This window comes from Equus quagga, unplaced genomic scaffold (assembly GCF_021613505.1).
Source record: "Equus quagga isolate Etosha38 unplaced genomic scaffold, UCLA_HA_Equagga_1.0 203_RagTag, whole genome shotgun sequence".
NCBI lineage: Eukaryota > Metazoa > Chordata > Mammalia > Perissodactyla > Equidae > Equus > Equus quagga.
This window is the reverse complement of record NW_025798627.1, coordinates 9,838,120-9,910,208: the sequence shown is the minus strand read 5'-3', so window position 1 is coordinate 9,910,208 and position 72,089 is coordinate 9,838,120. Positions and strand designations below refer to the sequence as shown.

The window sequence follows — 72,089 nt, the reverse complement described above, 5'->3', positions numbered from 1 at the left end:
TGAGCTAACATCTGTGCCAATCTTCCTCTATTTTATATGAGATGCCACCACAGCATGGCTGACGAGTGGTGTAGGTCTGCACCTGGGTTCTGAACCCACGAACCTGGGCTGCTGGAGGAGAGCATGCCAAACTTAACCACTAGGCCACAGGGCTGGCTCCTGAATTTATCAGTTTTTTAACAAAATTATCTTATTTTCCTGAAGACACATCTCCTGGAGCCCTTCAACTTGTGCAACTGTTTCACACACCAATATACACACACAAATCTTGATTATTCTGCCTAATATCAGCACTATTTATCACTCTGCTCTTTGTATCTGCAAGCACCAATCTTCCCTAGGAACCTCTTTGAGAATTAGTGTCCCATCTCTACCAGTAAGCCCAACTCTATCATTTGTAGGGTCCTGGGCAAGAGAATAACAGAGGTCCACGTAGCATATGACTAAATATTTAAAAGTTATAAGTCAAGTTAACAAACATAATAAATTATGCTTGATCCTTGTGCAGTCAAGTACGCAGTCAAAAAATACAATTTTTAAAAAGATGTGTAAAGCTATGGTTTGGATATTCCTGAAAGCCAAAATAACATCAGGGATGACTAAATTAAATTATTATTGGGCATGTAGACATTCTGTTCTTGATCTGACACTTTTCTTGGAATAAGAATAACATCAAGATATAGATAATACATAAGCTATTGTACATACATATCAGTTCATAAAATTTGCTTTTATTTATTTTCATTTCAGCATGTTATTGCATGATAATCTTAAAAAATACAAAATAAAATGTAACTTTGTTAAAAACATAAATGAAAAAGTCAAAATGATTAAAATATATTTCTGCATTTTTCCAAAACATTATTTTTCTAAATTATTCAAAATTATCTATCAGAATTTAGGCGGGAAAGACCATTATAATTAATACATATTTAAAATTTAAATCAACATTATTTAGCAAAAGCTAAATTGGTCATAAATCTTTGGAAATTAAGTTAAATACTATTATACCACTTAATGTCCATCTAGTTTCCAATTTAAACAATCAATAACAATAAAACACTTCAAATATGGTGTGGCTAACCCCCAAAGAGAAAGAGTAAAAATAATATGTTTAATATTGCAATAAAGTAATATGTTAATTGTTTAAGATTGCAAAATATCCCTCAGCTGCCATAAGCAATACTTGTGCGTATCATGCTAATTTTTGAGTATCTCCAAAAACACAAATTGGAAGCCAAAGAAAAGCAAAATCAAATGGGTCTCAGTAACACTGGGAAACGGTGCTTTGTCAAGCAAGAATCTCTTTTAACCATGCTATCCTAGCAGAAAGATATAACACATAAATTTGCCTTTTCTCTTTTCTAAGCACTTTTGCCATTCAAATCTCTGGGAACACCTAAATGCTGTCTGTCCCCAACTTGGGCAGTGCAAAACCAAAATTTTCACGAGATTAGGGCTGAGTTTACTTTAGTTTTCAGAACATAGGGCAAGAGAAACAGATCTTCTTAGGGGTCTGAATGTTAGCCCAGACTGTGGATACTTAGAGTAGCAAGTTGCTCTGCTTTCTCGCTAAGTGCTGGATCCTGAGTGACAGAGGAACTCATGTGTTTCTTAACATGTAGTGAAGAATGAATTCCACCCAAAGGGAGATCTGGTCTTTGTCCTCAGCTACTGGGAGGTGATCCCAGGCCTATGGAATGCCCTGCCTGATAAGCATGTCTTTGTTTACAAGAAGCTTTGGCCACCAGACACTCGCACAATGTAATTTATGATGAGGGCTTTGGGCCGTGCCATATTAATTCTGACCTCCAAGGAGAGCTGGACCCTAAAGGTATTAGCTGAGCCTTGGGAGGGTGAGTAGAGGAGACTGAAGATCAGCCATGTGGGTAGAATGTGATGGAGCCCTAATAAAAATTCCAGACACCAAAGACTGTGGTGAACTTCCCCGGTTGAAATACTCTTCGCATGTTGTCACACTTCATTGCCAGGGGAGTAGCATGTCCCCGAGGACAAGGCAAGATTTATGTTCAGACCCTCCCAGATTTCCCGTATATCTGTTCTTTTGGCTGGTTCTAATTTGTATACTTTCACTGTAATAAAACTGTAATTGTAAGTATAGTACTTTCCCAAGTTCTGTGAGCCATTCCAGCAAATCATCAACCCAGAGGGGCTTACTGAGAATACCAGAATTTGTAGTCAGTTGGTCTGAAGCAAAAGTGGCTCTGGGGCCCCCAAACTTGTCGCTGGAGTCTGAAATGAGTCAGTGTTGTGGGACTGTTCTCTCAGACTGTGCACTTTGCCTAAACTCCATTGAGCTTAATATATTTGCTTTTAAAAAAGATGTTAAATTTTCATTTTAATTGAAATTTTAAGATAAATTCTTCTAACAAACTTTTAGAAAGGGATCTGATTTGTCCTTAGGCTTTTATATAATAAACGTATACATTTGTTCTTGCTGTGTTTGGGATATGTGAGCCCTCTAAAGCACAATGCCCATGCGATGGTCCCTCCACCCCAGTCAGTGGGTGGTCCTGTCCCTCATGGCACTTCTGTATTTGCTTTGTTTAACCCATAAATACTTAACCACATTCCCTTGTGCAAGTAATCTGATTGTCTGATGATCACCCGCCTCCCCCATTTTCTGAGCTTGCTTATACTCCTTTTTTTTCCTTTTCTTTTTTAATGGTTTTATTTAGGTATAATAAACATACAATAAACTGCACATGATTAAAGTTTAAAGTTGATAAAATTTGGCATATGTATATACCCATGAAACCATCACCACAATCAAGATAATAAGCAATCACCTGCAAAATTTCTTTGGATGCCTTTGTAATCTCTCTCCCTGTTCCTTCACACTCCCTCCATCCCAGAAAACCATTTATTTGCTTTCTGTCACTATAGATTAATTTGCATTTTATAGAATTTTATAAAAGTGGAGCCATACATTATGTGCTCTCTTTAGTCTTGCTTTATTCACTCAGCATAATTATTTTGATATGCACCAAGATTGGTGAGTGATTCAATAGTTCATTGCTTCTTGTAGCTGAGTAATATTCTATTGTATTCCCAACTCTGTAATTTGTTATCCATTGGCCCGTTGCTGGAGACATGAATTGTTCTGGTTTGGGTTATTACAAATAACATTCACAAACAAGTATAGACATATGCTTTTATTTCTGTTGAGTAAATATCTAGGAGTGGCATGACAGGGTCATCTGGTATAAGAATGTTTAACTTAAGGAACCGGAAAGCTTTTTCAAAGCGGTTGTGTCATTTTGCATTTGTACCAGCAGTGTAAGAGAGTTTCAGCTGCTATACATCCTCCTCAACATTTTCACACTTCATCAACATTTTAATTTTAAACTTCCTAATAGGTGTGCAGTATTATCTAATTGTTATTCTAATCTATATTTCTCCAGTGACTAATGGTGTTGAAATCTTTTTATGTACTTACTGCTATCCATATACATTCTTTGATAAAGTGTCTGTTCCAATCTTTTGCTTTACTTATTGGGTTGTTTGTTGTCTTATTACTGAATTTTTTTTTATTGAGGTAACTTTGGTTTATAACATTATATAAATTTGAGGTGTGCATCATTGTATTTTGATTTCTGTGAATACTGCATCATGTTCATCACCAAAAGTCTAATTACCATCTGTCACTGTACACATGTGCCCTTTTATCCCTTTCAACCCCCCACCCCCCTTCCCCTCTGGTAAATACCAACCTATTCTCTGTATCTATGTGTTTGTTTGTTGTCATTGTTGTTTTTTATCTTCCACATATGAGTGAAATCAAAAGATATTTGGCTTTCTCCATCAGCCATTTCACTTAGCATAATTCACTCAAGGTCTATCTGTGTTGTTGCAAATGGTGAGATTTCATCTTTTTTATGGCTGAGTAGTATTCCATTATATACATACATACATACGTATATACATACAAATATAAATATTTATCACCTCTTCTTTATCCATTCATCTGTTGATGGGCACTTAGGTTGTTTCCAAGTCTTGCTTATTGTGAATAATGCTGCAATGAACATAGGAGTGCAAATATCTTTTCAAATTAGTGTTTTTGTGTTCTTTGGATAAATACCCAGAAGTGGTATAGCTGGATCATATGGTAGTTCTATTACTAAATTTTTGAGGAATTACTATACTGTTTTCCATAGTGTTAGCACCAGTTTACATTCTTATCAGCAGTATATGAGGATTCCCTTTTCTCCATATCTTCTCCAACACTTATTTCTTATCTTTTTTTTTTTTTTAAAGATTGGCACCTGAGCTAACATCTGTTGCCAATCTCATTTTTTCTTCTTCTCCCCAAAGATCCCTAGTACATAGTTGTATATTCTATTGTAGATCCTTTTGGCTCTGCTTTGTGGGATGCTGCCTCAGCATGACTTGATGTGGGCACTCAGGCTCTGAACCAGCAAAACTCTGGGCCACGAAGCGGAGTGTGCGAACTTAACCACTTGGCTGTGGGGCTGGCCCACTCCTGTCTTTTTAATAATAGCCACTCTGACAGGCATGAGGTGATATCTCATTGTAGTTTTGAATTGCAGTTCCCAAATCTTTAGTGATGTTGAACGTATTTTCATGTGCCTGTTGAAGTTTTGAGAGTTCTACATATATTCTAGATACAAATTCCTTATTAGACATGCAGTTTGCAAGTATTTTCTCCCCATATGTGGTTTCTCTTTTCATTTCCTTATCTGTGTTGTTCAAAGAGCTAAAGTTCTTAATTTTGGTAATATTCTACATATCAACTATTTCTTTAATATATTATGATTTTGGTGTTATATCTAAGAAATCTTTATCCAACGTAAGATCAAAAAGATTTTCTCTCACATTTTCTTCTAGTGATTTTATGGCTTTAGGTGTTATATTTAGGCCTATGAACCATTTTGAGTTTATTTTGAATATGGAGAAAGGTATGGATCAAGGTTCATTTTTTAAAATAAATGGGCATTCAATTATTCCAGCACAATATAAGAATTCTGTTCTTTCTCCATGGAACTGACTTAGCACTTTTTTTGAACATCAATTGGCCATGTATGTGTATATCTCTTTCTGTAATGTCTATTCTGTTCCATCAATCTGTTTGTTTATCCTCACACAGTTATCATACTGTATTGATTACTATAATTTATAATATGTCCTAAAGTCAGATAACCTTTAGCATCCAACTTCAGTCCTCTTTTTAAAATTGTTTCGTCTATTCTGGGAGATTTGTAGTTCTACATGAACCTTAGAATGAGCTGGCAATTTCAACAAAAAAAATAATTTTGTTAGAATTTTGACTGAGACTGCATTAGTCCAACTTTAGGAGAACTGACATTTTAACATTATTTTGTGCTCCATTTTGTAAACAAGTTATCTCTCTCAATTTATTTAGATTTTCTTTGAAATCTTTCATCAGAGTTCTGCAATATTCAGTGTATAGGCCTTGTACATATTTTTCAGAGTTGTTAAGTATTTTATATTTTAATGCTATTGTAAATAGTATTTATTTAAATTTAAATTTCCAATTTTATTTTGCTAGCATATAAAATAAAATTAATTTCAGTATATTCATATCGTATCCTGGAGTATGCTAACATCACTTAGTACTTTTAGTTTCTTATTTTCCAATCTGCGTGGCTTTCATTTATTTTTCTTGCCTTTCTGCACTGTGTAGAACCTCACAAACAATGCTGAATAGAAGTGGTGAGAGTAAACATTCTTGCCTTCTTGCTCATCTTAGGGGGAAAGTATTCAGTCTTTCATCATTGAGTATAAGTTCAGCTGTAGATTTTTCACAGAAGTCCTGTATCAGGTTGAGGAAATTCCCTTCTATTTCTAGGGGAAGTTTTTAATTAGGAATGGATGTTGGAAATTGCCAAGTGCTTCTCCTGCATCTACTGAGATGATCATGTGTGTTTCTTTCCTAATCTGTTAATATAGTAAACTATGTTGATTGATTTTCAAACTCTAAACAAACCTTTCATTCTTTGGATAAGCCTCATGTACCCAATAATTTATTACACTTTTTTAAGTGTTTTTGGATTTGGTTTGCTCTCATTTTGTTAAGAATTTTTGCATTTATGTTCACAGGAGATATAGGCTTGCTATTTTCTATTCATGTACTATTTTGATCTGGTTTTAGGATTGTAGTAATATTGGCCTCATAGAATGAATTGGGAGATATATTTTCTTGTTTACTTCTCTTGATGAGCTAGAGTAGCATAGATATTATTTCCTTTTTACTGGTAGAATTTATCTATTATCTAGAACTAGAGCTTCTTTCTAGGAAGATTTTTAACTGCAATTACATGTTTTTTAACAGACTTATGGCTATCCAGGTTATCTATTTCTTGAGTAAACATTGTAGTTGTGCTTCATATAAATTGTCAAATTTATTGATGTAACGTTTCCATAATATCCCTTATTATCATTCAAATAACTGTAACATCTGTAGTAATGTCTCCTCTCTCATTCCTTATATCGATAATTGGTTCCTCTTCTCTTTTTTTCTTGATCAGCCAGAGTAGAGTTTTATTAATTGTATTAATCATCTCACAGACCATCTTTGGTTTCATCATTTTTTCTATTCCCTATGGTTGTCCTGTTTCTTATTACACTTATTTTTGCTTAGTCATTTATTATTTCCTGAATTCTGAGTTTCATATAGGCTGCATGTAGTTGAGTTTTCTTATTTCTCTAATTTGATAAGCTCTATTTTTAGTTGGGTATTATGCCATTTATATTTAAAGCTATTATTATTAAAGTTGGTTTTAAATTTCTCTGTGTGTGTGTGTGTCTCTGTCTCTGTTTCACTCTCTCTATATATATAAATATGTATATACATATTTTGAGCCATGTGGGAATAAGTTACATAGTCTTTTGCTCCTAAGTATTAAACATAAAGATGTTCCCTCGTGTAATCACATTACAATTGTCAATTTTATAAATTTACATTGATACAATACTTGTATCTAATTTAGCCTCAACACTTCAATTTTTCCAGTGGTTCTAATAATGTCTTTTATACTATTTTTTCCCCTCTAGCAAGGGATCCAGTCTAGGGCCAGATACTGTGTTATCTGCCATCTCTCTTTAGTGTCCTCTAACCTGGAACGTTTCCGCAATCTTTTTTTTATCTTTTATGATGTCGACATTTTGAAAAATAAAGACCCCTTTTTAAGACAAATTTTCCCCTTTTTTATTTGTCTGATATTTTCTTATGATTAGGTTGAGATTATGTACTCTCAGCTGGAGTACTGCATAATTGTGTTATATCTCTCTAGGTTATCACAGTCAGAGTCATATGATATCTATCTGTCCCTCACCAGTGATGTTAAATTTGATCATCTGGTCAAAATAGTTCCCAAATCTTCACTGTTTAGTTACTAGTTTTCCTCTCTTGAAATTTATAATCAGTCTTTGGGAAGATGCTTTAATACAATGCAAATATTCTACTCCTAATGCAGAGTTCTTTCTAAGTTTATCATGCATTCATGATCTTGCCTAATTCAATATATAACATAATGTTTATCAAATGATTATTTCGAAGCTTTAGCATTCCCTTCACATTGATCAGTTGGTCCTCAGTATTGACTGTAAAGAAGATATTTCCTTTCTCCATTTATTTATTCCTCTATTTATTATCAATATGGACCCATGAATTCCCATTCATTCAGTGGATTATAATTCATTGAGGTATATAGTTATTTTGGTGATCAAACTGTCCCAGATGTGGCTAGTCAGAGCCTCTTCAAACTGGCACTTGTATCCTTATGACATACTCTCATCATTCTTTTTTTCAGTATTCCTTACTTTCTGGCATAACAAGAAGTGCCAGAACCATCTTATACCTACTGTGCTCCATCCCTGGAATCAGACATTTCTTCAGGATACCTTGGTTCATCTTAGGGGAGAGTAGTAACAGAGAAGAAGACATGGGCACTAGGTGGGTTCATTAATACTGGGGTGTCATTTCTTATTGATTCTTTCCTTGGACAGAGATAGGGGAAAAAAAACCACACACACACACGCACATATATATATACATTTATCTAAATTGTAGATACCTACATACATATACTTATGCATATGTGTACATAAACATGCATACACACATTGATAAACATATTGAAGAAATTATGAGTTCACACCAGTACCTCCAATTCTATACCCTACTTTTCTCAAGAGTGAAGGTATGTAAATAAGGTGCTCACAAATTACTTTGATTAGCTTCTTACTTCATTTCTTTTCCCTACAGTGTGGTTATGATAGTCAGTGGAAATATAATGAGGTCCATTTGTTACAGAGTTCTTTCAGTTTTTGAGTTCTTTTCTCAATTCCCATTTATATCAATTTACATTTAAAAGTTTGTAGAATATTACATGCTTTCCAATGTCAAAATTACACAGAAAAGTATAGTTGAGAAAGTATCACTTTCTCTCCCTTACGACTTCCACCTCACTCTCCCCTCAAGTTTTCCTAACACTTTTGTCTTTTCGAACAACTGTGAAACTTTGATTCATAAATCAAGCCATGACAGCACTTGAACTTGGGGAAAATCCAACATTCATAAATTAATTATTAATTTGACTTCTGCTGTTTACACTGTTCTCTTAGCACCAAAAAGCTGTAAACACAAACATAAATATAGGGACTATTGTTTGGCACTATTTGATTAGAAAAGTGTTCTACATATTATCCAAAGTGTACATGTGTACACATGTGGTTGTCTGCTTTTCATCAAAATGAGAACACAATAATGAAAATCTCCAAGGGAACTCACTGACCTCTGAGAATTTGTCTGTAGATCTAAGTACACGTCACATGTATGCTTTTCCAATTGTCTCTCAGGAATCATACCAAAATTCAGAAAAAAAAAAGAAAAAGAAAATGCTGCCATTTTATAAGTTTATGTATAAGTCATTGTTTTTTGCTCTGCAGCAGTGTATATTTTTCATGGGGCACGTAAATAAGAGTTATATTTTGAAAAAATAGGTAAATATGTAGGTTATATTAAATACAATGTGTACATGTTCTTCCTAATGGTATGAGTGTGACTAAATATAAAATCAGCCCCTGAACTCTGACAATTTTTATTCACCTTCTTCATTTAAGTTTTGGTTGGAAATATACTCATTATATGGGATTACTTATTCACTGAAAAATGAATAGAGATTCAATGATAATAATCAAATTACACGTATAAAGTAAAATAGGATTTACCCAACTACCCGTTTTCTTATACCTCTTCCTTCTTTCTTCTATTCCACTCCTAAGCCAGCCAGCACTCTGGCTCCTGTGCCACAAACTTGCTCAATACTTTTTCCATCTCAAAATCTCACTCTAGTCAATTCCTGTTCCAAGTTATGCCATATGTTAATTTCAAATTCTTTCTTCTCACTCTTCAGATCTCACTTTATCATATCAAGATTGTTGGTCACATCATAATTCTAGAAATTACATGGCAGTACATTGACAATTTCGTGGTGAATTAATAGCCAACATACTGTCAGATATTTTAATAATTGCAGATAAATCAGAAAAACAATAAATAACCAGTATCAGTACCAGATATTTGGCTTTCAATAATAAAATTTAATGAAATCTTATTTTCTTAGATTAATATTTCATAATTTAAGGCCTCCCTCCCACATTTTACTCCCTTATTTGGTTAAGAAATCTTTGTCAAAGTTACAGATGTCTTATTAAGCAGAACTAGAAAAAAAGTGTTACACTAAAATGAGAGTTGGGGATACTTTGATTATGACAAATAAAAAATTCAAGGCACAATAAAACAAATAAGGAATAAAATGTTCCTATGTAAAAGGTTTCTGTGTAATTTTTTTAATTTTATTGTTATTATTTTGTTTTGCTTTTTAGTGTGTATATAACTTTGCCACTTTGGTATGAAAGAGAAAGTTCTATTTAATAATATATGGAAGCTTCTCATCAGCATACTTGTCTTAAGCATAAAAATGAAATTTAGTTATCTGATGATACCAGATGGTGCACTATCCTGCAACATTAGCTCATGGTCTGAGGAAAACTGTAACACGTGGCAGACTCAGCAAAGAGATGGATTCCAAATCCTTAGCAGAGTTCTCAACGATGGCAATAATATTTTGGCAAGGAAAAATCGATACACACAGTCTTGGCAGCAATCTCAAACTCAGATTGGTTCCACCCTTTTTCTTCACCTGAATTTCCAACTTTGTTTCAAAATAACTTTTCTTGCAGATTTGAGAGAAGTGGACAAACAAAAGGCCACTAACGGGGCTATAAATTTGTGAGGGTCAGCCCTGCATTATCTACAGCACTGCTTCCAGATCCAGGCGGGTTGATATTTGGAATACTTGCCTCTGTAGCCTTGAAAGACAAGGGCAGATAAGAAATTTGATCAAAGTTAGGGGAAATAAAAGGGACTCTAATCATTTGGTGGCTTGGAGTTGTTCGAGCAGTCTATTGAGCATCCTGGAAAGCTTTGAATAATTAGTTTTAGAACAATTGACAACACTTATGGAATACAGTGACTAATATGGAATCAATGGACTAATATGTGGAACTTGATTGCCCAAGGGTTGATGCTGCCTGAAGACGTAACAATTTAATAGTGATTTTGAGGAATATATAGATAATAAATAAAGCCAGTTTAGAATTACTTGACTAAAGGTTCATCATACTGAGATGACCTCTGAGGGTTCCCCCATCCATTTCTATCCAGGGAGTCACTCAGTCTTGTGGTGAACACTAGGCTGGGCGAACCATGTCCTGGCCTGGCGGGCATTTTGAATATTCTCACTAAAATACAGTAAGTCTGGTGAATGAAAATTCTGTGTATATTCATAACAACTACCTCTTATCTGGCTGCAAAGAACAGTCTTGTGTGTTATTTACCAGATATTTATTTAGTACCCACTGTGGCTTCAAGAGTCTACTGAGGAGTTAAAACAAGAGAATGACTTGAAGATAACTATTGAAATATTTTCTGCTGGATTTTAGATGTATTTTTATTATCTAATTAAAAATTTTAAGATAAAAAAATTTATCTCCATGGATAATCTAAGTTTGTCTTCTTCTAAATACAGAATAAAGTCTAATACCCCTGCCCCACCCTTCCATTCATTCTTTTTCTTTCTCTCTTTTACTTCAAACAAATATCAAGAGTATACCATAAGCTAGGCACCATGCTCAGCTCTAAGGATCTGGGTGTAAGCTAAACAAACAAGATGACTACCTGCCTGGCTCTTAGACCCCAATAGAGGGCACAGAGGAATCATCAACTTGAATAGCATGCGATGACTGCTTTAGAAAGTGCAAGTGCTAAGTAGGTACTTCTCAGGAACCTGGCCCTTCTATGCTTCAGGGAAAGCTCCCTTGGGCAGGACAATCTCACAATGAAGAATACATAAAGTGGGTTGTGAGAAGAGCATGTCAACCAAAGTGTAGGTTGTGAAGGTCTGGAGGGAAAAAAGAAGATAATGAGTTTGAAGAACTTAATTTAGGACGGTCAGAGTGAAGACTGGGGTGTTGGGAGCTGAGATAGTAAAATGAGATAAAGAAAGCTAAAGTGATTCTTTATAAAGGGTAGGCTTTTCTCCCAAGGGTGGGTAAAATGCCATTGGCAAATTATAAGTTGGTGAGTGGCAGAATCAAATTTGGATTTTAGAATAATTTCTTAAGAGATGGTGTAGAGAATAAATGTAAAAAGAAGAAAGACTGAAAGCAGGGCTAAAAACTAAGAAGGTTTTGCCTAAATCCAGGCAAGAGATGGATTATAGTGGCAACATCTAGGATGGGGATGTGTGACACTCAGGAAAGACAGCACAGATGAAGAAAATGTTTAGAGTTTGTTTCTTCATTCATTTGTTTTACAAATATTTATTGAGGATCTTCCATGTCCAGTACTTGGTACTCAAGTGTACTGGTATTAGGTACTGGTGCAGCAAGAAAGAACAAAACAGACAAAAGCTCTGTCTTGGTGGAACTTACAATCCACTTGGAAAGATAATAACAGAAATAAGTTAAAATACACAGTATATCAGAGGATCCTAAGTAGTGAGAGGAAAAATAATGCAGGAAAGAGAAGGCAGAGAGCTGGTAAGGATATGAGATTTTAAATGAGATAGTCAAGGAAGTACTCACTGGGGTGATATTTGAGCAAAGATCTGCAAAAGATGAGGAAGCAAACTACGCAGATATGGGAAAGCAGTGATCCTGGTGGAGGGACCAGCAAGAGAGAAAACCCTGAAACATGAGAATGCCTGGTGCATACATCAGTATATGTTGGAGGTTAAAGCCATAGGACACACAAAAAGATTGAGGAAAAAAAAGGAGAGAGAGAAGAAGGAGAAGAAGGAGGAGGAGGGAGAAGAAGAGGAGGAGGAGAAAGAATTAAAGGGATATCTAGATTACTCTAAAAATAGACATTTAGATAGAACTCTTTCTCAAATGTGTTACAAAATTACCTAATCCTTGAATAGGATAGAGTATATAACATCTCTCTCTTATTGGTAAACATTATTGACAATACTACGTAATAGGGCTTGATCAGAGGCTAATGGATTTTGTAGATGTGTTCACTCCAACTCTGAATGTTTTGAGGATACTAGGATTATGATCTAGAAATAAGAAAGAAAAACTAATCTGCCTTTTAGTCTTCTTCTATCTATCCTCTTTCCTACTTTATCACATAAAAAATTTACTGGGCTGCACAAGCTAAATGCAACTCTTGTTTCTTATCAAGGAGAGAGAAGAAGTACTGTGAAAGGTCTTTGGCTCTAGAATCTATCATTGCCCAATTTCACCTCTATAAAACTATTCTAGATGGTTGAGGAAGTAAGAAATGACACCATGTTCAACGTTTTCCAGACAGTGTAGTGGACGGAGAACGGTGGCAAGATTGTTGTAGAACAGGCCAAGGGCGAGATCTAGATGTAACTGGATGAACCTCTTTGTGTGAGATTGGTGGAAAATATAGGAGGTATCATTTTTGACATCACTGTCTCTGGAAAACTCATCTTGACTCCTAAAGACTGGATCCTGTGCCTTTCACATGTTTTGGTACCACCTTTATCATAGCATTTGTCACTCTGAGTTGAAATTACTCCTTGTCAGCCCTCCAAACCAGACTGTAGACTTATTAAAGACACGGATCAGATCTGTTCCTTCACTAAGCCCTGTGCCTAGCTTAATGCTTAGCACTCAGTAAAAGTAGGTTTAATTCGTGAACCAGGGCATGAGCAAATTCGGCAGCCATATTTTCCCTACTAGGATCAACTGAAAGCTACCACCTTTTCTTTTTCATATCAGCTACTACTATGCAGCCATATTTCTCTTCACCATATTCTTGTGCAATCAGTATTTAATGGATGCTTTTACACTTATCTCTTAGACAATTTTATTATGTTAATATCAGCCCACCATCACTATATTCTGATATTTTTATGTTAATCCTAATGCTATCATGCAACATGTAGCTTTGTATCACCTACAAATTTGATAAGAATTTCTGCTAGGTCTATTAGTCAATTCTATAGGAATATTAGTTAAACTGATTTAGTAGTTCCTACTTCAACACCATCCCTCCAAGAGGTCTTCATTTATCTAGCAAAGGATAATATAAGACACTGCCAAAAGTCACTAACATGAGCATCTCTAATTAGCCTCAAGCATGTCGTCCAATTGCAAGGTAGTGATTTTGAGATTTATGTCCCAGCATTTTTAAGCATAATCATTCTTTTCTATGCAAATAAGGATTACATTACTGTCAGCACTTTCCTAAGTTAGCGTGAAGCACTTGATTAGAAATGCTCGAAGAATGCATGCGTGCATAATCTTGAGTCTTCTATAGAACAATGTGAAGCAGGCTCAATTGCTGTGACTGAAAAATAGAACAACGTGACAGCCAGATGAAGAATATGCCTGCCATAACTCAAGAAAGCAGTCACGAATAGACTAACTGGCCACCTCTGGATCATGGATATTAACAGTTCCAATATTTATTAACTAGTTAATAATATTTTTAAAACCCTACAACTTTTGATATGTTTCTTTGATCTCTTGGTATAAGAAACGTTGTGGTTGGAATGAGAAGGTAAACCTCTTTCTTCCTTTTTTCTAGGCTTATCTGAGTAAACTGTACACAATAGGAAAAAAAATTGATGTCACCTATCATTAGTGAGAGTTTGAAAGCTGTCACCTCATTCTGAAGCATCCCATTCAAAATTAAAACCTATCAGTCAGGCTACTCCAACTGAAAACAAAATTGAACTCAAGCATAGTAAGATAAATAAGAACAATAAACAATTACAGTATGTACAATGCTCTATTTTTAAGTATAAAAATTTCTATCATGACCTTTAAGTGCAAAACATCCATATATCAGCTCCAGAGGAAGCTTAACCAGTTTAACAGTTGAGAAAACACTTCATGTGCAATTTAAAAAAACCTTTGGTTCTCTTTCCCTGTATTTTATATTAATGTGCTCTAGGAAAAAGGCTAACATTCTGTTAAATCTAGAGAATAGATGCACCTACCTCTGTGGGAGCTATTCGGAAAACAGAAACTTGTCTCAAATATAAAACACATTATAGGAAGGAGAAGCAAATTTGAGTAAATAATTGAAACTTCACTTTAATTGGGGGAGAAAAAAGCTTACCATATGATTTTCTCAGAAAATCATTGAATGTTCTAACTATAATAAACCCTAGTCGAATTATGTTTAACCTTGTCATTTCATAAATGAATTTATGCCAAGTGGCCAAGTGATTTGTTCAATATTACATAAATTATCATCTCTTTAGGGCTAAAGATTGTACATTACTTTTCTGTTTATACCCTAACAAACTCAGTGTGGTGCCTTGCACACAATAGGTATTTGAGTATAATTAATTAATTGATTGGAAACTGTTGGAATCATCAATTCGACCCCACTATCCACCTAGAGACACTTACATGAATTGTTGGAAAGTAATTTGAAGGCAAAAATGTAGAAAGTGGATAATGTCCTTGAAAACCAAATCTATAAGGTGAGAGCAAATCTATCAAATAATTAAAGTAAAAAAATAAAATAAAATAAAAATTGGAATTTGGTTAGCTGCTTTAATTTATTTAACTGTAATAATCTGCAAAGTTTCCTAGTTTAACTGGTTTTCATTTTCTGTAATTGCTTCTTGGCACTGACTAAACATGTACATCAAAATAAAAATGTTTGAAGAAAAAAATTCTCTTTGAAGAAGTTGCAAAGTAATCAAGCTCTCTTTTGAAAAAAGGATAACGAGAGAAAATGATAACGAGAGGGCCAAACTGAGAAATGTTGGAAAGTCTAGGGAATACTGTTGTAAACAGAGATGTAGGATCCTTTCAGAAATATTTGTCTAAGTATGTCATTTCGGGACAGCTCCCTGCCACATATGTAAGTTTTCTTGGAAGCTGTGTTCATTTCTGCACTGTCAGGATGGGATCATTTTGTACAGTTTACAACGTGGACAGGCCCTGAAGGGAGGGAAAGCCTAATTTTTCACTTTCTGGTTTTGCTTGGCTAATCCTACCTCCACATCGACTACAGCAAAACTAGGATTATCCTAACAGATTCCGAGAAAACCAAAAATAGGGTTAAAAAAATACAACTTAGTAGAATGAGATTCTGCTCACATTGACCTCTGTCTACCCATGTACATCCACACTATCTCAATTCAAGACAATAGATTTAAAGGACTCTTTCACTGATTTTTAAATTCCATAGAGTACTGAGATTTTCTCTTTTCTCTTTTCTTTTTACTAACACAACAGAAAGAGTACATCTTGACTACATCCTCACAGCATCTTTTCAAAAACAGTTTTGGATCTATTTTATGGGATTGCCTTTAAAATCATTTTATGAGACGCCACAAAATCGGAATCATTGCCTTATATTCACCTTATGTTTTTTGGTGCAATGTCACAAACTTGCTTAATTCTATGTATTCACCAGAAATTGCAACAAATTGTTTTTAGTAGTTTAAAAGAATTAAGCCTATGCTCAATGGATCCACCAATGTAAACTTTCAAAATATGTTTCAAAAAATACGTAGGTGAGGAGAAAATAAGTAAAAGTAGTTACCCCAAATTTTTCATTGAAGAGGAAAATGCTCATTTGAATATAAACTTTCTGATCTGTTTAAAGGCATTTAGAGCTACTAAATTCACCTTAACATATGGGGATTAAAAGAACAGATTTTAGAACCAGACTTCCTGGGTTTGAATCTTGGCTCTGCCATTCATTGACTGTGTGATCTTTGGCAAGTCATTTTACTCATTTGTAAAACATGTATAAAAATGGTGCATGCTCAAGAAGAAGATGGGCACGGATGTTAGCTCAGGGCCAGTCTTCCTCAGAAAAAAAGAGGAGGATTGGCAGCAGATGTTAGCTCAGGGCTAGTCTTCCTAGGAAAGAAAAAAAAAAAGTAGTGCATGCTCATAAGGTTGTGATGAGGATTAAATGAAATATATTTTTTATGTATTATATTTTAACATATATTAAATACATATGTAATTATATAAATAGAACAAGGATAGCACATGGTAAGTACTACATAAGAATTGCTATTATGATTAAGAAAGGCTTTGTTTATGGTTTTAATTATGGAAGATCGTCCACAATTATGTTTCCATGACAATAACCTTCTTGACACTAACAGAATCAAAACACGTAAACTCTCCTCATAACTCATTCACTACACAGATGTTTACTGAGCACCTTATATGCCAGGAACTGCATCAGGCATCAGATATTTAATATTGTTCAGATTTTATTTTGAGGTGATTGAAGCGCTCTGCATGATACTTTTTAGGGCTAGGTGCTTGAATGGCACAGTCAAAAACAACTTCTGAGAATATTTTAATTGTGGGAGACTCTCTTCCTCTTCCTCACTCAACCTCATTCCTTGCCTTGATCTATGTAAACTAACATTTAAAGGCCAAGCTTTCTCTTATAAGCTTAAAAAAAATTATCTCTTGAATACTGATCCAAAATAAACAGTTCAAATAAGATATTCTTTGGGAAAATGTTAATAAACTTGCCTCTGGCAAATTATTTGAGTTTCCTTGTATTTCTTTCACTTGGCAGGGATTTTTTAAAAAACAGGAATGAAAAAAATGTCGTAAGACTTTACAGATGGAGACTTTTATTCTAAAGAGACGATTTTCTTGTAAAAGCACTATTCAAGGTTGAGAATCATGAGGCTTTTAATTTACATACAAATTATGTAAATTAGACTGAAAAATAATGAAATCACCGGAAAGCTTAGAATCCTTGGTGTTGGACTGGATTCTCCGCATCTCGTCAGTCAGTCAGCCCTTACTGAGTGCCTGCTCTTTGAGACCGCGTGATAGGTACTAGAGACACAGTGACCACCACAATGAGCACAATCCTTTCCCCACGGACCTTAAAGTCTTGCAGGAAAAATAAAGTAATAATTACGAGTAACCAAGTAAATTATCATAATAAATAAATAACTACCGGAAAATAAATGAAGAACCTTTGGAATGCAGCCATTCAATAAGGTCCATATTTGGGCATTTTTTTCATTATTTTAAGATTCCATGTCTTCAGATTTCTTCACCCTAAACTCTTGATGGCCATTTCGCCCAAGTTTTAAGCTGTTGAGAAGAGGAAATGAGAAATGTTATCTTTATCTTTTTTAGTCAGGGAGAAGCAAATTCAACTATGCCAATGCAGTGCTGGGAAGAACAACAACGAAGGAAGCTAACACTAGGATGGTACGCATGGACAGCCGAGGTGTAGACTGGCTATCATTATTGCTGTTGATTCCTCCAGTTCACTTGCTATCCTTTCTTTTTATTAACAGCTAGGAAGGATTTTGCTAACTAGCATGGCTGCAATCATCAACAATTTGGTGAAATTCCAAAATCCACAGCCCCTAGAAATTTTCCTGGATCCTCTACTTGGAGAAACACTGCAAGCAACTTACAATACACTAAATCAGAAAGATTGGCCTGGAAAACCATTTATGTAATTTCTCTGCTTTTGTTTTGGGGAGTCTTCCAAAAGAAGTGTCTAGAGAATCAGATATAATTTTGAGCAGGGTATGCTAACGTGGCTTCAACAATGACTTTACTTTTCTTGTAACTTTGCACTCAACATCATTTTTTCCAGTGGTGTGTCATGCTGTCCCAATTGACTGTCTGGCCATATTTTGCTCTGGTGTTTGCTATAGCAAAAAGTGTGGATATAAAATTACCTTCTTCAATTTGATGCTAATTTCAGTGAAATGTCCCAGGATACATCCTCTCCCCTCTTCCTCCACTAAATCTATCTGATTTCAAAGAGTCCATCAGTTCTAGACTACATTTTGAATAGGAAATAGTAACTCTGACATGTTAAATAATTCAAGAGCCTTATTTTAGCTGTGAATTTCTTCTTACTTAGTCCATCATTATGATACTTACTAATAACTAGCAAACATATTTCTTTCTTTTTTCTTCCCTTCTCCACCATAAAAGTATGTTGCTTATAGCACAAATTGGAAGATGGGGAGGGAATCCTCACACAATCCTACCCATTTTGATTGCGTGCTGCTTCCAACTGCGTACTAACCCTCAGCTGTTGGCCTCCCAACTGACAGTCACACCCTAACTGAAATTTTAGGAGTGGCTGTTTCAGCTCACACCAGGCAGCAATCAAGAGTGATATAATCCTGATGCTGAATCTAGGTTGATGCGACTGCCCACTTTGCAGCTAACCTTGCCCCTAACAACCAAAAACTGGATTCCAATGCTTACATACAAGGGGCCTCTTGAGAAGACTATTACCAGACTTCTATATAGTATTCCTTGGCATACTCAACTCCACTTCAGTTAGTTTCCACACTTTTCCAGGGAATTTAAACCAAAAAATCAAGCAATACAGAACAAAGCTTGAAACATTCATCTTACATTATGTGTGGGTGTTTATATTTGTAGAAGGGAATAGAAATTTCAATATTTTGACTTGATATTTTACATTTTTTCTTTTTTAAAATTTCAACTGCAAGAAAATTGAGTCAAGGGAAGTGAAACAATTCAAACAAAAAAATGTGAGAACTCAGCATTTTGTTCTTATGATACTCATTTATACGCTATTTTTAATTTTTAGCCCCAAAATAAAACATTAAAACCGTGATGCATTTCTAGTTCAATTATTTAAATTTGTTTTGAAATTAACTTTTGACTTTTCTGTTGTTGTCTCTTATAATCCTTGGTAAATCACCTATGTTCTTTCAAGTTTACAAATTGGTTTATTTTTTAGTGGTCTCTTACTTTTGATCTCGTGGTAAGCACAGAGTTTCACTGCTTTCAATTTGTTTGCTAACCAGTTTTATTGTTTATTTTTTTTCTATTTTAGAAACAAATTCATAACATCTGGAAGTTTTAAAAATCCATTATAAATCCAAAGAATTCCTATGCTGGAAAGAGTGACCTTCCTTTTTTCAGAGTAATGGAAATACTGGGAGTAATTAACTTATTGGAAATTACATGAATCCTAAAGGATACAAAGGAAATAGGTTACTTCACATGCATTTTGCTGGATTAAATGTTTCATATTTTAAATCACACACCGTTTGATACCTATTAATTGTCTACTATATGCAAGGCCATAGAATAGCTACTATGAAGTATAAAATGATGAAGAAACTCCAATCTTGCCCTGGGGTAGCTTTGAGTCTAGTAAGGGAGGTAAACAGCTGAGAATTAAAAGAAACTAAGAGATCTGGGAGAGGTAAGGGAGACTAGAGGAAGAAGCGAATTATTGCAACAGGGAAGATCAGAGAGATTTCCTATATTAGGTGATCTTTGGGTCAAGTCTTAAAAATTGTGTAGGATTTGAGCATATGGAGATGAGCAAAGATCATTTCAGATGGAGGAAGCATAAGCAAAAGCATGGAAACAAATAAATATGTTAGGTGTTGGAGAAAGAGAGCCATTTGATTTGTTCAGAAGGTAGTGCCTAAAACAAGATGAATTACATATCAGAAATTACGTAAAAGAGCATTTAGCCCCTTGTTGGGGTGTGGGGGGGAAATGAAGAGGATGGTTGAACATGAAGAATAAATATAAAGTAATATTAATCTACTCAGTATCATCACCCAAAGATTAGTACTTTGAATAATCAAGATGGCACAATTTTTATGTGGAAACTCTCTACTTGGAGTGGTTTGCTTTCATTAGTCAGATGTTTTGACTTAATCACTTCATGAAATGTATCTAACATCTGTAAAATGGTGAAGGGTAGAGGCGGATTCCTGGTCTAGATCCCGTAAATTTTAAGAAATGCCTATATTATTAAACACCTAATATTTTTTCCACATTTTTATTTATTTACTTTTCAATAAGTTTAAATTCTTGAGGGGTACAACGTCACATGGATTCTGTGTCCAATGGCCTTAACAGGAAAGTTGCTTCAGAATTTGGCACAAACCATGTCACTGTTTCTATGGGCACAAGTGCTCTTTCCCCAGATTACTCTGATTTCATTTGGTTTCCCACCAGAAGTCGCTGTGTTGTTCTTTGCTTTGTACACGTAAGACATTTCTTGCCCAAATAGAATTTAGTTTTATCTGAGGCATAAGCATCTTCAATGTTAAGACGAGCTGTGTGCTTCCTTTGGTTTTAGAGACCCCACTTACAGCAGCAAAAAATGTTCTTGGACGACAGCCTTCCTAACATACCTGCTATTTTTGAAGTCCTGTTCCCAGCAGGCCTCTGCAGGCCCCAAGATGGCAGAAAGAGAACACCTAATATTTTAAATACTCCATTCCAATCCAGTCATTCTTTTCTACATTTATCAATTACATATTCTGTACAAGGGACTGTGCTCGCTGCTGTGCATGATTTTAAAAAGGGGGTATGAGTGAAAACTGAGAGTAACCTGTAAGCAGGAATAAAGTAAATAGATAAATAAATATTAATATAAAGCAAAGCTACTAAAATGGACATTGCCACATGAAAGCCAAGACTCCAGAGGGGAGCACTTCGATCCTTGGGAACAAAAGGAGCCCATTTTCCATAGACGACTTCTACCAAGAATCTAACGTTGGTATTACTCCATAAGCAATAGCATACCTAAATATAGAGCTTCTTTAAACATGATTTAATGTATAGACGAAAACGAAGTCTTCAGACAATTAAGCAGAATATTTTTTACATGAGCAATAATGCTGACCTACGAGAGGTTAGCTGGCTAGAGTAATAGTCATGATAAGTTAAACGTGGAAAAGCCACATTTACTTCCATTTATTTTGGGAGAGAGGCAGAAGGCTCTAAATTCCTGTGATCTTAAGAATTATTTGGATGAAATGACCCTAAATATGGGCCCTCATTGACTATCTGAATATAAGAAATATTGATAAGAATTAAAATCAATCTCCATTTGAATCACACAGATCCAATGAGTCTGGCTTCAGCCTATTTCATGCTTCTATCAGAAGATCGTGATTTGGGCCTTCTTTTTATCTTCAGACAGAACTGGCTACATTTGAAAAGCTATTACAGCTGTGTTGGATACTGCTGAAAATTCCTAAGTATGACTCAGATGACAAATTAAATCTGATAGAGAGTCTCCTGGGGATTTGCAGAGTGGAGGTTCAATCCTGAGAATGATTAAGTTAGCTGAAGACCCAACAGGGAGCTCCTAAACTCCTACAAGACGTTGCATCCCAGCCTCTGTGTCACCTTTGGAGCAAAATTTATAATCACACTGTTCTGGAACGAGTCAGGGTATTAGGTAATGAAATGAATTCCAATTTTCTATGAATTTTCAAATATAATTGTAATAATTATGATGTCAAATAAATCATCATTGAATCATAAATATATTAAGACTTCATTGAGGAGGACAGAATCACAATACTCCAGAAACTTTCACAATTCAAACATGTACATTAAGGCAGTTTCCAGGAAAGTTTACCTGCTCAAATTTTTGCCACCCTTTAAAAGTATATGTGTATATGTATCATATATATATTTCTATATGTATATAGACATAAACACAGACACACTTATAAACACACACAAACACATATGTGAATCCTCTTGCATGCCCTAAGAATGGACTTCATCATTCACTATAAATTAATGAGTATTTACTCAAAATTTTTTAAATTATAGCAATACTGGAAATTACCTAAAGATTAATGATAAGCCAAAAATCAGAAGAACAGTGTTCTTTCTAATTTGCCAGTCAGTCTACAATTTTATCCTTTCTCTTCTCTCCATCCTTTTACAATCCCCCACTAGAAAAAATACTGAAGTAAGTGCCAAATTTGTATTCACCCAATTCCTAAATTGCATAAAAATATCATTACCACAATCAATGACTAATCCAAGTGGAAAACATGGTGAAAAAAAATCTGGAAAATGTGCTGTTTAATTCCAATTCCAATGAGTAATTTTCAGAGTCGTGTAACCTCTTTGAACTTTCTGTTCAGTCTTGGGGTAATTTTCAGCTGAAAAATACAAGAGGAGAAATGTGGAACCTCAGGTTTAACTGTAAAGGATATAAAAAAGACAGGAATAGAGATATTTATCGTTTCCCAAATGAGTAAGTTGTAGCTCACTTCATTTTACCAAATGTCAAGGAAATGTGAGCCTTGTCCAAAAGTAAAATTTCTAAGCTAAAGAGAAGTGATTATCAATATAGTTCTATAGGAACAAAAATAAGGGACAATTAACTCTACCTCGGGGACTAAGAGGAAATTAAAGAAAAGCCTCTTGAGGAATTGGTCACAGGAATCACTCAAATATTTGCCTGTCAGGTCCCACCACCAATGTCATTGCCTCAATCTTGGATATGTCTGTGGTTAGATATGCCCAAGTCCTTCTACTACAACATGACATTTTTCAACCATATTTCTGGCTTTTCTACAAACATATTGGCATTGGTTCAAATTCTTTTAAAGGGAGCACAACTCTCCAAACGCGGCATCACCAATGTAAACTAAGTGAACTACGGATCCACCTCTCCAGGAATAGCAAAGAAAATTTGCTTTGTATTTTACAATTGTAGTAAGATACCCTATTTTAAGCAGCAATTCTGCCACGGATTCAGTGTATTTTTAAGTGAATCTTATCACAGATACATTTTAAAGGGGCTTACAGTGATTTGAAGGCATATAGAAAATGTCCATGAAAATAATGCATCTCCTTGGCTTAAAAAAGAAGATCACACATAAGGCAGTACAAGTGAGAAAGAGAGGGAGAGGGAGAAAGACTTCTATTCCATGTGTTTTTCATGATGGAGATAACCGATTTTCTTCTTGCTATTATTGTAGAGAGCACTGCTGACATTCACTGGCCTACTGAGTTCATCACAGCTGTGCTTATGCATCTCCCCCAAGATGCGTTTTCCAATGAACTGGAAAGGATTTGAATTTTTGGTTGATAATCTGCCACACCCTTGCTTTGCTTCATCTTTCCAGTCACTCTTTTTGTTAGAGGAGAGTCAGATTAATCAGTGTTTTGGCTGCTGCAGGTGTTTAGATTTGTGTTAAAACTCCAAATGCAATCCAGAGAGCAAAACGAAACATTATGTGAGCTGGTTAATGTCAGTGAAGTCAGGGATATATAGAAAAAAATATGTCTAGATTACTATGAGAACACCAGCTCTTGGACTGCATGATAGGATTCACCAGTGTGTGTATTTTACCCAGTCATGACACCAGCTCAGATCCACACCCATCTAGACACTGTATTAGAAAACACTGACATGAGGAGGAGGAATAGGATCTGGGATACAGAATGCAAAGGATTCTGGTACAGGACCTCTAAAAATGCTCAAGATAGTGAAGAATGCTAAATCAGAAAATCTGGAGTATGAGATTTCTTATCTCCGGATCTCTCATGGATATCTTAAAATACAACAATGCTTTTATGTGCAAAATATCAGCTAACTTTTCTTAAATGAGTGCATCAATCATGAATTTTTCCCATGAGTGTAAAACTTTTATTTAAGAATATTTTAGTTAAGAATTTTAGGATAAACCAAAAATACAATAGAAATTGTACATGTAATGCCCAAAACAAAGCATAAAAAGCATTATTTAAAAAATAATACACCTAATTTTTCACACTGGGAAATAATTCTAACGAAGAAATTCAATAAACTTCAACTCTCATTAACCATCTAAAACACTAAGATAATGAATAGATATATGAATTTTTTTGCAAGTGTCAAAGACACCAGGAGAAAAATGAATCATATTTCTGAATGGGTTTAAATACAAGGGAATTTTTTTAAAGTACAGGATAAAGATGATTGGAAGACAGAAAGATGTATCTAATAGTCTTTTTCCCCAACATCTCCATTTTGATCCAGTAGAAAAGTTTATCTTCATGACAGTTCAATCGTTACTTTTTTTTCTTCAAGTTGTGACTCTCCACTCTAAAATCAAAAGATGCACAAGAGCTTGGTCCAACTAGTTCTCTTTTCCTGTCATCAGATGATGTCATCTATATTAGGACATCTTTGTAATTTTTGTAACTGGGTCTGTAGGGAGGCAAGTGAGCCACTGTCCATGCTTACAGAAAAGATATACACCTGGGAATGTACATATAGCGTATGAATTGAGTAAAAATTGGGTAACATGAATAGGGAGAAAGAGAAAGATGAAAACAAGTTTAAAGGACAAAAGTTTTGAGCTGAATCTTAGAGAAATGACTTCCATGAATTGTTGTGAAGTGGGGAGAGTTTTATGTGCACATACATTCATGGAGATGAGTATGGTTAACATAGAAAAAATAAAATAAATGCTGATGACCTTGATCAAAATTGAAGAGCCTGTGTGGAACATACAGATGAATGAACTATGGATTGATGACTAGGGCGTAAAGAAATATCATGATTACTAGAAATAAGGACACTGTGGACAAGCATATTTTTCTTACAAAGATTTTTCAAAGACCTATAAATGGCATTTACCCCTTTTTCAAATATAACCCAGAAATTATTCCCTAGATCCAGAAATATATTGAAAATTATTAATGTGTGTATTACGTATATTAATGTGGCCTGGAAATTATGCATATAAAAGTATAAATTTAGAAATATTTATACCAATCTTTATACTAATCCAGATAAAATGAGACCTTCTTCTGGTACTTTGATATTCCATGGGATAGGCTCTTTCTCTTTTTGTTTCTTACAAAGTCAAGACATGAAAAGTCTAAATTTCTCTCTAGAAAAATCTGTTCAGGCAGCATAAAAATTTGAGATCTCAGAAGAAATCACTGTTTGGCTGGCTACAGATATTTGTGAGAAATAGAAACAGCTATAGATAAGCATCTAACTCTTCAGATGCCATTCAAACATAGCTCAGATGCTGAGTCTTTTGACATTTACCTGAAATTGAGCTTCCGGGACCCAGGGTGGGTGGATGAGCGGAAGGGACAGGCAGAGGCTTTTCCTCCAGTTAATCTTTCACAGTTCCCTACTTAAATTGAGTTAGGGTGGATCCTGGCAAAATCCCAATAAAAAAAACTTCTAGGAAGATAAGGTTTGCAAATTAGCCTTGCCCAAGACAAGGGCATCAAGGGATTTCTCAAAATTACAGTTGTTAATGTTATAAGAGGAAACAAAAAGTACATATATTTAATTCTTTTATTTAAACACCAGGCAGAGCATTTTGATATATATTCTTAAGTTATACAAACATATATGTGACTAAAATATGTAACATCTTATACATAAACAGATGCACACAAGCTCCAGATGTGCTCTTTTTCTCCCTTTGTGGGTTGTGTCTTCTATAAGGGAAAAAGACATATTAATCATTTCTTTTACTGCTGAGGGGATGGGTGCTGCTCTCATGTTTCAGAAAGGGGCTGGAAAGTGAGGGAAGCCAAACTTTTTCCTATTTAAGGCCAAAGCACAGGAATCTCAGTGGCTGAGTTTTATGACGGGCCCGGTGCTCGAGGGCAGGGAGCAACTGATGGTGCTACTTTGAACTGCTTTTCTTTTCTCCTTTTTGCACAAAGAGTCTCATGTCTGATATTTAGACATGATGAGCTTTGTGCAAAAGGGGACCTGGTTACTGCTTGCTCTGCTTCATCCCACTCTTATTCTGGCACAACAGGAAGGTGAGTAGGTACTGATTTCCAGAAACTTTACGGGGGTTTTTATTTTTACTTCTCCTTACAAAGAGGTGTAAAGGGAAAATCAGTCTCCTAAAAGCTACTTTCCTCTGTAAGCTCCCAACGGTGAAGCGTAGAACTTAACAGGATGGTGCCTTTTTACATTTGCTCAGAAAGAATATTGTGACTTTCTATTTAAAAGTTCTCTGGTTTAAGATAAAGATGTTCTTGTACTAACTTGTTTGCATGTTAACGGTGCTGGAAACTTTTAAAATGGCTTTTAAAAGTTCCCCTCCTGGATGGTTAACATCTTGGAATGCTTCCCTCCGCAGTCTGGAAGTCATTGGACTCTTGTAATAGTTTTATGTTCTCCTTTGTATGCTGGATTCTTTGTAAGGATCGAGTATTGAGTATTGTTTTCCCAATAGGATAACGCATTTAAAAAATAGCACGCATTAAGAATAGTCTAAAGGAAAATACATTATTAGAATTGTTGAATGTATTTCTATAAAATGACAAGATAATATCTTCAATGTTCTTTGAAACGGATTCAAACTGCTAAAACTTTTTCATCGTTTCTGTCTTTATGCTGTTTCAAGCACTTCCATGGTTGATTAATACATGTTTTCTAATAGCATATTGTTAAGGGTCTAGTGTTTTCCACATCTTCTGCATTTTCACGGCATTTGCATTAATGAAGAGAATATTTTTAAAAATATTTTCAACAGGAATGTTTCAGTGTTCTGCAAACAAGGTAAAGACACTATACTGCTTGACTTCAAAAAGTTAATTTGTTGTATTTTCTAAGTGCAAACAATGGTTTTCATGTTCTAATTTCCCCCAAACCACAGTTGTCTCATTATTTGATTATGTGAAAATATTTCTTTTAATTCATGTGTTCACCTTAGTCATGAAAATACAGGACAAACTGGAATACAAACTTTTACAGGAATAAATATTTAAATGCTAAATTTGAAGGAGCTAAAAGAAATCATTACACATCAATTTCCATTTGCACATAATCAAAAGTGTTTCTCTTTAAACCTATAGTTTTTGCAAACATGGTGTCTGAAAATAGTTTTCTGTTTTTACTATCAAATATCTTTGATATCCTCACAAGTCATATATGTAAGTTGAGGGGGAGTGGAATACCCAGTGACATTTCTTCAGTTATGTTCAGCCTGTGGCTACAAAAGAAGCAACGCCCATGTTCCTTGTTCCCTTCATTTCCTCTCCCCCTTATTTCTCTTCTCCCTTCCTTTCCCTTCCTTCTTATCTCTCCACCCCTTTTGGCTGCCTTGGACCTCTTCCTTCTTTTGCTTCCTTCACTCATCACTCCACCCCCTTCCTAGGCAAGTCCATCTCTCCTCCTCTCTCCTCCTCCTCTATCACCCCTCCCTCATTCCCATGTGTCCTCCCTATGCCTCCATCTCTTTTCTTTCTTCTCTCCTCTTGCCCCCTACCCCTTTCCTTCCCTAGAACCTCAATCCTCTTTCCCCTTTCCCTCCCTATTCTGTCTCCCCCAGAAGATGCTACAACTCTAGTCCTTGGCTAGGATACCAAATGACTACTACCACACTCTCACCTCAATAAAGACTTTCATCTTTTTTAAAGCTCTTAAATTCTCCTGATTTCTGGAAAAAAAATTCAGAGAGTTCCCATTTATTGGAAAACACACAAATCTGTGGTGTCTAGTTCAAAAGATGGCCAAAATATTTGTAGGTGCCTGGGGTTACAATCTTTTATTAGCTCTATGGCTATTTTTCTTCTCAATTCAACTTTAGAAGGGAAAAAAGTGTTTGATACCTACATTACCTTTACATCGATAAATTCTTTTTATTTTCCCTTCCTCTTTAGATGCAGAAAATAATAAATAGCTATTATATTTTCCTAATACATTTGTAGCTTTTAGGTTCAAAAGAAGTTGAAAGGGATTCTGTTCAGCTTCTTGTTTTTGTCATGAAAAATACGTTTTTAAGCATAGTACATCTTATGTTCTCTACAGGTTTTATTAAAAAAAAAAAAAAAAACCCTGCTGGTGAACTAAATGAGGGAGGTTACAGGAGGTGGCTGAATGAACAGCCCCTTAAGGACACTCATATGCAGTTCTGGGGCATACATGCCCTGAGCAGCCCACAGCGAAGTAGCACACTTCTAATGAACACCAACTTCTAGTCTACTTGCATGAATTTTCTGGAGCATAAAACATGTCCTCACAAAGAATTTTGGTCTTTTTATAAATTTGTGAAAGTTCTGTTTAATTCGTATATTTTATTCCACTAATAAAGCAATGTGGTCTGTTTTGTATTTCCTGTAGTTTATAAACATGCCAAATTTTAAACACAAGGACTCGCCCCCTAGTGGCTGACAGACGTAGTTACATCTACATAACCAAAGCCAAGACAAATGTTACACAGCTGGATTCTGTATTTTATAACGAGATTTAAAAATATTACGTGTGAATTTTAAATATTAAACACTACTTTCCTAAGAAAATTAGTATATTACTGATAAAACATTGCCAAACACACATACTGCCACACAAATGAGCTCATTCAAATAAGCTTGAATGCTATGGCCCTTTTCAAAATTCCGCATATAACTATGCCACATATAACATATAACTATTTTTTCAAATATTTGTCAAGTTTCTGATGTAGTCCTTATGTGACCTAAGTATTTTAGCTACTACTTATTAGATAGATAGATAAATGGATAGAGAGCTATTGCTAAGTAATATTGCTTCATTGGGGCAAAGAGATAAACTTTATTTTAACTAAAAGTGTTCTAATGTTTGAGATGATATTTTGGTACACTTGTAATTTCAGTGTGATAATGAACTGTGCGTCTTTAATTCCTTTAGAATTACAGAACTGTAAATGGATTCAGAATCAGTTCCTTATTACAGATTATGTCTGTTTTCCACTATATTTAAAGAGAGAACTTGTAACTGATCAAGTAACATTCAAGTTTTCTGCTTTGTGTTCTCCCTAAAATCAAACATACTAAACTAATGAAAAAATATAGCATAAAATCACTAGAAATAATTGTACTTTTAAGAGGAGAGACTGTGTGATTGCTCACAGATTTCATTGTTGGTCATATAACATAGGTTCAGAATTTTGGTTGTGATTACACAATGAGGAAGTGACAAAGTTAAGACTAGAACTAAAATTCTGTTAAATCCTAGGTAATTAGAGAACATAAAATAAACATTAAATCCAGAATTTTCTTACTTTTGTAACTGTTTGTCATTGAAAGGAGATACTAAAAATTATATAATGCCCTAGAAAATGTATGAGCTAATGAATTTCTAAAGGTGAGAAAAAGGTACATTTTTTCTGTTTAACACTCAACTTTGAATCGGTAAATCTATTTTTTAAATCACTTATGATTTAACCAGAAATTATCTTGAGTTCTGTAATAACATAAATTCTAAGTGAATAAAGTACTGATACAAGATTTTGTGTTTTTCATTCATGATACCTTGCATTTCTTTACCACTTCCAGAGTATTCAACATCAGACGATCTAAAGGTCTGTAGGTGAATAGGAATTCTGATTAAATTCTGGAATCAAACATCTTAGTAGTATGAGTGAAAAGACCAAAGTCACTGGAAGAATTCTGGGAAAGAAGGAAAGACTGTGACTAGGTACCTTTTAACTAATTCAGATTCCTGGGTTGATGTCTCAGCTACAGGCTTCTTTTAAAAAATCAAGAATCGTTGGCTGTAAGTTTCCCAGGAGTAGATTTGAGACTGAAAAATAGCTCCTCAGAAAGCCCCTGTTCCACATCTAGAGTCGCACGCCAGACCCTGAGCTGTCACTCAGAGAGAAGAGCGCCCTCTACCAAAAAGCCATGGTTTCCATTGCGGATGACTCTTCTTTGGTGCAGAGTTCCAAAGATTATGTAGCCCAGTTCTATTATTTTGTAACATGAAATGATATCACTGCCTTGAAGTGATTAAAGTGGATTTCTTAAGAGTTAAAGTTTTAAAAATGAAAGATGTTGTTGCCTTTGCTGGACATGAAGAACATTTGTAAAGTTTCCAGGTCTACAATAACTTTCTGGAAATGTCTCAGTGCACTGTTTCTTGTAAAACAGTTTTCCCTGTAAAACAGTTCAGTCCCATTGTTTTCCATGCTCAAAAAAAAAAAAAAAAAAGGTGGGGGGGTGTCATATGGTGTAAAAAAATCCAGAGTTTTCAAAAGGGAAACTTTGCCTGTTTCATGTCAAGATGACAACGGAAAAAATGAGATAGCTATTCTTACACAAATCATTTGTTAACTGCAGTTTGGGAAGTTACATTAACCACTAGAATTTCTGTCTGTGCCTAATGAAAACACAGCAGAAGTGGATTCCTTTCAGATTAACTAATAAAACCCTTGTATTTTCCATGACTGAGGTCAAGAATTGCCATTTAAAATGTAATCTTAATGAACAAAATGAAAAGTTCAAAGAAGAGAGCAAAAATTAAAAGGCCCAAAGGATGTAAAAACCAAAGATAAAGGATCCAGAAACCATTAAAAGTTAAATTTGCTTTGAAAACTCACATTGAGAAATTACTGCTTCAGTAAAATGGCATTCATTTTTCCGAAACTTTGTTTTCTATATTATTTGGTGTGGAGACTGGCAAACAGGGACAGTGTTCCTTGAGTTAATTAAAATCAGAGAAACACTCTTTGGAGCTGCATGGTATGTTTATGATGTCCAAATTTAGAAGAGAAGCCTCTAAGGAAGTTATAAGTTCATTAATATGAATCATTTACTAACTATATTTTCTGAAAATCAGTATCTTAGTGAGACATCCTAAATATGTTTTTGGCATTGGATACAGAAGCCTTATGTGTCTGTTGTTGCTGCTGTGCTGTTAGGATCCTGCTTCTTTGTATAGAGTAAAACGTACCCTGGGTCTCCCAAGCACGTTAATCCTGCTGGTGGTCTGGATGTCATCAGGGTGGCCTTGGAGATGTAAGTCATTTTCAGAAGGTCAGGAGAAAATAAACAACAGATTTCAACTCCAGATGGTCTCTTCTTTTTTTGAGATCAGACAGAAAAGATATTCTGTTGGAAACTGTTATCCCTTTACAAAATCTGCCTTTGCAGGCTCTGATTTTAAGTTGACAGGGTTTAGAAACCATAATGGGACAAAGCTTTGAAGCTGGCTTCTTTAAACCTGCCCTGCCCTCCAAGCTGCAGAAAGGGACTAGATGCGGTAGTTACGAGTAGCAAATTAGAGACAGCTTTCCTAGGTTCTCGTCTTAGCTTTTCCCCTCACTATATAACCTTGGGAAAATTATTTACCATCTCTGTGTCCAGATTCCTCATCTGTAAGATGAAGACTATGATAGCACTCACTTCACGGGGACTTTGAGAAGATTAAGTAAAATAGACTTGCAAAGCCCTCAGAACAGTGCCTACAACGTGGGAGATCCTGAGCAAGCTCTACTTAGTTTTAGTTTTACTAACACTGGAAAATAAAACTACTGTAAGGAAGAAATTAAAGCACTTAGTGACTTAGTGACAGGAAAGGTAAGATATAAAATTTTGGTTACCAGACGTAAAATTTAAAGATGTTTGCCAACTGTAATAAACCAAGTAGAATATATTTTCATCAGTATTCCTATAATTTGTCACTAATCAGATTATATTGTAATACAATTGCTGATGGGTAGATATATGATCCTTTTCATTTTAATTCTCTAATTATTTCTATTTTTCGCAGGACAAAATATTTATCACCTTAAAAGAAATTTCTAATTGGAGACATAAAAATCAGATATCTATGAAGAATAAAACAAGGGAACATCTAGAAATGATGAATCATTAAGTTTTTTTGTCTTTTGGTGGGAGCAAAATAGGCAGAATCTGCCTTGTCCATGCAAAGCAGCATTGAAATTAAAATTGAAATTAGCCATCTCTAAAGGTTTACAGATATTTCGTCCAAAGTCCGTTTTGTTAACTCATCTAGCATATTTTAAGATATTCTGATAAATATATAAGCAGCAGAAACATATTTACTAAAAATATATATTCCCCAAACATTAGTCTCATTTAAAAGCCCAACGTATTTTCATCTGTAGACCATATAAACCCCCTATAGTCACACATGGAATGTTCAACTTTCTAAAGTAACAGGAGAATAATGTTATGATCCTTTGCATGTCACATCTGTTATTTTTAGATTTTCAGGTTAAAGAACACCTTTTCCCAGATAAGGATTCAGTAAGAAGAGAAGAGAAAAAAAATTAAACTTGTCACTCAGGCTAAATTAACAATTTGATTAGATGCTTCAGGGCATATTATTTTTACTCCAAAATGGAATAAAGATAAACATAATTTGCATTATTTTTTAGAATTTTAGTCATAAAATTATGTCAAATCAGTATAAGTTAACATTTGAAGAATGGAAAGAAAAACAACAAAAAGGAAAGCTTTAACTACATCTAAAAATATTAGATTATGTTACTTGGTTTTCTTTTTCTCTAAAGTTCCAAAACAGAGAGCTGGGAAATAAAAGAAGCTGAGAGGGGATTATGTCATATACTAGCTTTATTTTGTTTTATAATTTAGATCCCAGCAAGGAGATGATTTAGTCTACTGCATTGCTTGTGTGACCACAAATAAATTATTTCAGAGCTGTACTTTGTAATAAGGAACAGAAATGCCAAGTGACAGGAGAAGTCGAGTTTAAAATTAATTATAAATGGTAACAAGGAAACGTAGTTCAACCAATAACAGCAAAGGAAGTAATTGGAAAATCTATTACTTCTCCAATAATAAAAACGAGATTATTTGATATTTTATTTAACATTTTTGCAAAGGTATTTAACTTATTTTTTTAAATCAAAGCTGCTCTGAATTTAGATGTCTCAGAAAAGCAGGGACTAGGATGAGATGACTATTATTTCTGAATCCTATTTTCTATTCCATTTCTAAAGGCTGCAAGTGACTAACTGGAACATTTTATTCCTCTTGAAAACAAAACATTCTTTTTCTTGACACGCCATGATTTTCCCACGTATGGCTAGGCTATGGTACTAAAACTGAGGGCTGGGAGACACTTGTGTAAGAGGTTTAGCATCTGGTAGAACATATTGCCAACCATATTTTGCCTTGCACAGGATAAAAAACATAGAGGAAACTGTGTAAAACTCTCCATTCTGTCAACAAAGGTGACTGAGGTAGAGTGACAGAGACAAGTCTGACTTTCAGCCATAAGTTTCTACAGGAACTGACTTTTCAGGAGAGTCAAATTTCTTTCAAATGAATATGAAATAAATTACAGTAACAAACAAAACTGCAATAGTTCTTACTTTTCAAATAGTCCAACTTCCTTCTTGTACTTAGAACCCATCATTTTTAAAAAAAGAGAAGTACATTAAAATAACTCAACCTCTCTGTTTTAAAAAGCACAATACACATGGTTTCTAATAAAATTCAGAAACCAGAGGCTAAATAACAATTTTCGTTTACATAACTTTGGTTTAGCCCAATTCTAATAAATTTCTTTACAGTTTTAATAAGTCAATATTGTGCTCATTTATTTAACAGTTTGCAGAGCAAAGAAGAAACACTGTATTTCTAGTGATGTGCTGATACTTTCAATGAGATGTAGACATGGGAGAATGAAGACAGAAGGGAAAAATCATACTAATTTTAAGGCGGAGGACGCACATAGGAAGAGAAAATATTTAAAACATGAGATACTTCACCCTGGCTTTAACTGTTATTCTCATTTGTCTTTACTACATCATCAGTATTCAGTAGCTAATTTTTATAACACAGGTCGTGTGTTAAATGCAGAAAGATATTCTTGATCCAGAGACAAAGAGCTGAAAGAATCATTAGTATAAACTAGTGGTATTTTTTTCTTTTTTCCCAGCTTTATTGAAGTATAATTGACAAAGCTGCGTATATTTAAAATGTACAATGTGATGATCTGACATACATATACATTGTGAAATGATCACTATGATCAAGTGAATTAATGCATCCATCACCTCACATAGTTACCTTTTGGTGTGTGCGTGTGGTGAAAAAACATAAGATCTACTCTCCTGGCAAATTTCAAGTATACAATACAGTTTTATCTCCTCTAGTCAACATTCTATACACGACTGGTATTTTCAAGGGGGCTGGGTAGACTGAAACCCACATTATTAATGGGGAAATCTTGAGCTGAAACTAATCTATTGGAACGTTTCATATAAAGTTAATTTAGAGAAAGTTTTAAAATGGTTCATTTTAAGAAAAAGAAAGCCAACGCAAAGATCAAAGAATGCATTTCATGCAATTTATTAAACAATCTTCTATCTCACTAAAATTTTTAGACCTTTTCTGAAAACCAGTGAGCTTAGTTCTTAAATAAAAGATGTCAGTTCTGCCTAGAGAACAATGAATTTAATGCCTAGACCCTCTTATATTATTAATGTTCATAATAATAGGAAAAAATTATTTGCGCTTCTCTTAAGCATACCTTTCAAAACACCATTTAAATAGGTCTACTTCGTTTGAATTAGGTAATCATTTTGGCATTCAGCTTTTATGCTCCCTAAGTACAAAGGAATGCTCCTTTAAAAGCTTAGGCAATATTTCTTTTCAATGTTCTCATGTATCTGTTTTAAACATGGAGGAGGAACTAGAATAACTTTTCTAAATAAATAGATCCTTTCTTGCCTGCTGAAAATGGCAGTAAAACAATTATGCTTTCTTTTAGTACCTGTAGACTACATTGGGAAATTATAACACAAAGTGAGAGTGGACTTTTAAACTTCTGGAACTGATCAAGGGTGTTGCACAAAATCATTAAAGTTGTATTTGTGCACATAGTGCAAATGAGGAACGGAGGCAGTTTTGCTCCTCATAGAGTCTACAGGTTCTGAAGTTCTCCTGTTTTTGCGAACTTTTACTAAACCAGCTAAACCTCTAAACCCAAAGTATTTAGCATGATCTAAATCATTATTACTTAGGATATGGAGAGAATATAGAAACGGGATCTTAAAAAGTCATATATATCCAGATGGAAAAATCTCAGGACCCACTCACAGCCCCTTGGCCACAAGGCAGCAAAAAAGTGTAGTTGTTAAACTGTTTCCTCTTCCCAAGCAGGCCTCTTTCAGCAGACATTTTAAAGGTCTTGGCTCTGGGAAAATAAAATTTCACTATTTCACAAAACTACAAATATTGAACAGTATTATCATTTGTTGTTTGCAAAAATTTTTGCAGATGTCTAGAAATTTCTTGTTTATTTACTCAATTACTGGCAAGCTATCATAGTAATCCTCAAGAACTAAGCTTGGATTTAACCACAATCCACAGCTAATGCCTTAAGAATTGAGACCAGGTTTTACTTTGGCAACCCCTAAGCTGATTCATTGTTAATAGCTGCTGAAATTTCAGTACCTTGCATATAATCAGGAAACAAGTCTAAAATTTTGGTTGAAGCAAATTTTTGACCATTTTAAGCCACAAAAACACATGATCATGATTCATATTTTTCCATATTATTTTTACTTACTACTTGCCAATATTTGTTTTTTTAAAAAAAACTTTTTTTTTAGTGATTTGGAAATCTCTTCACATTCATATGAGATATGCAATATGTTATGTCATATCATATTGACCTACCAGTGCCCAACAGAGCTAGCAGTGATATTCAATACATACAATAAGTTTTGTTAAAGTTTTCCCAGGAATCTGGAAGAGTTTGGGGCTGCCAAGAGTAACTCCGTATTCTCCCGAATTTCTCAACTAGGTTAAGAAAATCCAGAAAGTCTTGTTAGTAACAAAATCATCTTTATAGTTTAATGCTCCCATCTACTGTTAAAATAAAGAATAGCAATTGAGTAGAAAGGCTTGTTTTCAATTATACAATTAATAAAAAATGTTTAAGTGCTTGTGGGATTTCCATTGGTGTTAAATTCTTACTACAAACAAAAGTAAAATACTTACTGTCTTAAGGATAATTTACTATGGTGTGCCAATTTGACATTAATAAACAGATTTAGTATTTTAAGCATTCTCTTACTACTTAGCAAATTATGTAGGGACAATATGATATTCTTTGTAATTTAATTTGCAATTTTTTTGCATAAGCATGCTTATAAGAACATACCCACAAATTAGTTTAATGAAAGGAAAAAATTATCTGTTTCAAACTATTTCCACGTTGGCTACTGGAAATGGTCTTGACAGCATAACAAAATCACATTTCAGCAAAACGTATGAAAATATCACACCATCTAAATTATTTTCCAGTTGCTGAAGGAGGATGCTCCCATCTTGGTCAGTCCTATGCGGATAGAGATGTCTGGAAGCCAGAACCATGCCAAATATGCGTCTGTGACTCAGGATCTGTTCTCTGCGATGACATAATATGTGACGACCAAGAATTAGACTGTCCCAACCCAGAGATTCCATTTGGAGAATGTTGCGCAGTTTGCCCACAGCCTCCAACAGCTGTGAGTTTAAAGATAATCTGTACATCTTCAAGATTCATATTTAAACATATGAATAGTTCCTATATCATAGGAGCCTGAAAGGAAATGAAAGTAGCGTCTGTCAAACAATTATGTTGGTATTACAAGTAAAAGGTGAATGTCAGTTTAAGCTAGGAATTGGATGTGATTTGGGCTAAGAAACAGATATGCAAATTGGGATACACTTCATGAGAAGGTTGCTCTTATGTTTTGTTTAATCTGTTATCTTTTCCGTTTATTAGCCTACTCGCCCTCCTAATGGTGTTGGACGTCCAGGCCCCAAGGGAGATCCAGTAAGTAAACATTCTTCAGTGGAAGGAAATTAATTCCTTGAGTAGTTCACTTTGGTTTTCTTCTAACAGCCTTTCCATATTTGAACTTTCTTCATTCATATGTTTCCTTGAGTACCATACATTTAAATGACACAAAATAACTCAAATTGAGAATCCATAATTGTACATGTAAAGGTTCAAATTTCCCAAGCTTTGTATAATGTCTTCATCCCCATTTTCAGTTTGAAAAATAAAATATAGGTCAATATACAAAGGAATGAATTATACCGAAATTATTCACAGGATTTGGGCAAAAATGTATGTGTTCCCAAGCAGATGTATCACTTTTATTGATTCCTTCTGTTACAAAGCAGAGAAGCTACAATTTGGTAATGAATCTGAATCACTAGGACTTTTCACTGTTTTACTAATTTTTATCTCTGATTTTCTCAGGGCCCTCCTGGTATTCCTGGGAGAAATGGTGACCCTGGTATCCCAGGGCAACCAGGTTCCCCTGGTTCTCCCGGCCCCCCCGGAATCTGTGAATCATGCTCTACTGGTGGTCAGGTAATACATTCCAGGCCTAAAACATGCCCGCCTTTAAGACTCGCTAGTTCATTTTCTTTTCTTTAGCCTATATTACCTCTCACCTTTGTGTGTTTCTTATGTCTATTTTCTGATTTTATGTATTTAACAAATTCTTATTTAGTGCTTATATGTGCTGGGCACTATTCTAAGTGCTTTATAAATATTCACTTTTCCACATAATGCTAATGCTTTGGCTACTATATCTTTGCAAAATTTCCCACTTCTCAGCAGGCATATAACGTATGCACTATGTTTGAGCAATGAACCATCACATCCTAAAAGAATTAACCTAGAGAATTTAGGAATTGCTTATTGCCTTTATAACTATACCTTATTGCCTTGATAACTCCAATGGTAAAGCCTCTGAAAGTCTGGACAACACTCCGTATTGACTTCAAATCAACAGGATTATTCAGCCCTTTGCAACTACTTTTGCCAAGCCTTCAGAGTACAACATGCTCCTCTTGAAAAGCATGGCAACCAACTAATTCTGCATGTAAAACAAATAAATAAGACAAAATTTCTGCTGTGCGTAATTAGAAGAAATTAGAAAACACATATAGACAAATCGCTATGAGTTTACAAAAAGGTGTTTCAAACATCAACTCAACAAGAAGCCAAGGATGTCATCTAACTTACTCTTATCCTGGTACCAAACAGAACCCATTGTTAGGCCTAGAATTCAAAATAGAATAATTTCCAATGAAATCCAATAAGCACACGAGCCTTTTTATCATTCTTGTGCTTATTTTCTGTGGGAGTGTTTATTTTAGGTGATTGTTAGGCTTATTAACCAGAAGCGAGGGGATATAAATTTTACTTGTATCATTAACTGTTGGGAAAGTTACTTGACTTCATTTTTCTGCTAAAAATAAGAAGGTCAGATTATATTATCTCAAGGCTCCAACAGTCTTTGATGTCATGTTTCTAATGCTGTGGATATCACTTAGAAATATTATTTTGAGTAAGAGCATATAGGAACAAATGATTGCAGATTAACATTGCATACAGTTAGTTAAAAGATTTGTGCATTACATAAGTATTTCTGTAGGTTATCTAACATCTAAAGCTAGAGAGTGACAGAACAAGCAAGGTGACTAAATAATATATACTACACCCTCTGGCATGCAGAAACTTTCTATCAGTGAATAGTAGATGTTGCATGTACTTCTTCTAAATGCTTTTGAAAAGAACTATGGTCTATATACCAATATGATCATATCTATCTGGTCTCTTTGCTACAGAACTATTCTCCCCAATATGAGTCATATGATGTCAAGGCTGGAGTAGCAGGAGGAGGACTCGCAGGCTACCCGGGGCCAGTTGTATGTACAAGTCTTTCTCAGCATTTTAGAACATTATTCAGCCTTCCAGTTGGCGAAATTTCAAATGGTGGTTCTTCTGTTAATCCAGTATTACTACAGAATTGTACAAACTAGGTTTTCCTCTAGTAAGGCTGGGAAATAAAATGGTAGCATTATCATGATCCTTCTATCCTAACTCATTTTTCCTCACCGCCTCTCATTTCATGCCTGTTTGCCACTCTTTCCTTATACACCTTATACACCTATACAGGGGCCCACCTGCCTTCATGCTTAGGTCTCACACTCATATATTTCCTAATTTAACCAAATTTTATTTTTCACTTCCACTTTTCCTCTTTCTCATCCAAGTTGTTCAGAATCTTCTTTTAACGTATTTTCATTCATTAAATGCTACCTTCTAGATGACAACCTGAGTGATAAACGCCCAATATCACCATACATCTCACCTCAAATCCTGAAATCAAATACAAATATTTCCGGAATTCATCAAGTCTTTAAGTTCTTCTACTGTAAATGATAGCTATTTTCATTGTACCTGAAAGGTTTTCCTCAATGTAAATGACCTAGAGTTTTCATAGAAGAAAATAGCAAAAAGAACATTGAAACCTGGGCACATGTGCATGATGCATGGTCCCCTGTAAAAGACCCTTGCTGTAGACAGCCTCTCGGGAGAAGCTACACTAGGGGAGGCTCTCATTTCACTGCCAGTAACAGGTACGTAAGTGTAAATGGAGCATGATGCTGATTCTCGGGGATTAGGGAGGATTGCTGCCCGATTATTGGACTCCATATTAGTGACTTGTAAAACTAGAGAGGACAAAATTTTAGCCACTAGGTCCAAATGACCAGTTAAAAAAAGACCCTTCAAATTGGTATAAAGTAAATTATATAAAGAGAATTTTAAAAATCTTTAAAGTTTTGAGTTATGACTTTTTTGTATCTTTCAAAGCCAGAAGGAAAATTATATTAATTACGTAAACATCTGGTCTTACTCAGCTACACTCACATTATGAATCCTATTTTTCAATCAAAAACCTGAAAAAAACCTAAACATGCTCCTAAAAAACACACTTAAACTAAAAAAGTCACTACTTATTAACATGCCAGAAAAGAGGTTACAAGAGAAAATTTAATTACAAATTGTAGTTTTATAAATTTATTACCAGTATTTAGAAATAGCATGCTACAAAACTGAAGGGTTTCTAGTTTAACCTATATTTCTGAACAATGACAAATAATTGATTATAATTCTAATTCAGCATTGTCCCATGTATGATGATTCTCATATGCACATCTAAATCTTCATGTCAATGTAACTCAGTGATATAGCTGAGAACTTTGGTGTTGATTTATAGCATTTTTAGAAACTAGGATTTATAGTATGTGGATAAATATTTTTCCTCAGTGAGTTTGGCTGCCAGACAAAAAAACACTTCTTCACCAGTACCAGTATCATCCTAACATTGCAGAGATTCTCATAACATTTTACATGGATTTTTCCAGATTTTGAATCCCCTTTTGGGAAGAAATACTGAAAAAATATAAGACTTACCAATAATTTTTATTGATTCTGTGGGAATTTCATTTAGAGTGATATTTTTGTAATGGGATCCTCACTGTAGATCTAATAAGATCAATCATATCCATGAATAGTTACCACATATTGACATATGTTCCCATTTTTTAGAGATGTCCGTATCATTCCTAAACAGAGACATCTCTATGATGCCTGGATAAAGTGTATTTCAGTGCACTTGTTTTGTATTTACCCTTTACATTTGCATTCTAGGGTCCCCCCGGCCCTCCTGGCCCCCCTGGCGCATCTGGTCATCCTGGCTCCCCTGTAAGTATAGCCATGAAATACATATATAGTGGTGTTTTCTTCTTCGTGCATGTTATATAAGTCAGGATAATACAGATCCTGCTATAATTTAGCCATTCCAGTGTGCATGATCCCAATTAAGTAGAGAAGTCACAACCAAGAAACTATCATTCCTTCAAAAATGTTGGAATTTCATATTTAATTCCTTTCCACCAACAACTATTAGCAATTAAAATCTTGGTAAAATTAAACCACATGTTTAATTTGCCTTTAATATGGCTTCAAATTCGAAACAATTCAGTTTCAGTGGAATGAAGTGGATGGAATGGAATAAATTAACTTTATTCTGATCTGAAAAATTTTGGTTTCAGTCTTTATAAATTGGAATAAAATCCACTGACTACATTCACAAATCCTGATTTCATACTGTCTTCAAGTTGTAAAGGGATCCTATGAAGATTAAGTCACTTAAAAAATATGTACATGTTATTCTATCCACTAGGGTTCTCCAGGATACCAAGGTCCCCCTGGTGAACCTGGGCAAGCTGGTCCTGCAGTAAGTAACAAGTATATCTATATTTAATAAATTGACAATTCTATATAGAAACCACCTTCATTTTCTTAAACTTTATCATAGCTCCCTACAAAGAATATATTAAACTTATGCTTACATTTAAAATTTATGTAGTATTTTTATAATAGCTTAACTGGTTTTGAACTGGTTGCAAGGATTTTTGGGAGTCTTTTCATGATTTAGATATCTTGGATACTTACTATTCAATCTAGGAATTCCCTGGCTGATTAGCCATCACAACAGTCCATTTCCTGGTGTGGATACAAACCCTCTATCTTAAACAGGGATTTAGTTTTCCTGTAGTCCCTTAGTTCACCTTTATATCTACTCTACTGATATAGAATTTTTGAAACTTAATATAGTAGAAATAAACATAATCTAATAGAGTCGTCCAGAAGAATATGCTGTGTAAATAGAGAAGTAAGGGGAAGTTAGTTTAATTTAATGTTTCAAAATATTTGGAAATACTTATATATTTAAAAATTCAATATCTCAAAAACTGTAGAAGTACATTTGGGTGTATAAATACACACATGTGATATAAAATACAGGTACATTATACTTTTGATTTTCATTAAAAATAAGTTGAATAAACAGTAAAAGCTGAGATAATATAGGTATAATATTAACTCAATATGTCATTTTCATGATGAGAAATATTGAGAATATTTTCTAAAAGGAAGTTCCTTCCAGGAATCCACATAATATGTAATAATAAATTGATTATAACAGAAAAATCTACAGATATATTTGTTTTTTATTTCCTTATTTTCAGGGCCCTCCAGGACCTCCTGGTGCTATAGGTCCATCTGGTCCTGCCGGAAAAGATGTAAGTTTTTAAGGATTGAGTGGGGATATGGCAAAATTTAACTTGGAATATTCTGAATAGCATATACCATATGTCAGAATCTCAGGAGGAAAACCTCACTCAAAAAATTTTGATAATGACATCTTAGCGGATATTAATCTTTGAATATCTAAACAGTATTTACATATATCATTTATTGAATTCTAAACTAACAGAACCCCTAAAGTCAAGAAGATTCATCCAGTGAATAAATCACTTACTGGGAGGAGAAATGTCTCTTCTCTCTGCCTCTTGCAATGAAAAAATTGATATCAGTACTTTATGAATTTCAAAACTTATAAACACTTTTAATATTATGCTATTCTTTCTTTCCCATTTAATTTCCAATGGCAAATTCTTATCACTGGATTGAGAGATAGTCACAATATTTCAGTGACGAGAAGCCTGCATTGTTCATACATTTATATTGAGATGGGAGAAGCCCTCCTCACTCCTTCTATTAAGAAAGCTGATCTGACAACTGTATGTTTAGCCCAATCATTTTCGTGAGGCCTTGAGGAGAAAAATGCGAAGTTATCAGTTTGCTGATTGGCTACAATGTGTTTTCTCCTGCACAAGCACCTATGTATTGTTTATTTCTCCACCTAGGGAGAATCAGGACGACCCGGACGACCTGGAGAGAGAGGATTGCCTGGACCTCCAGTAAGTCTTCAGTATCCAATGAATTAATTGCAGTAATCACAATGATCTTAGCCTGAAATTTATTATACAATTAAATTGAATTAAACTTAAAAATAGAAGGCATTTTACTAGTGGATTGTGATTCTATGTGAAGGTTCATTAATATCTTTTCTTTTCATTGGTTTTAGGGTATCAAAGGTCCGGCTGGCATACCTGGATTCCCTGGTATGAAAGGACACAGAGTAAGTAGAGTTTCTAAACGGACTATAAGCTGGTCCCTTTGTGTTTACTTGTCTAACCAATCTTATTGGACAATTGAGTATGTGCCCCCCAAAATTGATTCTGACAACTAATTTATTTGATTTTTTAAAAAGTCTATCAATTTTATTTGCTAACCAAGCTAACTAGTTATTTTACACAAAGTAATTATGCCAGTTTTAAGTGTACAGAAAGGCTTGCAAAAGAATAATTTAATTTTCTTATCACCACTGTCAAAAAAGAATAAAAATGTATTATTGAGAGCTATGTTATTCATTGATTTAGTCAATACGATTTATAGATTGAATCAAGCAATTTTATTCCATGCAAAACATAGGTAGATTTAACCAACTGAGCCAAAAATCTGTCAATTTGCTAGAAATAAAATCTATGAAATTGATATTTACTATGCCACATTAAGGCAATTTCCTAATTGGACTAAATTGTACTTCCTAATTAGTTCCGATTCTTTACTATAAAATCAATGTCAAATGTCTTCAATCCATTTAAAAGAACTTTGTATTAAGTTACTGTTGAAAATATTGATATGTGGTAAAAGCTAGTTAGAAAAATTTCAATGTAATGTTTTCAATCATTCTGGATTATGAACAGGTTTTAAAACTTTTACTTCCTAGGGCTTTGATGGACGAAACGGAGAAAAGGGTGAAACCGGTGCTCCTGGATTAAAGGTGAATCACAACAAAGTCATACTTTCATAAGTAAATTTATTTAAATGTTATAGTTGTATTTATGATTCATATTTTGGAGTTTAGCTTTTCCCGAAATTCACCTGAATTTTGCATTTTAGGAGCTAAATAACAGAAACTAATTAAGATGTTCTAGTAAAGTTTCCCTGAAAGCTGATAACTTGGACTGCCTACATTAGAAATGATGGCGCACCCCTGAGGAGCTCATTGATTACTTCTGTTTACTTCTCAAAATTTTTTTTAATTTTATTTTTCCTTTTTCTCCCCAAAGCCCCCCAGTACCTAGTTGTATATTTTTAGTTGTGGGTCCTTCTAGTTGTGGCATGTGGGATGCCACCTCAGCATGGCCTGATGAGCAGTGCCATGTCCCCGCACAGGATCCAAACCAGCCAAACCCTGGGCCGCCCAAGGAGATCGCACGAACTTAACCACTCAGCCACGGGGCCGGCCCCAATCCTCTCATTTTTAAAATGCAAAAATTGAGATTTATGGCAAATAAAATGCTAATAGAAACTTGATATTGTTAAAATGCGTATCTTTTTCTTAGGTTCCATAAAATTTTTCATAATATGGAGTGTTTAATAAATTATAAATTTCTCTGGTACAAAATGGTAACATATTTTATACATTTCTAGGGTGAAAATGGTCTTCCAGGTGAAAATGGAGCTCCTGGACCCATGGTAATTACGTTTCTCGTATAATTTTCAGTTTTACTGTTAACCTCCATCTAACCCAAAATTCGCCTTGCTTCCTCAGCAACTGTTTTTCCACGTATCAAGTTCACAGTAAAACCATACTTCTGATTTTATTCTCTAGGGTCCTAGGGGGGCTCCTGGTGAAAGAGGACGACCTGGACTTCCGGGAGCCGCAGTGAGTACTGTTGCTGACCTTGTGCAATTACAGATAAGTGTCTCAGCCAGGTCTTCAGGCTGTGACAATCTGCGGGAAAATTTCTTTTCTATGAAATTGCATTTAAAGTCACCTCCATAAAATTTTAGCCATAATTCTAGGGAAACAAGTAAGAGTTTTTTAGTTATTATCTCTGTTGAGGATTTTGTTTTTTTAGTGTTAACTTTGCATATGGTATTAGAGCCATTATTTCACATTCAGTTCTGTAAAACAGAGAATCCAATTCTTCTACATGAGATCATTGCTGTATATCTCAGAATTTTAACAATTTGACTAAAAATATATAGTTAGTAGGCAGATTTTAATGTACTTGTGGAAAAGTCATCAATTGAGTCAGAATTTTAGTCAAAATATTACTTATAACCAGCCTTTTAGAATTAAGAAGATACTTGAGACAAACTTCTCTTTTTAGGGGTCTCGAGGTAATGATGGTGCTCGAGGAAGCGATGGACAGCCGGTAAGAAACTTCTCATCTAACCCTGATTTGCTTCAAGTTAATGAGAAATTATAGATTGTGGAATATTGGAATAATATGGATTGTAGACCCCAAACTCAACATTGTTCATAAACCTCTGATTCAAACTGACACTAAGCCCGTAAACAAATCTAAAAACACTAAACCCATGAACAAAATTCCGATACTTTTTGTTATACTTTGGCCAGTTGCTACCATCTGTATGGTGCTTACACTCTCAGTTAATAGCCAGTATTGGATATGACAATTAAGAGTCCTGCAAAATAGATAACATGTTCCCTCTATTTTATAAATGAGAGCTCAGAGCTGCATAACCTGCACAGTCACAGAATCATGGCAGAAGTGGGGTGAGGGGCTCCAAATTTTCTAACTTTAGACTTCACTCTCTTTTTATTTTATCACGTTGTTTCGCCACATAATATTCATCTATGAATCAATAATATTTTTATCTGCATAATTGTCTTCTGTACTGAGTATGTGCTCACGTATTATTTACTAGTAGTGTTAGCTTTCATTTACTTGATGATGAGCTCTTGAAATTGTACTTCATTTTTTCAGGGACCCCCTGGTCCCCCTGGAACTGCAGGATTCCCCGGTTCCCCTGGTGCTAAGGTAAATAAGTATTTCTATAGAAGAATATAAATATAGCTTGGAGACAACAGAAAATCCTTGGATTGTTTCTTGAATGTGACTTTTTTTTACAACTCAAGTGGATATCTTTTATCTACTTAGATCTTTAAAGCCCTCTTCTTGATTCCAAAAGGAGTGTTATTCCAGACATTCAACTATCCTAATACCTCTTCCGATGCCTTTCTCTTTTCCCAGTCTATTTTGGGGAAACAGAGATAACACAGACACACACATAGTTGCCATTTTTCTCTGCCTTTATGATTAATGATTCCTTCATAGAGTATATATTCATACTACTCCAGCCTTTGGGAGACAGATTTAAACAAGGCTGAAGGGTAAACTGGCTAAAAGATTAGAATTGGCAAGGGAAACTGACTACATAGAGTTTATCCCTTAGGGTGAAGTTGGACCTGCGGGATCTCCTGGTTCAAGTGGTGCCCCAGGACAAAGAGGTGAACCTGGACCTCAGGGAAATGCTGGTGCTCCAGGTCCTCCTGTAAGTAGCAAATATGGCCTTTGAGAGAGGGAGAGTGGTGCTACACTCATTTCATGAAAGCATACGTTTTAATGTTGCTATCAATTAAAATTATTTTTTGAAAACAAATGTTGCTTAGTGCTTTGCAGTGACTCTACTGTAATAAATACAGTACTAAAAAGGTAGTTTTTGAGGTTTGCATTCTTCTAGAATTTATGAATTTTTTGTTTATATGACAGAGTAAAGGATAGATAATAATCTGATACTTCAAAGAATGTGCCCCAAACTAATCACCAATCAGAAAATTCAAAGAAAAAACAAGACCAAAACCTCTTCTATTTATTTTTATTTAATAATCTAGACCATGTGCATATTATCTCTAATTTATTCAGATAATGATTTTTTTTGCCTACCTTTTATGTGTATGCTATAGTCGGAGGAATCATCTAATCTCTATAAAGCACAACACCCCCCAATAACTTTATTTTGCAAATATATAAACAACTTCAAATATATGTACACTATTTGCATTATTATTAATATGTTTTTTTTCCCCTCTAGGGCCCTCCTGGGGCTAGTGGTAGTCCTGGTGGTAAAGGTGAAATGGTAAGACACCCCCACCTCTCACCCTCTTCTCATCCACACATACATTATTGACTTCCTTTGCATTTTGCGTAACAATACATTTGCAATGTTTTAAGCTAGCTATTCAGAAAGAAAAGTTCAAGGTTGACTAATGTTAGTCTTCTTGGGTTGTTCTTAGGGTCCCGCTGGCATTCCTGGAGCTCCTGGACTGATAGGAGCCCGGGGTCCTCCAGGACCATCTGGTGCTAATGGTGCTCCTGGACAGCGAGGGCCTGCGGTAAGTTGCCTATTTTTCCTTTGTTGCCAGAAAGGTGGGGCTTAATTCTCACAACAAAAATATGAATAACAGGGTTTTTCCTCTTGTTCAGTTGAATTTATGTTGCTTTCACTGTGGTGTTATAATTGAATCAAGTGGCACTGGTGATGATTCTGTTAGTCTATTCTCCCTGTTTTTAAGTCAAGATTTTGTTTCATTTAGGGTGAGCCTGGTAAGAATGGTGCCAAAGGAGAGCCAGGAGCACGTGGTGAACGCGTAAGTATTACCTCAATGGATTTGGTTATTTCTTAGAGAAATGCAATCTAATTAGAAAGTAAATAGGTAAAAATTTTGCAACCAAATTCAGTCATTACTCTTTTATGAACATCGTTTCTTAGGGTGAAGCTGGTTCTCCAGGTATTCCAGGAGCTAAGGGTGAAGATGGCAAAGATGGTTCGCCTGGAGAACCTGGTGCAAATGGACTTCCAGGAGCTGCAGGAGAAAGGGTACGTTTTCCATGGGCATCTAAAAAGCAAACAACGCTATAATCTACATAGAACTAGACCTTCAGGGTGAGGCATGGTTTTTCTTGAGTACTCAATCCCAAATATCATTTTGAAGCATTTAAAACATGAGCCTATTTCTTTTGCCTCTCAAGAATTATGAAAAAGTTTTAATGCTTTGGACTGAAATATTTACCTTTCACTATTTCCAGGGTGCGCCTGGATTCCGAGGACCTGCTGGACCAAATGGCCTTCCAGGAGAAAAGGTAGATAACTGTAGTTTCTGTCTTCATAAATGCTAGTGCTACAAAAATATATATCCTTCTCTACAGTTTCCCATTAACTGAAACCTAAAAGTCTGAAAGAAATATATTGGAGTTTTAAAAAAATAATAATTCCCAATGTAAAACAATGATGCCGACCCCTGCTCAGCCATTTTCCTAGCTTTGTAACTAAAGCTAGTCACTTAAACTTCATAAGAATGCTTTAACTTATTTGTTAATTGGGAATTATTTATCTCAACATCGTTTGCAAGAATAAGATAAACAAATTCTTGAAAGTCCTTTGAAAACACTAATGTGCTGTATAGATATGATCTCACGTCATCAAAGATATTTAACTTTATATACACAGAAATATATTAAGCCCACTAAATATTGCTTTTTTAAGCATGTGATAGTCATCAGAGTTGCTTCAAAATGTTTCCAACAGGATAATGCAAGCTAATAGACAACTGATTTTATACAGAGTACGTCAGCAACATACGAACTCTCTCTCAGAGAACAAAGGATGTTCTCTAGTTGTAGCATAAATATGCTCAATGTCTAGGTCATTGAAGGCTCTTTTACATATTTGTTGACTTATTTCACCTCTTAGGGTGCCCCTGGAGACCGCGGTAGTCCAGGCCCCGCAGGGCCCAGAGGAGCTGCTGGAGAACCTGGCCGAGACGGTGTCCCTGGAGGCCCAGGAATTAGGGTACAGAGAAACACTTGTTTGATTGACACTGTCATTTAGGAAGAAGCAAGGCAAGTGGAGAAGAAGGATCAAAGACAACTCAAATCAGACTACATACTTTATAGGCTCAAAACAAAGCAAAATTATTTTAAGAAAACAGGCTAGGATTGATTGAGGAAGAGCAGAATATAGAACACTTAACTAAGACACTTGATATACAGAAAAAAATGTGTGCGAATGTGTAAGTGGAAATCTCAAAATTTTACAGATAGATCTATGTTTTCTTTTTTTTTTAAATGATCATTTTTAAATCACCGGGCTAATTTCTTTAATTTAGGGTGTTCCCGGGAGCCCAGGAGGACCAGGCAGCGATGGGAAACCAGGACCTCCAGTATGTACATATTTAACATTTCATTTTACAAGTCCAGTGAATAATGGAATGCATAGTTTGGTCTAGCCTTGATATATATTGTATAGTCTTGATATGTGTATTGTATATCTTTATCAAATATTTGTCAAACCTCTGTTAATGTAATGTTTTTTCTCATTAGGGAAGCCAAGGAGAAAGTGGTCGACCAGGTCCTCCAGGCCCATCTGGCCCCCGAGGTCAGCCTGGTGTCATGGGTTTCCCTGGTCCTAAAGGAAATGATGTGAGTTCCTCCCTTCATTTTTCAACAAATATTTGACAGAAGGCCTTTACCCCCCATCTGGAAGTGCAGAGAGGGCCAAAACTTGATCTCCATTTCAAAGCATGGAAGAGTATATGAAAATCCAAATATCATGTGAGAAGGGAGCTAAAATATGTTTTTGTAGTAAAAACTTTTTTGGGAAAGAATGATGATATTTATGGGAATCTAGTTCTAGAAAGTAGTTTATGTTTGTACTTATGTATGGAGGAGGCATATCAAAAGAATGAGGGAACAATACGGTGAGTGATTTTTCTTTTGAGAATTAGTAAATATTGGTCACTTCTGCTTTAGGGTGCTCCTGGCAAGAATGGAGAACGAGGTGGCCCTGGAGGTCCTGGCCCTCCGGTATGTAGCTTTCATCAGCTTATATCCAGCTTTCTAATAGAGGCATTTATCTCCAACCCCATGACTTCTCTCTGTTATTTTTATTAACTCTGCTTCTCTGTTTTTCTTTTTTTTTTTTTTTTAGGGTCCTGCTGGAAAGAATGGTGAAACTGGACCTCAGGGTCCCCCAGGACCTACGGTAAGTTTACTCACATAAATTAGAGATGGAAGTGGGTGGCAGTGGGACAGGGGAAAGACTTTGGGAATTATATAATCTCTACCACTATGTCATTATAGTTCATGAAAGCATTTACAAAGCTTGCTTACTTACTTAGCTCACTAAATGCTGACTGGGTAAAGTTTATATTATACATATCTCCTTTGCCTTGCTTCCACAGGCCAGACTCTGCCCTCCTTTGCGCTGTTACTTTTTTTTTTTTTTTTGAGGAAGATTAGCCCTGATCTAACATCTGCTGCCAATCCTCCTCTTTTTGCTGAGGAAGACTGGCCCTGAGCTAACATCAGTGCCCATCTTCCTCTGCTTTATATGTGGGAGGCCTACCACAACATGGCTTGCCAAGCAGTGCCATGTCCGCACCTGGGATCGAAACCGGCGAACCCCATACACACTTAACTGCTGCACCACTGGGCCAGCCCCATACTCTGTTACTTTTTATATTAAGCAATCACCTGGTGAAATGAAAACTGTGTGGACTAAATATGAAAGGATATTTTATAATGGAGCGTCTTATTATATTTTTCTACATAGGGGCCATCTGGTGACAAAGGAGATGCAGGACTCCCTGGTCCACAAGGATTACAAGTAAGAACTTGTTATTTAAATGTCATTGAGCACCTGCTTTTACCAGAGAACAAAGTACTTCCCTTTGATACCTGTATTTGTTGAGTTAACTTGTCAGTTAACTTTTATTTGTCAGTCAATTTTTTTTGTGACACCAATAGATTACAGTTCATCGTAAGCTTAAAATTTGTGGGTCTGTCTTCTACTTTGACATAAAATGACAGACAATGTTAAGGCTTAACTTCCATATCTATTCCAGAATGAGTGCATTAATAATTAAAAACAAATAATTAAGCTTACATAATTCTATACTTTATACTTGTTTCCATTATAATTTAAATCCATAAAGCTACATCCATCTCACCACACTCATCAATTCATATTTATATGCAGCAACAGAGAGAATAGAGGGAGATGAATAGATTTGTAAGGTATGAATATCACATCTCTGTCATTAGATTTTGAGAGCCACAAATTTTCCACCCTTAAAAAGACCACTTAAGCCATTATTTGAATACTTTTCAGAAACATGTTTACTTATGAGGAGGTTTTCAGTAAGCAATGTTTGAAGTAATTATACAATACAAATATGGTTCTTTGTAGGGCTTGCCTGGCACGAGCGGTCCTCCAGGAGAAAATGGAAAACCTGGTGAACCAGTAAGTTGCATGCCATTTTTTCAAAACTCAGAAACCAAAAGAATAAACAGTAATCTTTCATCAGTTATTAACTTTTGCATTTTCTCATGCCAAAGTATCTGAGTTTTCACATTTAGTTTTGAAATAGTTATAACAAAACAAAGAAAAATTATTCCATTGTAACTATTACATAGAAAGTTTGAATTTTGCCATAAAATAAAAGGAACTAAAGAAAGAGTACATAACTCAAGAATTAACAAATTGTACAGTGTGCAAGGTCACATGTATACCTTGCTTATATTTATATAACATGTATTGTGACGTAGGCCTAACCATACAATGCTGATCTCATAGGGTCCAAAGGGTGAAGCCGGCTCACCAGGAATTCCAGGAGGCAAGGTAAATATTTCCATTTATTTTCTAATTTCTTCAGCATGTTATAGAGCAATTGATTAGTGACACACTTTTAGTATACCAAACCAAAATGCTCTTTTTTTTTAGAAGCACAACATTCCAAATGTTTGGTGAACACACTTAGGGTAACTTGAGATATTTCCAATACATTAAATTTGCTTCATCTGGAAAATCAAATTCTCTGACATTAGTAAATACCATACAATTGCCTATGGGCCTGAAATTTCAAAAGAAAAATCTTTCCAGTATATTGATTCTATATAGGAAAACTGTTTTAGTAGAAGAACTGTAAAAACTCACCCTTGTGAATAAAATAATAATAGTTTTGGAGCTAGCTCTTTAGACCAGGGGTCAGTTTCCTTGTTTAGATTCTTTTTAAGTTTCCAGTTCTCATTCAGTTGATCAAAATTTTTTTATAATTTTAAAAATTTCCAAATTGTTAAGAAAATATAAGAATCTAGTGGTCTGCATCAAAATAATACAACTTAGGGTGTTTTTGATTTGTATTTAGCATTCACTTTTCTAACAGAGATACCACATTTTGCTACTATAGGGTGATTCTGGTGCCCCAGGTGAACGTGGACCTCCTGGAGCAGCAGGGCCCCCCGGACTTAGAGGTGGAGCTGGTCCCCCCGGTCCCGAAGGAGGAAAGGTAACTCCAAATAATTCAATTGACCTAGATTTTACAAAATGCATTCCATCTTTTTCTTGTGACTTACTATTTCTCCTTTAATTTCAGGGCCCTGCTGGTGCCCCTGGGCCACCTGGTGCTGCTGGTACTCCTGGTCTGCAAGGGATGCCTGGAGAAAGAGGAGGTCCTGGAGGCCCCGGCGTAAAGGGTGACAAGGTACTAACTTATTTTCTGTTATTTATATAATAAAACAGACCTTTGTAGTTAAAGGAAAGCAACATTGCTGGAAAGTGATCTATTTTTAAACTTAATGTTACCATTTTCTAGTAAGCGAAGTTTGAGATGTGTTCCTACAGCAACTATTAATCAGAACACCCGCTATTCATCACACCAAGTCTTGAGGGTTGCTCCTGTTCTTAGCAGACTTTCATTGAAGAGACTTCTACTCTGATGACGCTGGCTTTTATTTGACAGGGTGAACCAGGCAGTGCAGGTGCTGACGGTGCTCCAGGGAAAGATGGTCCAAGGGTGAGTACTCCCCATCGGCAGAAACAGGACTTACCTGTATGTGATATGGAATAGTCCCATACCTCAACTTCTATTTTTCCCCAAACTCCTCACAAGTTAGACCATACTTTGCCACCGTCTGGGCATTAAGAAGAGCCAAATGGCTTGACTGTTAAAATTTCTGATTTATATCTATCACTACCTGGTAGTTCAATAGTGACCTGAGAATGGAAAAATCTCAGAAGTATGATAAAGGTTACCAGCTAAAGTCATAATAAGTCTCTAAAATCCAAGATAATCAATACTACTCGTGAAGAAATTTTTGATTTTAAAAAACACTGTAATTCTATGGTGCATTGATACATGGAATACTACTGAGCAATAAAAAGGCGTGAACTATTGGTACATGCACCATCTCATACATCTTATACAAACCTCCAGGATATCATGCTGAATGAAGACAAGTCAAACTCAAAAGGAGACATAATGCATGATTCCATTCATGTAACATTCGTGAAATAACATAATTGTAGAGATGAATAACAGCTTTGTGGTTACCAGGAGTCAGGAATGAGGGAGAGGGAGATGGGTGTAACTAGAAAGAGGTGGCAAAGGGAGTCTTATGGTGATTGTACATTTGAGTATCTTGATTATGGTGGTGGCCATTAAAGGCCGCATGTGATAAAATTGTTTAGAGCTACATACGTGCATACCCACATACGAGTGCATGTACAACTGGCAAATCCCGAATAAGCTCTGGATTGTACCCATGTCAATTTCTTGGCTTTGATATTTTACTATAATCGTGTAAGATGTAACATTGAGGGAGGCGGGGAGAAAGGTGCACAGTATTTCCCTGTATATTCTTTTGCAACCTTCTGTGAGTCTATAACTATTTCAAAATAAAAGTATACAAAAAACGTTACAGTCAATTCTCTTCACTTTGGCAAACATCTTCTAGCTATGACTATAGCAAATAAACATAACTAAGCCATTATGTAGATAGTATATTTACTGCAGTTGCCTTAAAGAAATTTATAAATACTTCGCTTTTGACAGACCAAATGGGTAGCCATCATCCAGTTAAAAAAAAAACACCTAATATTTTATTTATATAATATAAGTAAAACTTTAATATTTGGAAATGTCAATTTGAAAACTTTAGTATGTATAATGATACTTTGAGTAGTTAAATGAAACATTCTGAATTATCAAGCAGTTGAATAAGGCAATGTACTTTAATTTTTAAAATATGTTACTCTGAGATCTTATACCACATCTTATTTTTCTTCTGCCATAGAAAGAAAGATGAATCAATAAATTGCCACTGAATCTTGCAGTCCTTTGGTATCATCTCCATAGAATCTTGTGTTGATTAAGCTCTGTAGTATTTACACACTGAGGGAAGAGCATATCATTCAAGCCATAAAACAAATCATATTCTTTAGTTTTTAGATGAATGGTATGTCTATATACTCTCTGTGTGATTAGTAGGAAAAATGGTGCTTTTTATCTTCAAAGTTAAAAATGTATTTCTGTTTTCTTTAGGGTCCTACTGGTCCCATTGGTCCCCCTGGCCCAGCTGGTCAGCCTGGAGATAAGGTAACACGTAACACTTTTCAGAAACAAAAAGAAACTGTCCTTGGCTTTTTGGATGCAGGGCAATGTTATTATTTTTTCTCTTTTTTAAGGGTGAAGGTGGTGCTCCTGGACTTCCGGGTATAGCTGGTCCTCGTGGTGGCCCTGTGAGTGTTAAAGACATTTCAACATACTTTTTAACCCCACACAGGCAGCAACTACTCGTGCTTCCCCCTTTAGCAATTCTGCCTAGGTGCTGAGTCTCAACAGTGGGATTCTGTCTTTAGCAATCATGACATGCAGGGCAAGTTAAAGTTCTTAAATCTAAAATTCACAGGAAACAGTTTAAAATCATGCCTTCTTTCCTAAATAATTCTGGAAAAAATATAAAAATTGCACAAGTAATATACACTTGTAAATGAGTTCTTCTTAAACCTGTAGATCTTTGCCTGAGGCTCCTTCTAGATATAAAATTCTCCACTGCAGGATCCGTGAAGGAGAGATATACAGTCGTGCACCGCATAACAATGGGGATATCTTCTGAGAAATGTGTCATTAGGCAATTTCATCATTGCGTGAACATAACAGAGTGTACTTACACAAACCTGGATGGTATGGCCTACTACACATCTGGGCTCTATGGTACTAATCTTAGGGGACCACTGTCATATATGTGCTCTTTGACCAAAACATTGTTTTGTGGCACATGACTGTATAGTAAATATTTTTAATTTATTAATTAATTGATTAATTTCTCAACCCTTTTACCATATTATTAAATCTTTACATTTTTAGAAGTTATACAACTAAATGTGTTAAACACTTCAAAATTCTCAAATTATTTTTCTTGTAAATAATATCACAGTCAGAGGCAGAAGGAATCAATGATTCTGGTGTTGTCCACTCCTAATTTCCTTAAGAAATGGAAACATCTTTAGAGATTAAACTATGTTAGTTAGCTTCCAGCTTAAAGGAAAGATAAGATAATATCAAGGATGATGTATGCTCCCTATGGGAAGATGTTTTCACTGGGGCCAACGAGGGTATTTTTCACTTCAGGGGGAGCGAGGTGAAGTTGGGCCTCCAGGACCTGCTGGCTTCCCTGGTGCTCCTGTAAGTATGAACACTAAAACATACACGTCACACAGCCTAGAATCAGGAACTCGCTGAAAAATAGCAGAAGTATAAGTCAAGTCTGGATTCTAGCCCTGCCTCAGCCATTCATTCTCTATAGGGTCATTTTATCCCTATTCCTTTTTTTTTTTTACTTTATTTCTATTCTTGCTCTTTAGAAAAGGGAGACAAAAACACCTGTCTCGCCTTTATGCTATGGTAATGAAGTAACAACACCCAAGATTTAAGAGCGCTCTGAGAATTTTAAAAGAGTTTCCATTGTAGGATGAAACTAATTAAAATTAGCTCTAAGCCCCGTCTTTCTCAAATGAATTTACTGGTGCTCACTTTCAAACGCACAATCCTTGGAGAGACATTCTCCCTTATGACAAATAACGTACATCTTAATGCTTTCTTGATCATTTTCTTTTGTCATGGGAATATTTTGATTGACTTTGTTTTGCTATTTCTTCAGAGAGCCTTCTTCTCCGATTCCCTCTCAATATCTCTCTACCTGAAGAATTCTATTTTCTGAAGCAATGAAATTCTAAGCCAAGTGTTGTGAAGGATGTCAGCTCACAGTCTGTTGTTCTTTCTGGGTTAGGGACAGAACGGTGAGCCTGGTGCTAAAGGAGAAAGAGGCGCTCCTGGAGAGAAAGGTGAAGGAGGCCCCCCTGGAATCGCAGGACCTCCTGGAGGCTCTGGGCCTGCTGTAAGTTTTCTCTTTCCCTAAGCCTGCTAATGGACAGCATGTAGGTTTATCAGTAATTTCATATTTCACACTGAGAGAGCTGGTCACGGTGACGAGAGGACAGTCTTCATGGGAATATAGTTCCGAGTTTGAAGCTTGGCTGCAACAGTCTACATATGACCTTAATCAAGTTACTTCACCTTCATAGAATTACTGGGTTTTGGCTTTTGAGGCTTTTTTGCTGTAGGTTGTCGTTTCTGTTGTCATTTTTTTCATCTTTATTAAGATACAATCAAAATATAACATTGTATAAGTTTAAGGTACACAACATAATGATTTGACATATGTATATATTGAAAATGATTATCACAATAAGTAGAGTTACTGTTTTTCAAAGGCTTACTGCTTCTCCCAAATTTTGATTTTGGTGCTATTCTTATAAGCCATTTCCATTTCCACCTTCATTCCATATAGGGTCCCCCTGGTCCCCAGGGAGTCAAAGGTGAACGTGGCAGTCCTGGTGGTCCTGTAAGTATTGATCCTCTTAACTCTTATTGAAAAGTATGAATTAATATCAATCTGTATAAAAACTGCTTTGAAAGCACTAGATCCCTAAGGCCAGTATAAAGATTTTAATCATCATACATGACTTATATGTAAGTTCCAAGAGGAAAAACAAGCCATGAGTGACCCCAGGGTAGAATGCGAATCCTACCACATTTCTTATACTTTATATTTGTTTTCAGTGGTTATTTGTTCTACTTAACTATTGAAATTCAAAAATATGTTATCATTTCACAGGGTGCTGCTGGCTTCCCTGGTGCTCGTGGTCTTCCTGGTCCTCCTGGTAGTAATGTAAGTCCTTTTTAAAGTATTTTTCCACCATATATTCCATAAGAAGCATTCATATATGCATAGGATGAGAAACTTATCCATTGCTACTTTTCTTTGTGTTAAATCTCATATGAAATTATGTGAATACAAGCAAAAAAAAGAGGAAAGAAAAATTCACTTTTTCATTACAAAATACTCAAATTTCAAACATTTCTTTGTAGGGTAACCCAGGCCCCCCAGGCCCCAGTGGTGCTCCAGGCAAAGATGGGCCCGCAGGTCCACCTGGTAGCAGTGGTTCTCCTGGCAGCCCTGGGGTGTCTGGACCGAAAGGTGATGCTGGCCAACCAGGTGAGAAGGGATCACCCGGCCCCCAGGGCCCTCCGGTGAGTGAGTGGCTTCGTTACTCTATTGATTGACAATACTCTTTTATTTTTAATCATAAATTCAGTACAGGAGAACATAATCACCTAAAGAAGAGCTAAGGCTTCATTCTCTCTCACAACAGGGAGTTCCAGGCCCATCTGGACTTATAGGAATTACCGGAGCACGGGGTCTTGCAGGACCACCAGGCATGCCAGGTGCTAGAGGAAGTCCTGGCCCACAGGGCGTCAAGGTGAGTGTGGCCGTCTTTCACTGGACTCTTGTTTCCTTTGATAGACTTCAGAGATCACATAACCATATCAAGTATGGTATGAATAAGTTTTCCTGTAACAGATGCAAATTCTTGATATTTTCAAATTTTCAGGAAGCATGCATATTATTAAAAGGATGTTGAACACAAAAACAATGCACATCATAGACCAGCCTTGAACATAAACACAAATAAATTTATGTCACAGAAAAATATCTTGCCATCTCAAATACCTCTGGTTAGGAAAGTTATGAGCATTCTTTAGCTTGTTGACTGTTAGCCTTGAAGAGGGAAATAATGTCAGCTAATAGACCTTTGAAAGCCTTTAATTGATACCAATTATCCATCAACTCTATTCGTTTTGCACTCTTGATTTTCTTTCACTAATATTGCTATGACATCCTAGTGCTTAGGGTCTTAAATATCCATTTAGCCAATGGGGTAATAAAATTCTGTTTTATTAGGGCTCACATTTTGACACTTTGAGCACCTCTCTTTCAACAAATTGTCATATAATATTGTAATGAAATTAAAATATAGCATTGAAGTGTATTCAAATGATATGAACATATCTAGTAAATGTATATGAGCCAAATGTTCATTGTAACCTAATTCTAATGGTCACCCTAAACCTATAGTTTCATGATGGCTTGTCATTTTTTTTTACAATAGCCATGTCTATTTATACATCTCATATTAGAATGCATTCTGAATATGATAATTAATGTGATAACTCAGCCCTTTGGGATCCAGAGTCACTGGGAAAGTTGGAAAACACAAGAAGCTTGCTTCCTCAGAGCTTTTCTCTCATGCTGGGGATAGTTTTAGGAACAAATTCAATAGAAATTGAATAAAACAAGGTTTTTCTCTGGGAAATAAAGACATCTGATAACATCATATTAATTGATCTCTTAAGTTAAAATGCTTTTTATTTGTTTGTACACAGGGTGAAAGTGGGAAACCAGGAGCTCCTGGCCACAATGGAGAACGTGGTCCTCCTGGACCTCAGGGTCTGCCTGGTCTGGCTGGTACAGCTGGTGAACCTGGAAGAGATGTAAGTACTAGTCCTCAGGAAATGTCCAGTCAACCAGGTAATACTTGATAATTTATTTAAGCAAGGGTCAAATTGGACCTTAATGTCTACGAGTGTAAATATTGTCACATGCCAGAGTTCTCCTTCCCCTCTATAACAGATGTTCTTTCTATTACAACTTAGACTAGCCTCAACTATTCACGTTTGTTAGTATTTACCCAATGATTGATCGTTAGTGGAGAAGAATATGGTCTCTCGCTAAATAAAGAAATAAGTTGGGGGTAGGGAGAGCCCCAATTTACAACATTCCTTCTGGGTGAAAATGTTCTGCATGTTATCTGTGATTAGCTTTTTCTTACATTGTAAATTTCCATTATCAGCTTAAATTACTGTCTGTCAAACTTTTATTTATTATCTCTCCTGTAAAGATCCTTTTTAGACTTTTTTCCCCTAACTAATTCTCCCTCTTTCACCCCATGAAATTTTAGTACCACAGATACACTGCGTATCAGTTAAGGTATTATCATCCTTTGAAGGGCCACACCTGTTGTAATATCTAAGATTTTTCACTCCCAAGAACTAATATTTATCCTCTTTAGGAGGATATTGCTCCCATTGAGAATGCACGGCTTAGATGGTATTTAAATAGTTCCAAAGAATTTTATTTCTTTTCTCCTTTTTTTTTTTTTAATCAGGGAAACCCTGGATCAGATGGCCTGCCAGGCCGAGATGGAGCTCCTGGTGGCAAGGTATAAAAACACGTGTACAATAGGTTTGTGTAATTAAAGCCATAACTGCTGATCATATTTATTTTGGATCTGTGAATTTTTCCACAGGGTGATCGTGGTGAAAATGGCTCTCCTGGTGCCCCTGGTGCTCCTGGTCATCCAGGCCCACCTGGTCCTGTGGGTCCAGCTGGAAAGAATGGTGACAGAGGAGAAAGTGTGAGTTCTAATAAGCACCATCTTTCTTTACTTGTCTATTTTCCTCAGTAAAGAGATCAGCAGGCAGAAGATTGAATGTCATATCTGCTCATTGAAAGATCCACTATCATTTGTTTTACAGTTTTCACGCTAGTCATTCCTTAGGCAAGTGTGGTAATAAAGTTATGTGTGACATTTCTGGCAGTAGTCAACGAAGAATTCATTACTAAAATTCAAAACAGTGTTGACTAAACCGAATGTATATTCCCTGGGTAAATGCAAGGCTGAATTAATAGGACTTTCTCAGCTTTCCTGCTCAGACCTCCTGGGAAAGATATTTACAGGACTTTGAAGGAGAAAATGATACGCACTTTCAATAACTATGCATACTATTATTCCATCACAATGAAATTATCAACTTTTAAATAAAACAAAATTATATCAATAAATAAGCAATTCCGTGTGTGTCTGTTCGTTTGTTTTTATTTTAGGGCCCTGCTGGTCCTGCTGGTGCCCCAGGTCCTGCTGGTGCCCGAGGTGCTCCTGTAAGTCTTTTTTTAAAACTCATTCTGCAGTGTAGGGAATATTGTATTTTCTGGCATGTTCAGGACAAGGGGATGACAAAATACATAACTATGGAGCAGAATTTAAATTTTCCTTTGATGATATAGAAAGCAATTCAAAATCCAAAAGTTCTTTGGGGCTAAGGATATACACATGGGGTTCCATGCAATTATCAGTCCAAAATCAAAACAACCACAAGAACAATCTTTATTGTTCCATGTATGCAGTGTCTGTTAATGGGATTTCTAATAGAATGTCATACGATGGACTTGTTATAAATTCTATTTTGTTTTTCCAATGTGTATATGACCTTAATTTGAAATGTGTTTGTAAAGGGTCCCCAAGGCCCACGTGGTGACAAAGGTGAAACTGGTGAACGTGGTTCTACTGGCATCAAAGGACATCGAGGATTCCCTGGTAGTCCAGGTAGCCCAGGCTCTCCGGTAAGTGCATCCATTTTGTTAGAAAACCCCCTTTAATGTGTTTTAGCTGATGAAATAGGCAACTTCTAGAGACCCATAGTAGACAAATGTTCATCTCCAAAAGTATATGCTAAAAGAGATGAGAAATGGATCCAAGGGCTTATTTGAAATAGCAGTTGGCATGAGACAATGGGGAGAGTAAAGGAAAAGGAGATCAAATTTCGCCCTGCTCCCCATGTTTCTTGATCTGATCATGAAGGTACACTTTTCCAAATGTGTTCAAAGTCTTCACTTATATTCACTCTGCCTTTTCTTTCAGGGTCCTGCTGGTCACCAAGGTGCAGTCGGGAGTCCAGGACCTGCAGGCCCCAGAGTAAGTGCCACAGAAAGATATTGGGAGGTCCATATTTTTTAAGTGTTTGCACTGTCAGAAGGAATTCCAGCATTGTGATATTATGATAATTTTTTAGGGACCTGCTGGACCCAGTGGGCCCCCTGGCAAAGACGGAACACTTGGACATCCAGGTCCCATTGGACCACCAGGGCCTCGAGGTAACAGAGGTGAAAGAGGATCTGAGGTAAGACATCACTCATAAATATGTATATTTAATTTGCTATAATCTTCACATTTTCAGAAACACTTTACAACATTTTAAAACTGAGGTAGTGAGTTAAACACAATGCTTTCACCCAACTTGATTTAGAAAATGAGCAATGACTTTAAGACATTCTCCACCATATTAAGACTTTCTCCATCACTCTATAACAACAGGGAGAAAAAAAGCCTTTTTTACAGTTTGATCAGATAACAGTTATATCAGAATAAAGACATAAGCCCAGTTAACCAAATGAACTCTGCCGGTGCTGATCTCACGCTAGAGATCTCCCTCTTATGGGAATCATAATGCTTTGAAAGTAAGTGGTACATTCTGCTTAGACAGTTTCTGTGATTCCTATTCTGCTATTGATACCAACATTCCTAATTCCTTTCTATCCCACACTTTTAAGGTAAATGGAATAAAAATTATTATTCCCACAAGTTACTCATATGGGGATTGAAACACAAAGAAGTTAAGTAACTAGCCCAAAGACATAAAATTAGTGACAAATCTGGGATCAGAATCTAGGCTTCCTGATTGTATTCCCTTTGTCGTGTCAGCATTAGAATTGCTTACATTTATACAGAAGGAAACATGATAGAGTAAAATTTGTGCTCTAACACTACCGATTCTTAAACAGTAGAGCACAACAAATTTAATGATAATGATATAGTTATTACAAATTGGTTATCATTTGACCACAAAACAACCCAAATAAACCTTTATTAAAATAATTATAGTACACAATGTATTAATTATTTTTAATTCATTTTTTGGGCTAGCAACATATTCTTTCAGTGGAGACCAAACAAGTACACCTCAATGATGTATGTTCTTCCCTTCCTAGGGCTCCCCGGGCCACCCAGGACAACCGGGCCCTCCTGGACCTCCTGGTGCTCCTGGTCCATGCTGTGGTGCTGGGGTTTCTGCCATCTCTGGAGTTGTTGGACCTGAAAAATCTGGTGGTTATGCCCCATATTATGGAGATGAACCAATGGATTTCAAAATCAACACTGACGAGATTATGACTTCACTCAAATCAGTCAATGGACAAATAGAAAACCTCATCAGTCCTGATGGTTCTCGCAAAAACCCTGCTCGGAACTGCAGAGACCTGAAATTCTGCCATCCTGAACTCAAAAGTGGTATGTTGGGGAGTCTTTCACACTCATGGCAACAGGATTACAGAGAAAGCTGCTTATATCAGAATTTAGGGAAGAGGAAGCTTTTACAATGAATAGAAACATTTTTATAGCAGAAATAGTACTTAAAGAATGTTAGTTGAGGGGCCGGCCCTGTGGCCAAGTGGTTAAGTTTGCGCGCTCCGCTGCAGTGGCCCAGGGTTTCGCTGGTTCAGATCCTGGGCGTGGACATGACGCCACTGATCAGGCCACGCCGAGGTGGCATCCCACATGCCACAAATAGTAGGATGCACAAGTGGAATATACAACTACGTACTGGGGGGATTTGAGGAGAAAAAACAGACAGACAAAAAAAAAAGAAGATTGGCAACAGTTGTTAGCTGAGGTGCCAATCTTTAAAAAAAAAAAATAATGTTAGTTGAATTGAAACTGCTTGATATTGTGAGTAAGAAAACATAAATTTTGCAGGTGTACTTAAAACATGACATGAATACCTTCAAGATATTCCAAATGTAAGAAAATTTAAAGACAGTTTTGTAGAAAAGCTTATACAAATCATAGGTTGATATATTTCTGCATATGATCACAAAGTTATTTGAGTGATAAAGAAATGTATATCACTGTGTTTTCAGGATCAAATATATGTAATTTGATGCAGACATAATTTGCAATTTAATTATTGCAATATTTATTTATTTTAATTTAATTTTTGTAACAAATCTAATTATTAAATTTTAGGAAACAATTAATGAAAAATTCCAGAAAATTATATAGAATTATATCGAATATGGTAGTAATGTAAGGGTTTGCAGGTATTGGGTTAATTCTTTCTGAAAGGCAAAATTACTTCAAGCTTTCAAATATCTTGACATGGAAACTTGCCTTTGTTAGGAGTCATTTCTGGAAATTCAAATAGGTGACAATCAGCAGTCATAGGGACTTTAGGTTTAGACCTATTGACATAAATCTAGATTAAACAAAGCTTACATTATTAAGCAAAACTACCTTAAATAGATGGTCATCTTTAAAAACAGAGAGATTTCAGTAAATACAATACACCAATCAAAATGTCTTGTCTTAGTTTATCTTCATTGTTCAGTATCAAGATGCTATTTTTACTTCAGTGCTTTCTAATTGTTATAGCTAACTCTTTTACCTCAATAATTTCAATCTAAAAGTTTCTCTATTATGCTATACTATAAAATACAGATGCATTAGCGGGCAACATTATGAACGCCTCACTAGGTAAACAAACAATATCATTCTGGTCCAAACTTTATTACTGGATTTTATAACCAATTCCCATTGTCCCTTTTTGTGACTATTCAGGAGAATATTGGGTTGATCCTAACCAAGGTTGCAAGCTGGATGCTATTAAAGTATTCTGTAATATGGAGACTGGGGAAACATGCATAAATGCCAGTCCTTCGAATGTTCCACGTAAGAAGTGGTTGACAGATTCTGGTGCTGAGAAGAAACATGTTTGGTTTGGAGAATCTGTGGATGGTGGCTTTCAGGTAAGAGAGGATATACCATTTTTCTAACTTAGTGATCCCTACTTACTTAACTTTTTTGGTTCCTCCCATTTGTTCATCACAAAGCAAAGTTAGTTAATAAATAGAGGAACCCGAATGATTTTGTATATTCGGGTAGCTACTTTTATAACTTGTCTCTCTAGAGCTAAGCTAGATTGAACTATTCTTTGTATACCACCACTTTTGTTTCAATTCTTAAGACTTTTTTTACTCTAACATTATATGGTATACATACAATAAAAGCGTATTCACATATAAAATACTCATACATAAAACATATGAACCTCCACTAAAATGCCCATAGTATACTGCATGAATCCCTGACATAGTGTTGTAACTAAAAATGTTTGATGAGGTTTATTTGTTCCCTATCACAGTTTAGCTATGGCAATCCTGACCTTCCTGAAGATGTCCTTGATGTCCAGCTGGCATTCCTCCGACTTCTCTCCAGTCGGGCCTCCCAGAACATCACGTATCACTGCAAAAACAGCATTGCGTACATGGATCAAGCCAGCGGGAATGTGAAGAAAGCCCTGAAGCTGATGGGGTCAAATGAAGGCGAATTCAAGGCTGAAGGAAACAGCAAATTTGCATACACAGTTCTGGAGGATGGTTGCACTGTAAGTAACAACATTTTTATAAGCATGGATCCTAAAGAGCTTAGCATTTCTAGTTCACTCATGCTAATTATTTTGGAAAGAAGAAATAAAAATAATGAGGGTGAACAAAAGATAGCATTTGGTGTGAGAATAGAATAGAATCGAGCAATGCATCACAGGGAATGTTAAAAAACTACCAAAAATAAATACATATTTTCAACCTCTAGGTGAAAACTAGTTGAAATGAAAGCAATTGAAATTTAAATCCATCATATAAACTTTGTCAGATAATCTGGATGGTTACTATATAGTCTGCATCATAGCCATCATAAGACCTCCAAAATCTCTGCTTTTCTTTTCATTTTAAAGGTTAGCTTTAAATCAATTCCTTGTTGTTACCATTTATGAACAGAAGGAGAATTCACTTCTAATATTAGCAAATTCCATTGTTAGAGACCTATCCACTCCTTAGTAAACAGCTATATACCTGGTAGTAATGACCATTACCAAGGCTTCTGAGAATGCCCTGGCCTATGGCAATCTCCCTGCTGGGTTTACCCTGAGGCCTTTTAAGGCTTTTGGTTAACAATATGGTTTATCGACTGGGAGAATTATGGCTTTGAAGTGGACCAGGTCTCAGACATATGGAAGATAACATGGGAAATTGGCAATTCCCCTCCAGCAAATTTTTTTTTAAACTTGGTCAGTCAGAGAAAGTGTCTAAGTAATTGTCATGTCATGATTGCTTACATTTTTCTGCTCTTTTTTACAGAAACACACTGGGGAATGGGGCAAAACAGTCTTCGAATATCGAACACGCAAGGCCGTGAGACTACCTATTGTAGATATTGCTCCCTATGATGTTGGTGGTCCTGATCAAGAATTCGGTGTGGACATTGGCCCTGTTTGCTTTTTATAAACCAAACTCTTATCTGAAACCCCAGCAAAAAGTTTCACACTCCATATGTGTTCCTCTTGTTTTAATTTTGTCAACCAGTACAAGTGACCAACTAAATTCCAGTTATTTATTTCCAAAATTTTTGGAAAAAGTATAATTTGACAAAAAACAATACTTTTTTTCCTGTTCCACCAAATACAGTTCAAATGCTTTTTGTTCTATTTTTTTACCAATTCCAATTTCAAAATGTCTCAATGGTGCTATAATAAATAAACTTCAACACTCTTACAAGAACACTGCGTTACATTCTTTGAATCCTAGCCCATTTGCAGAGCAATGACTATGCTTACCATTAAAAGATTACCTTTCTTTCTGAAATAGTCAAACAGGAAATTAGAAAAGACCTCCCTGTTTCAACTACCTCAACCTGGTGAGAAACACAGATGAATTCTATATGTCCCAGAAGACAAAAAAAAAAATGTATAAATTGGTAAAACATAAATTTCATTGATTTACTTCCTAAAATATTGGTAAAAAAAAAAAAAGAAGGTATAATGTAGTAAAAGAATTTAAAGAAATATTTTAAAAGCCACAATTATTTAAATCTTGGATATCATCCTCTTTTAAAGGTGCTTTTCTCCTTTCTTGTCATTGCTGGTCAAGATTACCAACATTTGGGAAGGCTTTAAAGACACATGTTATGGTGCTAATGTACTTTCACTTTTCAAACTCTAGGTCAGAATTGTTGCCTTGCATTCAAAACGTAAACGCACACCATCTGTACATGTCTCCGGTCAAAAAGATTTATTGGCGTGTCACTTCAGGGGACTCTCTCCCTTCATCCTGTAAAAGTCAACAACAACAAAAAACAAATTATGGGGCTTCTTTTGTCACAGTAACACAGAGAATTTGTTGCAATTTAACTTTGTAAGCTTGTATGTGGTTGTTGATCTTTTTTTCTTACAGATGCCCGTAATAAAATATCATAAGAAAACATTCCTGTTTTTTGTCACTTTTCATAGATTTAACAAATGTATGTCTACATTCAAGAACTCTAGTGATTTTCTTGAAAAAAAGCACATTGAATTCCAACTCTCTAGCTTCATAATGCAATAACCTTCAGGAATATGAGATAATATAACCTATGCTCAGAACAGAGATAATGCTCAGTGGGGAATCATGCAGATTTTTAGATTATATTTAGTGGAACCCCTGAGGCATATTGAAAATTAAGTGCATTCTATTGGAATAAATCTCTGGAAAATAGTAACATAGTAAATTAGGGTGCCCCCAAATGGGAGTAATCAGGGAGGAAAACGCTACTAATTTATCAGGAAATAAGCAAGGTCTGGCAAAACAGACATTAATATTAAGAATAGTTACAAGCTTAGGCTTGTTCTATCACCGCTATACACTGACTCATTGCCGTCTTGGGTCAGTTCCTTCTCCACCATTAAGTTCTTAATCTTTTAGTTACTATAAATACAAATAGTACGGTCTTGTACACATGACTTTATAGTTTGAAATTTACTCACTCTATATGGTTGATAAAAATAATAATACTTTCAAAAATTAAGATCCCATCAGTCAAATGTCAAGACTCTTAGTCTACTTATCCTCAAAGCTAGAGACACCCAGTCTTAACAGTTCTCGTGTCAGTTATCTTTCTAGAAATATTTTGTTTACATATATAAAGAGAGAGAGAGAAAGAAAGTCTATTTGCATTATGCATTAAAAATTAAATTACTTGGAGTTTTATTTTAGACATCTTCAAAGTCAGTAATATTTGGCCAAATCTTTTTCATATTGCATCACTCTGACATTGGTTCTCCTGCCTCCATCCTTCATTTATAAGGACTCTTAGAATTATATTGGGCCCAACTGGATAATTCAGAATAATCCCCATGTCAAGCTTAGCTGATTAGCAACCTTAATTCTGTCTGCAACCTTAATTTCTCCTTGCCTTGCCATGTAACATAACATTCACATGTTTCGAGGATTAGGATGTGGACATATTTGGGGCTAGTATTCTTCTTACCTCAAAAGCAATGCAAAGAAGTAGGGAGAATAGGAAATCCATGTTGGTGGTGGTCACAGCTGGAGTCCGGGCACAACAGCCAGATTTCTAAAAGACCTTGGGCTGTAGTGCCAGAAATGGCATCCAGTGTCCAGCTTTATTATGGTTTCACCATGCTGCTTCTTGGGTATGAGTTTGAAGATGGCTCTGAATGTCTGCATTCCCTTCATATCTTCTCGCTTATGATTCTGGGTTCTATAGCTTTCCCTGAATTTCCCTGAGCTTCAGAAAAGGCTATAAATTACATTTCTACTTAAATCAGCCCAAGTTGGTTTAGACTGTTTGCAGCTAAGAATCCTGACCAGGCTAGTAATCCATAACAGCAGTGATGGCAGGCAGCAGAAATTCAGGAAAATGAAAAGACTATGGGATCAAAGGCTTACACTGGTTAGGGAAACATGTAAGAAAATCCAGTTTGTATCCAGGGATGAGAACTTAGCAGTCCATGGAAATAGGATTCATCATCTGTGATCACCTGGTATGATTTGCATTTTGAAGTCAAGGTCTGAGGTCTAAGAAAATCAGTGGCCTCTACAGTATATTTAAATTTCACAAGAAACTGCAGGATTGCGTGAGGGTGTGGCTGTTTTTACTGGTGGTACACAGAAGTAGAGTGACAAGGTCCAATCCCTAACTTCTTGGCTCAAGGTGTAGAAGGGAAGCTATGACCTTTCTCTGGCTGTGTTAAAATGAAAACATAAATATTTTTTTAAAAATTTAAAAACTCTTCTCTTTGCACAGGTTTGAGATAACCAAAAAGCAAATGTAAATCTCAGTTCTGCAGATTACCAAACTTTAATAGAAATAAATGGATTTTCCAATTCTCTGATTGCTGTATACTTGGGAAATAATAGGACCTCAGAAATTGGAAAGGGGTTTATGGAAAAATTCGCTTCAAAAATTCCTGTTTCACATTAAACTTCTCTAGCCATCTAAAATAAGACACCTTATTTCCTGCCTGGGAATATTTCTGCCTTTCCTGAAACGCAAGACGCCAACAAGAAAAGACTAATTCTCATCATACCTCACTATGACCACTGCTTATTGTCTCCAGATTTATAACTAGAGTCAGATCCCAGAATGCTTCAGGGGGATAACAATTAGAATGTCAATCTCAGGAGGAGGCTTACACATAAAAAAAATAGGATTTAATTAATTAAAATTGTCTAAAATCTGGGCCACACGTGTGGGAGTGGCTTGTGAGGTACTAGACAAAGAAGAATTGTGCGATCAGATTAGACGAAATTTGTCAATATGTGAATGTATCAGAGTTCTAGGAAGGTTATAATTACTAGCATGGTTGACTGAACCAGGCCTCAGAGCAGCCAAAACTAAATGAATTTGAGACATCACAAACTTTTTGGCAGAAGGAGAATGTAATTCGAAAACTTTAGACTGTTGGAATGGTTTCTCATATGTGATACACCGCTCAGCTTCTAACTGTACTCCCAAGGTGGACCACCAAGGTCTTGAGAAATACACAGTGAGATGTGTGCCAGCACTTTTGAAAACCTCCTTGTAAGTGTGTCTTTAGACTGGAGATGGAAATAGAAAAAAAGCAGGTGAAATAAGCTTCTTGGTTTCAATGGAGATGACAGGATTCCATACCAGAGGGCATCTCTAGACTACTGGCAACAAAGTAAAAATAATTGTAAGAAAATAATGAGCCCTATTAGACAGGCTGCCTGTGACAGTCATACTTAGTTTTTCATAAACAAGGACAAAAAATTTCAATGCAGGTGAAGAGAGCTTAGTTGAGCAACTACACAGGCCATAAGGCTTTCATCCGGTTTCCAGACTTTGAGTTCGTAGAGCCAGCATCTTGAATGAAGAAGTTCAGTGCTTTGGAGGAAGTCTCTTGCAATAACAACACAAATAATGGGAAGTAAAGATGGGCCAATCATCAGGGGCTGGCCCCGTGGCCGAGTGGTTAAGTTCGCGCGCTCTGCTGCAGGCGGCCCAGTGTTTCGTTGGTTTGAATCCTGGGCGCGGACATGGCACTGCTCATCAAACCACGCTGAGGCAACGTCCCACATGCCGCAACTAGAAGGACCCACAATGAAGAATATACAACTATGTACCGAGGGGGCTTTGGGGAGAAAAAGGAAAAAAATAAAATCTTAAAAAAAAAGATGGGCCAATCATTGTTCTAGTCACTTTAAACTTATTAATTAATGTATTACTCACTTCAGTCTTGTGAGGTACTATTATCTTCATTCAATCCAAAAAAGAAAATAAGGACAAAAAGAAGAATTATAAGACTTCACTTCAGTCGTCACTTTAACTGATGTGGTTGAACTTTAACTCACAAAATTATGTGTGCGTTTCATGGAACTAAAGACAATATAGTCTATGGCTTAATTGAGATCCCCACTAAAGTTTTCAAATCTTTCATGAAGCAAGCAACATGGAGATCTTGAAGAACATCATTCCAGGCAGAGGAAATAGCAATTGCAAAGCCCTTAATAGAGGGATGTTCTTGGTGTGTTCAAGGAAGAGGCAAGCCACGTGGTTGGAGCAGAGTTAGCGCATGGGAGAGTAGTGCAAGAAAAGACCACAGAAATAGACAGGGAGACGGACTGTACCGAGACTACAGGAAGGATGACCATAGGTCCGGATTTGCCCTGGAGAGCCCCAGTTTATACGTATTTTTTTGATGTCTCATAACATTTAGCCTTTTAGAATTCTCATAAGTATTCTGATGTGGGGATATTATATGGCCACCCTACTCTTATTTGGCTGCTGTGAGAATTTTGACCTTTGCTCTCAGAGAGATGAGAAGCTGTTGTGCAAATGGACGTGATCTGGCTTACAGTTTCAGAGTGTTGTTGTGGCTGTTCTTTTGAGAAAATATTGTGCTGGAGCAGAATCTATGAGAACAGTTAGGAGTCCATTGCACTTATCTGGGCCAAGGAACATAGCAGCTTCGACCAGGAGGGTAGTACTGGAGGAGACGAAAGACTAGTCAGGTTCTGGATATATTTTGAAAGTATAGAAAACAAAAAGTGCTAACAAATTGGATGTGTTGTCTAAGAGAAAGAGAGATACAAAGCATGAATCCAAAGCTTTTTGCCTAAGCAACTGAGAAAAGAGAGTTGCCAATAGCTGAGATGGAAGAGACAATCAAGGTAAAAGATTTGAGGGGCTCGAGATTTTAGGCTCGAGATAATAGGGCTTATTACATTCTGAATGCTTATCCATCATCTAAGTAGACTTGCTTAGTTGGCAGTTACATACAGATCTGGAGGTCAGAGGAAAGGTCCAGGTTAGAGAAATAAATTTAGGAGTTTCAGCATATGTACGGTTTTTATATCCATGGAAGTAGACGTGATCATCAAGTAATTGAGCATAGAAAGAAAGGAGAAAATGTATAAGGACTAACTCTGGGCTATTTCAATGTCTACAGGTTGGAGAAATGAGGAGGAAGCAGCAAAGGAGATGGAGAAGGAACAAAGGGAAACCAGGGAAGTGCAGTCACCTAGAGGCCAAGTGAAAAACAAGTGTGCTGTTAACATTTTAGAATTACAGCATATTGAGAGGATAAGTAAGCTTAGAGTTGATGTATTTCAAGGCCGCTAATTACAGATTTTAAAAAGTGAGGTTATGTAAGTTTTCTTATGTCCAAAGATACCAAAGAGAGATGTAATGGAATCTAATCACAGTCATATTATCACTTTTTATCTCTTTCTTGATGCAGAATTAAATGCAACTGTCTTTACCTTTAAACTGGCATTTTAACAAAAAAGTTTCACTTATAAAACTTATTTTATAAGTCTTGAGGATAAATTTACGCAGTAACTATAGAATATTTGGAAAATGCAGAAAACTAAAAAGAAAAATTAATTATCCATGTCCCACATCAAATGACATTTCTTTAAAGCTTCTTGGAATATTCTAACACAATTTTGATAATACTATATATGCCATTTTGTATGCTGCTTTGTCTTTTAACATGATACCATTTTATTCATAAAAAATATATTTTGATTTTGGTAATAAACAGGAAAAATATAGAGGAAACTATTTTTGAAAAATAATGGCTCCGAAGTTAGAAATCACATCAAAGTGACCTTACTTTTATCTAGTTTATATTAAAAGTTTACTTGTCTGGGTTCTATCCTAGAGGAATGTGCTTATTTTTAAAAGTGAGTCATAAACTGGAAATATTTTCCTTTCAGACATAACCCTCCATTGAGTCATAACTCACTAAGTGAGTTTGATACAATATTGGTGAGAACATTCTATAAGACAGAGCATACGTGAAAGATCTCCTCAATTCTTCAAGTCCCCAGGCTGCCACACCCAAGGTTTAGAGATCCTATGAAGAATTGCTTGTTGAGCCAAGGCCACAACAAAAAAAAAGAGTCTATTATCCACAGCCAATATTTTTCTAAACAAATTCTTCTCTGATGACAATTTTGCTCCTCCTTTTGCTTTTCATCTCTTTAAATCTGTTCAAAAAATATGTCCCTTTAAAACTCCTGAGTGTTTTCACTAAAATGCACAGAATTACTTGGTATCTGTTAATCATATCTGGCATGGTTCTTATTAAAAAGGAAGGCTACCCTATGTGGTCCATAAAATTTATGAATGGGAATTACTATATTTCATACAAGTTTAGCAATGATGTCAAAGCAATGTTATGCTTGTTGCAATTTTGAAAACGAGACATCCCATAATTAAAAAGGTGGGAGAAAAAAAATAAAAAGATTTAAGCTCTGTTTTAGAGTGGTTTCCCTGGAAATAGACTCTAAGATGGTGACTTCTGTGCATAAGATTTACTGAGGAGTCATCTCGGGAGACACAGAAAGGCAGGTTTAGACTGAAGGAGAAACTGACCAAGAGCAATTGACAGTGAGGCTCCAGGCAATGCTACAAGAAGCTCTAGAAGTGAGATGGCCCTTCAGAGTAGTTATAATTCACAGTAAGAGGGGTAGGTCTTGTATCCTTGACTCAGACAGTCGTGGACTGTGGGCCAGAACCTGGAAAGGGTGGAGGTTCCCTTCAGTAAGGTAGTTTTGGTGAC

At 35.7% G+C, this 72,089-nt stretch overlaps 1 protein-coding gene across 1 annotated transcript; it reads left to right on the top strand.

The window, feature by feature from the left end:
* The first annotated feature begins 25,920 nt into the window (after nt 1-25,920).
* On the top strand, nt 25,921-65,982 carry LOC124233463 (collagen alpha-1(III) chain). Its single transcript, XM_046650565.1, has 51 exons — nt 25,921-26,124; nt 36,379-36,581; nt 36,842-36,892; nt 37,325-37,438; nt 38,704-38,784; nt 40,574-40,627; nt 41,109-41,162; nt 41,956-42,009; nt 42,637-42,690; nt 42,858-42,911; nt 43,563-43,616; nt 44,270-44,314; nt 44,451-44,504; nt 44,956-45,000; nt 45,577-45,630; nt 46,046-46,144; nt 46,685-46,729; nt 46,887-46,985; nt 47,187-47,240; nt 47,363-47,470; nt 47,680-47,733; nt 48,344-48,442; nt 48,759-48,812; nt 48,973-49,071; nt 49,402-49,455; nt 49,580-49,633; nt 50,204-50,257; nt 50,840-50,893; nt 51,227-51,271; nt 51,840-51,938; nt 52,026-52,133; nt 52,392-52,445; nt 53,973-54,026; nt 54,116-54,169; nt 55,062-55,115; nt 55,720-55,827; nt 56,281-56,334; nt 56,608-56,661; nt 56,862-57,023; nt 57,146-57,253; nt 58,218-58,325; nt 59,000-59,053; nt 59,141-59,248; nt 59,719-59,772; nt 60,127-60,234; nt 60,533-60,586; nt 60,684-60,791; nt 61,660-61,957; nt 63,284-63,471; nt 63,867-64,109; nt 64,861-65,982. The coding sequence occupies exons 1-51, from the start codon at nt 26,046-26,048 to the stop codon at nt 65,005-65,007; spliced, it is 4,401 nt and encodes a 1,466-aa protein (XP_046506521.1). The 5' UTR covers nt 25,921-26,045; the 3' UTR covers nt 65,008-65,982.
* The last annotated feature ends 6,107 nt before the right edge of the window (nt 65,983-72,089 follow it).

What these genes read in the sequence shown, in the direction of transcription:
- LOC124233463 (XM_046650565.1), top strand. Translation starts at nt 26,046, where the DNA reads ATGATGAGCTTTGTGCAAAAGGGGACCTGGTTACTGCTTGCTCTGCTT. An exon ending in CTGGTATGAAAGGACACAGA is followed by an intron (nt 42,912 to 43,562) that starts GTAAGTAGAGTT and finishes TTTACTTCCTAG; the next exon opens with GGCTTTGATGGACGAAACGG. An exon ending in CAGGAGCTGCAGGAGAAAGG is followed by an intron (nt 47,471 to 47,679) that starts GTACGTTTTCCA and finishes CACTATTTCCAG; the next exon opens with GGTGCGCCTGGATTCCGAGG.